Genomic DNA, 72,089 nt, shown 5'->3' with positions numbered 1-72,089 from the left:
CTGTTTTGAATATCCTTACAGTTTATAATTATATACCCAAATATAATAATACTATTCCACAAGGATGGTATCAGTCCTCCATAAATGATCTTGAGTGAACACTAGATATGTCAATATTTCACCAAAACGTGAAATATAAATGATATCAATAGTTCATCATATTTTAGAAATTGAAAGCATTAATGTTCTATTATTACAATGATATTTCCTTCATTGTATTTTTATAAATTTTTCTATACTTTTTGAAATAAATGGTTTGAGCATATGTAAGTTGTATCGAGTGAATGAGACCTTGATCAAATTAATTAAACAAAATATAAACTTAATTACTGAAAGTTCTATAGAATAAATAATTGAGGTGACTAATCAGGAAAGTATGAAAGACTCAATTTTATGATACTTAGACTTCAGTATAGTTTACAACTAGCGCATGAGAATATCAAAGGATCAATTTAAATTTTCTGATAAGTAATTAGTTGACACCTTAAAATGATAGTATTTGAGGAATTCAAGATTATGTCTTCAACATAAATGATAAAGTTGTAAGTTCGAGACTCATAATATTTTGAGTACTCTTGAGAGAGTAGGTAACACTAAAAATAAGGATGAAGTGTAAGTCACCCGAGTTTATAATTACTATATAAACTCATAAAAGAATATCTTCACAATAAAATGTTACTTTTGTAGCAGAAAAAGTTATGTGAAAAAGAAAAAAAAACTATAAGATTTGATTTGAAATGAAAAGGTATAAATATAACTTTTATATGATTCAAATCAAATATTACATAAATTATTTTTTTAATACTTATGGACTAATTTGATGCTTCAACATATGTTACCAATAATAGATATTCATTATAGGGGATAAAACCAAAAGAGAATGAGATATTCATTATTATAGGGAATCATATAAAGTGATAGTGATATTAGTTTGTATTTATCACATATATCTAAAGATGATTCAATTTGATAAATCTTGAGAATCTATGTTGTGTTCTTATAATTCTGAGAATTTGGGTTCTTTACGTAGAATTATTAGAATATCATTTCCCTTTTTGGTGATTGTAAACTTACTGTGATTCAATAAAATTAACCTTTGAATTTTATATAATAGACTATATAGAATTAATATGAATCTTAAGTTTACAATGATCCTATAATTAAATATTAAAATAAAATATAGTTTTATAAACTCCTTGAGATCATGTTTATATCTATGGGTCACTCTATTCCTTCGTCTCATTAAAGAGAAACATTTTATCACCATATAACTAACTTGTTGAGATATGATTATATGTATCCAATTTATATAAAGTGTATGACTATTCACACTCTTGAAGTGTATATAAATGAAGCCGATAGACAATTAGATAGAAAAGTCAAGATCATCATAAGGATAATGAATTTTATGATATTTGTGATGAACCCAATTATAATTTTAATTCTTGCTAGATTCTTGGAAAAATAAGGTATATGATTTATCAGATGTGTTATAGTAGAATATGATTGTTGAAAGATATAATCGTACCTTTATAAATATGGTTAAGAGCTTGATAGGTTATTCTTTTGTACCCAAACTAATGTGAGAAGAAGCTCCAATGATAACTATGTATATTTTGAATGGTATTCCTAGTAAATAAATTATATGACTTTTTTTAAATTATGAAATGATAGAAAACCCAACTTAAGATATTTACATATTTGAGATGTCCTATAGAGATAAAAATCTTCAACTCACATAAAAGAAAATTAGGTTTAATAACTATTTTTAAATATTTTATTATACATTCAGAAAAGTTTAAAGGGGTTCATAACTTATTGCTCTAATCATAATACTAGGATAATTAAATCTAGTAATATAATATTCCTATAAAATATCAAATCAGTGGGAGTGAAAATCTCGAAATTTAATTTTGATATAGAGGAGATATAAGTTGATACTCCTTTATTATTCGAGAGATTATTGTTACTCAAATCATTAAATGATTTGATAAAAGTGAATAATACTAAACTCTCACGTTATATTGATATCATTATTAATAGTCTTGTAGAATAACCATAATTGACAACCTTAGGAATATCTCAAAGGAAAAGAATTATGTCATTTATGGTTACTATATGACATATCTATAAGAATTATATTATAATATAGGAATCAAAATAGATCCCTTATTGTTTTTATAGGTCATGAAAACTAATGATTCTGAAAAGCAATATGATACAATAAAAGAAGAGTCAAAATTAATAACTGGTATTTGATAAATTTTTTGAATTGTTCAATAATTGTAAAAAAGTATATTATATAAATATGATTCAAAGGATAATATCGAATGATATAATGGTCAAACTTGTGGTTAAAATTTTTACTCATAAAGAATGTATCGATCATATTTAGTTTTTAATAAACTCATTAAGAATCATCATGACATTAGTGACTTATTATGAGTTTGAGTTATCTCATAATGATATGAAAATATTTTTTAAAAGATATAGTTTTATATGGGTTACTATAAATGATTTACAAAGAAAAATAAAAAAAATAAAAAGTTTGGTATGCAAATTTAGGAATCTATTTATGACATTAAATAAGCTTCAAGATAATGATATATAAATATTCTTGATATCATTATTTTCATATTTAAGAAAAATACTATTGATCAGTATTTATATCAGTATGAGCAAGTTTATTATATTGGTCTTGTATATAGATAATATTTTTGCATTAAGAGTTTTAAGATCATTGATATGAATAAGAAATCTTATATTATTAACATTGAGTAATTTAAGGATAGACCTTAATGATTATGAAAATTATCTTAGAAAGGATATATCAACCGAGTCTTGAAAATATTTAATATACAGCTTTGTTCAGTAAATCATAAAAGTAAAATTTTAGTCAATAGTAAATGCTTTAAAATGACTTGAAAAGAACCAGATAAAGAAAATATTCTTTATATATACGTAGTTGGAAGTCTATGCTTAAGCCTGTGTCGGAAAATATATCAGTTTTACAGTTAAAATTTTGGGTATATATTGGAGTTACCCAGAATTAAAAATACTAAAGGACTATAGAAAAAGTAGTAAGATATCCGGAAGGGACAAAGGATTATATACTCACATGTATGAAATTATATCAGCTTAAAATAATAATATTTTTGAGATATTGATTGTATAAATTACCTCGATGATAATAGGAAGTCCACTTTATTATTAATATCTATATCAACTAGAGAGGCAATTTATTATTATTAATAATAGAAGTTGATTTTGTGGCATGCTTTGAAGCCACTGATCAAACTTTTGTACTACGAAATTTTATCTCAAGACTTGGTATAGTTAGACTCAATTACCAAGTCGTTGAAGATATTTTGTAACATTGTAGTAGTTTTCTTTTTTAAGAATGACAAGTACTATTGCATTTCTATGCATTATGGTATAAAGTACTTGATGGTTAAATAAGAAAAGTCCAGAAATATCTAATGTCAATTAATTACTTGAGTTCCACTATATTGATTGTTGATCCATTCACTTATGACTTACAGCCTAAAGTATTTTGAAAGAACATGTTCTTTTAATTGGGTTTGTGAGCAACCTATAAAGGATATGGTGATGCATGTTTGAGTGGATACTATAATTGGCATTCTTGCTTACGTATTTAAAGTTATTTGTTTCTGCTATCTTGTTCACAATTATGTATGTATATATTATAGTTGAATGTGATGATAGGATTGTCTTGACAAGACAAATTATATGGGTCATGTTGGACTGCATTAGGAAAGGCTAATAGTATTGTGGTATATAAGAAGTGTTGTTAGGAATAAGTTGGCACTAAGAGGGGGGAGTGAATTAGTGTAGCGGATAAAAACGTCGGTTTCGAAAAATCCTTTCGTACGATAAAATCGAACTCGAAAATGCTTAACTTTGAAAGTGAAGTAAGAGCATATTGAAGGTGTTGAATCTCAGATTTTGATGTAATTGATTGTGTTTAGATGTTTAACTGCATTTTGAGTGATGCAGGTCTACTCGATCAGGATTAGACAGTTGACGCAGGAGGAATTGACGTTGCACTAGAGGAGATCACGTCAGGATATTGGACGGCAGAAGGCTTCGGACGTCAGGCATCGGGCCAAGGAGAGCGGAATTGCACCAAGGATATCGGGGTTGCGGAGGTCAACCGCCGATTGGGCAACAAGCCGCAAGAGAGGACGATGCGCTGAAGAATCGGACGAAGTGCCAACCAATGACGTGCCGGGCAATAGAATGTCAATTCGCGCTGTAATACTTGTCTAGATCGGAGTAGAGTTTTGGCTTGTGTGTGCAGGATTAACTACGATAACGATGAAGACATAAAGTGAAACAAAGTGTCGAAGTTAAGTGCGAAGGATTTGTTGCAAGTTCGAGAGTTCGACGGAAGTCCGAAGGTTCGTCGGGAATGCTGCCGGAACTAGCCAAGAATGAGTAGGGAGCTTGCCGAAGGGTTTTTCGGAAGCTCGCCGGAAGGTTCGTTGGAAGTTCGCGGAGCTCGCCGAGAAAGGTCGGAGCTTGCCGAAGAAGCTCGTTGGAACTCGTCAAGATCAAATCGTGAAGTCTAGGAGCTTATCGGGAGTCCACAAAATGTTTTCCGAGAGTTTATCAGAAGACCACCGGAAGTTCGCTAGAAGCTCGCCGAAAGAAGTCTTGACTTATGAACTTTGTAATAGCTTAGGAAATGTCTTTAAATTCGTAGTTAGCATATTAATTAGGGTTAGGATTAGATGTTAATCCTATAACCCAAGTAGGGGCCAATTGGGCCCGAGTTTGGACTGGTTTGGGCCAAGTTTGGAGCCCAACCAGTGACCTGAAATAGTGTAGGCGATGGCACCGCCCAGAACCCGAGAACTGAGCGGTGGCACCGCCCAGCACCTGAGAGGTCCGGCGGTGGCACCGCCAACCTCGGAAACTCAAGAGAATTCAAAATTTGAAGCCCAAATTTGAATCCTCTTGGGGCCTATAAATATCCCTCAATTCTTAGTTGAGATAACAACCTTTGAGAAGCAAGAGATTGAGATAAAAGTCTTAGCAAAGTCTTTAGCAAGTTTTTGTTTTCAATAGCTTGAGTGTTTACCTCCCTCTTTCTCTTTGAAAATTTGTAAAAGTGTAAACCACTTGTAAAAGGTTGTAAGAGGGGTATTTGTCCTTCCCCTTCAAAGTGATTTGCTAGTGAAAGTTGGGAGCCTTATTGAAGAAGGCTTCGTAAGTGGATGTAGGTCATTTTGACTGAACCACTTTCATAAGTCATCTTACCTTATGAAAGTGGTAAGATGACTTATGAAAGTGGTAAGATGCGTTCCTTGAATGTGTGAGTATTTACCTTCCTGAAATTGTCATTTACACTACTACTAGCTTTCGGATCTCATTTTCTCATTTTACTCAAGTTACTATCAAAACGAAATCTCTACGTATTTACGAAATTGTTTTCAAACTTATGAGTTTTAATCCGCTGCACTAATTCACCCCCCCCTCTTAGTGCCGCTCCGATTCTAACAATTAGTATCAGAGTCCGGTATTTCTCATTTCGAATTTACACCCAAGAGAAATGGCTCTTCATGGCTTTCAAGAGGACTTATCGGTTGTTCGCCCACCGTTGTTTAACGGATTGGACTACACTTATTGGAAAACTCGAATGAGAGTTTTCTTGATTTCTATGAATTTGGATTTATGGAATATCGTTGAAAACAGTTTTCAACTTCCCTCTAAACCGATGAACAAGTCGGATTTGGAGAAGAAGTATTTTTCTTTAAACGCAAAGGCTATGAATGCCTTATTTTGCGCTTTAGACAAAAATGAGTTCCATCGGATTTCTACGTGCGAAACGACTTTTGATATTTGGCGAACACTTGAAATCACGCACGAGGGAACTAGTAGAGTCAAAGACTCGAAAGTTAACATTTTATTGCATGATTTTGAGCTTTTTCGAATGCAACCAATGTTAGGATCGAGAGCACTAAGAGGGGGGGGGTGAATTAGTGCAGCGGAAATCTTACAGCGATTAAAAACCAAAAGCTGCGTTCGTTCAATAAAAACTATTATGATGCAAAAGCTAATTCTCAGTTTGTATCTAAGTGCAGTTTGCGTCTAAGCGCAGATTGCGTCTAAGCGCAGTTTGCGTCTGAACACAGTTTGCGTCTAAGCGCAGTTTTGCGTCTAAGCGCAGTTTACGTCTAAACTCAGATTTACGTCTAAACGCAGTTTTACATCTAAACGTAGATTTACGTCTAAACGTAGTTTTACGTCTAAACGCAGATTTACGTCTAAACTCAGATTTACATCTAAATGTAGTTTTGCGTTTAAAAGCAGTTTTGAACCTTGAAAAGCGTTTTACGTAGAAAGCAATTTGCAGTTATAAATGGAGTCCGAATGTAAGCGTAAACTGCAGTGTGAAGATCGTACGAAAACACGATTTACGTTTGAATGCAGATTCTGAAAGAACAGCACTTAGAACTTGTTCGTGAAAGCGCAGAGAGCAGTAGTAATGGAGGAGGTTTGCAGTAATGATAAAGTGCTCAAAAATAAATGCAAACCAGAGATTTAGAGTGGTTCGGTCAGCCTTGACCTACTCCACTTTTGGCTTCCTCCACCGACGAGGTTGCCGACGTCAACTAGCTGCCTTCCTTCAATGGGCGAAGGCTAACTGCCCTTTTACAGTTTCTCTCCTTTTGACAGGCTCAGGAGACAACCTTTACAGATCCTTTCTCTCCTCTCTTTACAACTCAAGACTTGAAGAACAGAAGAAGGAGAACTTTAGGACTTTACACAAATTTGAGCTCTTAGAATCACTGAAAAGATCAAGAATTCGGTGTGGATCTGTATCTTTTCAGTGCTGAATGGGTGGGGTATTTATAGGCCCCAACCCAGTTCAAATTTGGAGCTCAAAACGATCAAATCGATCAAATCCCAGAATTCTTGGATCAGGCGGTTGCACCTCTTGACTGGAGAGGTGGCACCGCCTGGCAGAGCTCGAAGACTGAGCTCAGGCGATTGCTTCTCTCTGCCAGAGCTCGAAGACTGAGCTCGATGGTTGCATCACCTGGCAGAGCTCGAAGACTGAGCTTGGTGATTGCATCACCTGGCAGAGCTCGAAACTGAGCTCGGTGGTTGCATCACCTGGCAGAGCTCCAAACTGAGCTCAGGCTGATGCACCTCTCTGCCAGAGCTCGAAGACTGAGCTCGGTGATTGTATCACCTGGCAGAGCTCGAGACTGAGCTCAGGCTGATGCACCTCTCTGCCAGAGCTCGAAGACTGAGCTTGGTGGTTGCATCGCCTGGCAGAGCTCGAAACTTGAGCTCTGGCGGTGCTACCTCTTGGCAGAGGAGGTTGCACCGCCCAGTCTAGCTCGTAGACTGAGCTCTGGGCGGTTGCACCTCTCGGCTGGGGCGGTTGCACCTCCCAGCCTCGCAGCCCTAGCGGTTGCACCTCCTGGCTGGGGCGGTTGCACCTCCCAACCCCACAGCCCAGGCGGTTGCACCTCCTGGCTGGGGCGGTTGCACCTCCTGGTGCAATCAGGGTCCGAATGGTTCACTCCATTCGGCCCACTTTGAATCTTTTCAGGGGCCCAATTGCCCCAAGATTAAGCTAATGGGATCACCTCCCATTTTCATGCTTAATCATCATGCTAACTACGATTAACTCTAAGACAACTTCTGCAGCTTTGCTCCGATGCGTCAATCGCTTCTTCCGGCGAGTTTCCGGCCAACTTCCGTCGATCAACCGATAACCCTCGGTGATCCTTCTGCGGACATCCGGCATACTCCTGGACTTTGCGACGATCCACTTGGCGAGTTCTGACGAGCTTCGCTTGGCAAGCTTCTGGACTTCTCGGATCTGTCCTCGCTGAACCTCCGACGACCGTCCGAACTTCCGTCGAACTCTCGAACTCCCAACGTGATCATGATCTTGACTCCGGCGCAACACCTGCTGCTTGTCTTACTCTTATCGTAGTTAATCCTGCACACTTATCTCAACACATAGATTAGACAACAAATGACAATTGACTTCATCATCAAAATCCGAGATTCAACAATCTCCCCCTTTTTGATGATGACAATCAATTGATAATGGAGTTATCCTTAACTCCCCCTGTCTATATGCCATAGTTGAGATAAGTCAACCTTGAATTCAAGACTAAGAATTCAAGTGACGTATTGATAAGTTAGATCAGTTAAACTTATCAATACTCCCATCATGATACCTATCATGATGTATCTCTTCAAGGATGATGTCAAAGCTTGACATTCATCATCACGTTTGTATTATGGTGTTTGTAACTGTTCATCATGTAAACATATAAAGCTACGAAGGACTTTTTACATGATGCACACATTTGAGATTTTCTAGCAAGTTTGCATTTACTTCACAAAATAGGATATCAAATCAAGATATGATGCAAACTATAGCACATGTTCACATATCTCTTGGTGATGCAAGGATGGCATAACATTGTTTATAGCATCACTCAAGTATTTGCAACTATGACATAGATATGATGATGGCAGTTCAGCTATGACATAGTGTTTATCAATTCACATGTTTCTCCCCCTTTGTCATCAACAAAAAGCATGATAGCATTATCAAGCATATAAAGGAAGTCATGACACATATATCTTTTTATTATTTTTGCTTGACGGAGGAAAGTCATTTTTCAAAGAGTTTTCATAAGAGTGTACAAGAACATCCCATTTTTAGTATACAAACCGAAAAATGAACTTCTTACATGCATCTGGTTAAAAATATTTGTCACATAATTTGCAACATGTTATTTGATCAAGCGTTTGTCAAGGCATGTAATAGTAATAACATCCGAAAAATAATTTTAACTAGTTAAAGTATTCGGACAATTCAACATTCCTAATTCTCTTCTTATGTAATCAAATTGTTCTTCACATAGGGGTTTTGTAAAAATGTCAGCTAGTTGATGTTTAGTATCAATGAACTCTATGGTTACATCTTGATTAGAGACATGATCTCGTATAAAGTGATGTCTAATATCAATGTGTTTGAATCTTTTGATGTAGTAACACAATTATTTCAAGTGCAGCATTCTATCATATTGCATAGCAAGATATTTATCTCAGCAAGTGTAGCATTGTATCATATTGCATAGCAAGATTTTTATTTCAGCAAGTGTAGCATTGCATCACATGGTAAGATAGCAATCATATTAGCAACCATATCAATGTCATACTGCTGACTTATCAACTTACATTGGTATGTTGCTTCATATTTTTCAAGGCATAGGCTTTTAAACCTTTTTAGTTTCAGTGCAAAAACCGAGATAAACAACAAGAGATGTTTGCAAATATGCTTACACAAACAAAGATAACTATATGTACAGCATATCAGGTAACCATAAAGACAAAGTCCTTCATGAATAACATAAAGAGTTTACAACATCAGATGTTTATACAAGCTTATTCATGAAGTGGAAGATTAAAGTGCCTAAGTAAAGAGTCAAATTGTCGATGGATTTGCTGCAGCTCGGTTAGGATTTGATCTTGTTGAAGTTCAAGCCGTTCTTGTCTTTGTTCAAATCGGTCCATCCGAATCCCGATATCTTCGATGGATGATGTGTGAGTTTGCTCAACCGGATATGTTTCCTCAAAGGGACAGATCGGAGGAGAGTGGGTACTCCTAAAGACTGGGGTTTCCGACTCTGGTTCAGGTTCAGGTTCAGGCTGAGGGGGATCAGTTCTTCTAGGCATTCTAACCCAGTTACCGTTTTTATAGTGACATCTTAGTCGGTGAAGTAGATTTTTGTTTATTATGCTGAATCTATCTGATTTCATTACTTCTTCTTCTAGTGGTATTTGAATGTCGTAAGCTTTCATTATTCTAGTAATTATTCCACCATATGGGAGCATCATATCTTTCGTAGATAATTCCAACATGTTTTGTTGGATCAGATAGCCAAGACAAATGTCACGTCCTTTCATGATTAGGTACATAATTCCTAATTCCAATTGACTCACTTCATCATGATGGTATTGTTTAGGAAGAATTATACTAGTCATGATATGATGAAGTATCTTAGTGTTAAAGGGCAATAGATGTTCACAACTTTTAGGAATAGATTCTATGTTAGGATTGGCAAGGATTGTTCCTAAGGCTTCAACGTAGGATGTTTCAATAGTTTGTTCATCCCATGATCCTTTAAAGTAAAGTCCTATGCTTTTCATGGGAATACCTATCATATCACAAATGAATCTATCAGTGATTGAGATGTGTTGTCCTAAGAGATAGGTTGATATCCTTTCTTCATCATCTATTTGCATGTTGTTGTAAAACAATCTAACTAGTCTAGGATAAATGGGTTCGTTGATCTGCAAAATGGGAAGTAGATTTAGGTTTGCAAACCAATGGATAGTCTCTACATCTCTTAGTTCATTCAGATCTACGTATTTTCCCTTATTGATGCTTCTTAGTTCGAAGGAGAGAAATTTTTCAGCATGGTTTTTGGAATCAAAAAGAGTGAGATCAAACTCTTCTACTACTCTCCTCTTTCCCTTGTCCCTTGAGGATCTTCTAGATCCCATTACTACTGCTGTTTAGAGGGATGATTATGAGCTAAAGTAAATGAAGAACAAAACAGAATTTTAAGAGCTTCTTAGAGAGTACCTTTGTGAAATCTTCAAGGGAAGGAAGGATTCTTGATGTTTTGCTCCGAAATGGGAGGTGTTTGGAAGGCTTAGAGGAGTGAAATGGGAATGGAGGAGACTTGGAAGAGTAGAGGAGAAAATGGGGGTTAGTTGTGGTCGGTTCCTTAGCCGGCCCTAGCGTGATTTTAAAGGGCAGAGCTGCTGGCGGTTGCACCTCTGGCTGGAGCGGTGCAACCTCTGGCAACCTGTGATAGCTGGAGGTGCCACCGCCAGCTGGAGAGGTGCCACCGCCTGCAGCAGGTGAGCACTTAAGATGATTTGATTAGGGAGCCTTTGCCTTGAGGAGAGTTTCAAAGCAATTAATGATTTCGTATGAGTTTTTATTTAAGGAAGAAGCTCTTTGTAAGATAGATCTTTTAACGTGCATACGTATGTTTGTTTGGTATCCTTTTTAAGATCATGACATATTTAGTTTCTACAAGAATTGATTCGTAGATGAACGAGTTTTGAAAATCAGGGGGGTATCATATGTTTCTGATTGTATCGTATTTGTGATAACTTCCACTTGTTACTTAAGCGTTGCGAGTTCCTTTTTGATTCTTGGTTTATGACCATTGAGAGTCAAGGAGCAGAATATTATTTCTTGCTCCGGCCTAGACTTTTAATGTTTTTATAGGAAGGGATGATCTTTAGGAACCCATTTGCTTTTGGGTGCCTCATAAATAGATCTACATTTTCTATCATGTTGCATAGAGTTTATCATGGTTCCCTTAGGAACCCAAATTAATTTGTTTGGACTTATTTTCTTGAATGGACAACAATGTGTCTTGTGTCCAGATTTGCAACAAAAGTTGCACTTGGTTTGGTGTTGAACATGTAAGATGGGGCCTTTTACAAAGGTAGTTGGATTTCGGTGAGGACTCCTCACAAATCCAATCCTACTTCTTTTGGGAATGTGACCCTTGTTGGCAAGGATCATGTTTAATGACTTGCTATCAACCTCGAATTTCTTCAAGGTGTCCTTGAGTAGCAGGTTTTCTTTTTGCATAGTTTCTAAATCATGACATTTGATACATGAATTTAAACTATCATGATGTTCGACTTTTAACTTATCAAACTCACAGGTAAGACTATCATGCATCTTTTTCAGCAATTTATATTTTCTACTTATACTCTTGCATTCGTCAAATAAATCATTGAAAGCATTTAATAATTCATCGAAAGATAAATCAGCATCTATTGAATTTGTTACCTCGTCTTCGATGGCCATTAAGGCGTAATGAGCAACTTGCTCGGTGTTGGACTCCTCTTCCTCAGATGCGCTCGAATCATCCCATGTTGCTTGGAGCGCCTTCTTCTTTGTTGTTCTTTTCTTGACTTGGGGACAATCACTTTTGTAGTGTCCCGGCTTTTTGCATTCATAGCAGATCACTTGGTCCTTTTTGGGTTCAAGTTTATTTTTTGCATCATTCTTAAATTTGTTTCTTTTAAAGAACTTTTTAAACTTTCTTGTTAGTAGTGCCAAGTCATCATCACAGTCCTCATCACTTGAGTTTTCTCTCAAGTGGCATTCTGACGTTTTGAGTGCCATATCCTTCCTGTTCTTTGGAAGGATGTCTTCTTGCTCTTCATGAGCTTTACAAGTCATTTCATAGGTCATTAGTGACCCGATTAGTTCTTCAAGAGGGAAATTTCGCAGATCTTTTGCCTCTTGAATAGCGGTGACTTTAGGATCCCAACTCTTAGGAAGGGATCTTAGTATCTTATTAACAAGCTCAAAATCCGAAAAGCTCTTTCCGAGTCCTTTTAAACCGTTGACGACATCCGTGAAACGGGTAAACATGTCGCCAATGGTTTCACTCGGTTTCATCCGAAAGAGTTCGAAAGAGTGTAACAGCAAATTGATTTTTGACTCTTTTACTCTACTTGTGCCCTCATGGGTCACTTCGAGTGTGTGCCAAATATCAAATGCAGTTTCACAAGTTGAAACACGGTTAAACTCGTTTTTATCGAGTGCACAAAATAAGGCATTCATAGCCTTTGCATTTAGAGCGAAAGCCTTCTTCTCCAAATCATTCCAATCGATCATTGGAAGAGAAGACTTTGAAAAACCATTCTCGACAAGATTCCATAATTCAAAATCCATAGAAATAAGAAAGATCCTCATTCGGGTTTTCCAGTAGGTGTAGTCCGTCCCATTAAACATGGGTGGACGTGTAATAGAATGGCCCTCTTGGTTTCCGGCGTAAGCCATCTCTCTTGGGTTTTAATCCTTTTGAGAGTTAACCGGGCTCTGATACCAATTGTTAGGATCGAGAGCACTAAGAGGGGGGGGGTGAATTAGTGCAGCGGAAATCTTACAGCGATTAAAAACCAAAAGCTGCGTTCGTTCAATAAAAACTATTATGATGCAAAAGCTAATTCTCAGTTTGTATCTAAGTGCAGTTTGCGTCTAAGCGCAGATTGCGTCTAAGCGCAGTTTGCGTCTGAACACAGTTTGCGTCTAAGCGCAGTTTTGCGTCTAAGCGCAGTTTACGTCTAAACTCAGATTTACGTCTAAACGCAGTTTTACGTCTAAACGTAGATTTACGTCTAAACGTAGTTTTACGTCTAAACGCAGATTTACGTCTAAACTCAGATTTACGTCTAAATGTAGTTTTGCGTTTAAAAGCAGTTTTGAACCTTGAAAAGCATTTTACGTAGAAAGCAATTTGCAGTTATAAATGGAGTCCGAATGTAAGCGTAAACTGCAGTGTGAAGATCGTACGAAAACACGATTTACGTTTGAATGCAGATTCTGAAAGAACAGCACTTAGAACTTGTTCGTGAAAGCGCAGAGAGCAGTAGTAATGGAGGAGGTTTGCAGTAATGATAAAGTGCTCAAAAATAAACGCAAACCAGAGATTTAGAGTGGTTCGGTCAGCCTTGACCTACTCCACTTTTGGCTTCCTCCACCGACGAGGTTGCCGACGTCAACTAGCTGCCTTCCTTCAATGGGCGAAGGCTAACTGCCCTTTTACAGTTTCTCTCCTTTTGACAGGCTCAGGAGACAACCTTTACAGATCCTTTCTCTCCTCTCTTTACAACTCAAGACTTGAAGAACAGAAGAAGGAGAACTTTAGGACTTTACACAAATTTGAGCTCTTAGAATCACTGAAAAGATCAAGAATTCGGTGTGGATCTGTATCTTTTCAGTGCTGAATGGGTGGGGTATTTATAGGCCCCAACCCAGTTCAAATTTGGAGCTCAAAACGATCAAATCGATCAAATCCCAGAATTCTGGGATCAGGCGGTTGCACCTCTTGACTGGAGAGGTGGCACCGCCTGGCAGAGCTCGAAGACTGAGCTCAGGCGATTGCTTCTCTCTGCCAGAGCTCGAAGACTGAGCTCGATGGTTGCATCACCTGGCAGAGCTCGAAGACTGAGCTTGGTGATTGCATCACCTGGCAGAGCTCGAAACTGAGCTCGGTGGTTGCATCACCTGGCAGAGCTCCAAACTGAGCTCAGGCTGATGCACCTCTCTGCCAGAGCTCGAAGACTGAGCTCGGTGATTGTATCACCTGGCAGAGCTCGAGACTGAGCTCAGGCTGATGCACCTCTCTGCCAGAGCTCGAAGACTGAGCTTGGTGGTTGCATCGCCTGGCAGAGCTCGAAACTTGAGCTCTGGCGGTGCTACCTCTTGGCAGAGGAGGTTGCATCGCCCAGTCTAGCTCGTAGACTGAGCTCTGGGCGGTTGCACCTCTCGGCTGGGGCGGTTGCACCTCCCAGCCTCGCAGCCCTGGCGGTTGCACCTCCTGGCTGGGGCGGTTGCACCTCCCAACCCCACAGCCCAGGCGGTTGCACCTCCTGGCTGGGGCGGTTGCACCTCCTGGTGCAATCAGGGTCCGAATGGTTCACTCCATTCGGCCCACTTTGAATCTTTTCAGGGGCCCAATTGCCCCAAGATTAAGCTAATGGGATCACCTCCCATTTTCATGCTTAATCATCATGCTAACTACGATTAACTCTAAGACAACTTCTGCAGCTTTGCTCCGATGCGTCAATCGCTTCTTCCGGCGAGTTTCCGGCCAACTTCCGTCGATCAACCGATAACCCTCGGTGATCCTTCTGCGGACATCCGGCATACTCCTGGACTTTGCGACGATCCACTTGGCGAGTTCTGACGAGCTTCGCTTGGCAAGCTTCTGGACTTCTCGGATCTGTCCTCGCTGAACCTCCGACGACCGTCCGAACTTCCGTCGAACTCTCGAACTCCCAACGTGATCATGATCTTGACTCCGGCGCAACACCTGCTGCTTGTCTTACTCTTATCGTAGTTAATCCTGCACACTTATCTCAACACATAGATTAGACAACAAATGACAATTGACTTCATCATCAAAATCCGAGATTCAACAACCAAGCGAGACTATAGGCGACATGTACACCCGTTTCATGGATATCGTCAATAATCTAAGAGTTCTTAGTAAATCTTTTTCGAATTTTGATCTCGTAAGCAAGATCTTAAGATCCCTTCCAAAAAGGTGGGATCCTAAAATAACCGCAATATAAGAAACAAAAGATTTAAATATTTTTCCACTTGAAGAACTAATTGGTTCGTTGATAGCATATGAAATGGTGCACAATGCACATGATAAACATGATGAACAAAATCACCTTCCAAAGAACAGGAAGGATTTGGAACTCAAGACAAATGAATACCACTTGAGCGATGACTCAAGTGATGAGGACAATGATGAACTTGAACTTCGAACACTAAATCTTAATAAGTTTATTAAATAAAAATCTAAAATAAACAATGAACTTGAACGGAGGAAGAGGCCAAAGAAGAGGAAGGCAACCGAGGATGAATCAAAAACTTCCAAAGGCGAAACGACGAATTGGGCTTTGATGTGCTTCGACTACAAGGTAAGTAACTCAACTATCTTGAATTATTTTGAAATTACTTGAAGTTGTTCATGAGTGCTTAATTTAGATAGTAGGAATAGTTGAGTTACTTACCTTGTAGTTTTTCATGAAAAGTTGAGTTACTTACCTTGAAGGCAACCGAGGATGATCAATTTTTAAGTTTTTCAAAAATTATATTATGTTTTTCTTTTTAGCATCTTTGAAAAATTTTAAAAATTGATCATGAAAAGTATATTGCTATGGTTTCTTGCATGTTATGTTTTGAAATGTTGAATGATGTATGCAACATTAGGGATGATAATTATATGATATGTGATAATGCTTAGGATTAATCTATGCATGTGTATCTTGATGATTTCATGCATGAGTTTTTGAAGTAAATGTTGATTTGAAACTCTCATTTTAGATTAACATGTTTTTAGTCTAATTATTTTTATGATAAATTAAGATGACATTCTCATGATATATTAAGATGACATAGTGCATGTACATCTATGTATGAATTTCTTGATAGTCTTTTGATGATAGATGTGATATTATGATGTGTTTGGTCTTGACGGTTTCATGACGAAACTTATATTTCGATTTTAAATAATGATACATGTTTTCACAAAAGACTTGAATACCCTCACATGAAATCAATTGTATAAAATGGAAATTAATTTTCTATCCTATTGAAATTAATGAATTTATTTTACCAATCTTGTGAATTTCATGAAAATAAACATGATGAATATTTTGAAAATAAATGAGTGTATCATGTATTTGGTCTTAATGATTTCTCTTAAACATATTTTTTGAAATCATACTTGATGATGAATATCAAGATATTAAAAGGATGTTATCATGGAATCATGCTTGATGATTTGTTTTACGAAATTTACCTTTCCGTCTTAAATGTTGATACTTGTTTTATTAAAGGTAAAGGCATGCTTATAAGAAGCAAATCACATGAATAGAAATTTATAAAAATGAAATACGATCCTTTTATCTTATCGACTTTTCAATAAATCTATGCTTGTCATGTATGAATTTAGTGAATGTGATTTTGAGGATGATTTCGGATTTCATAAATGCTTGATTCATACTTATGACATGAGATACATTTTAAATATGAATCATGTTCAATGCTTCAATCATATTATATCTCCCTTAATTCATTTTGTTCTCCTAGATTTATTTACCAAAGAGGAGAATCTTCCGAAAATGAAATGATACAAATGAATCACTTATCGATATGTCTTTTTGAAATATCTTTTTAATGTGATGTTGATAATTTGAGATGCCTATTGGAATTCATGACATGAGATAATTGAATCCTTGACTTACTCTGGCTTGAAAATAGATGTTTAAAATCTTGCTTGATGAGTTGTTTTATAAGATTTTGCCTTTACGTCTTGAACTTTCATTCTTATCTTGATTTGGCATATAATGACTAAGGCATGCTTAGATGAAAAAGAATCACTTAAAAAATGCTTTTCCCATCTGATCGAGATTAATGATTTCATGATATTTTGTGAATCTCGAAATTGATTTTGATGACTTGATTATGAATTTCAAGTTAACGATTTGATTTAAATGAGTTTTATCTAAATCATAATCTTGATCTTGCAAAATTGGAATCACAAATAATATCTTTTGGTATTCATCAATTGATACTCACAATATGAAAGTATTGGTATTCATGACTTGAATTTGATTGAAACATTACATGCTTAAATTAATCATTCTCCTATGTTTCAAAAATTCTTTAAATGCCTTATGTGATGATTAAAAATTAATTTGCTTTATGATAAATCTATATATACCATTTTGAATCTCTTGAAAGTAATGTTGAGATTTTGATGAATTTGACGATTTGAATTTGAATGAGTTTGTATTAGAATTATGATCTTGACTTCTTGGATTTACTACTTGAGATTTTTTTTTAATCACAATCTCTTCTTTGTACACCTACAATTTTTGTTATTTATAAAAAGAAGAGATTTGATAAAATGAATCATTGTTGACTTAATGTTCGGTATCATGAATACTTTATTATCATACATGAAAATAGTGATAAATATTTTGAAAATAAATGTTTGTATCATGTTAGATGATTTTACATTTTGTGCATGATGAGTTATAGTGATGATTGAAATGATATGAATGATGATTTGGAATCATGCATATAATGATGAGCTTATATGTCTTGAAAATATATATGATGATTTGGTATTATGCATGCAATAATGATGCACGCAATGATGAAATATTCATGATAAAATTATTATTTTGATATTCATGACTTGAATCTTCCTTTCTTTTTGCCAATGACAAAGGGAGAGAAAGAGTTACTAATGTGCTATCTTGAATTGATGTAAAGGGTCATCTCAAAGAGAAATTAGCTACCATGCACAAGTCAAGAAAATGCAAAAACTTGCTTACTTTCTTGCACATCTAAAGAAAAGATACAAATGTAACACTTGCCAAATTGTTTGCTTGCCTCATGGAAAACATGGTCCCTTGCTAGTTTGGTATTTTGCTAAGGAAGCAAAAATGACACTTCTCAAAAGAGAAGAAAGAGCTTGCTTTCTTGAACATCTTTAATTTGCTAGCTAGCATGATGTACAATTTGCTATCTTGAACATTACAAAGAAATACTATCATGCACATTGTAAAGAAAAGCAAATATGTCAACTTGCACATCTTTAAATTTGCTAGCTTGTATGTAGTAAAACTTGCATATTGTAAAAGTTGCTAGCTTGTAGAGAAGCAAAGAATTGTTATCTCAAAAGAAGCAAAAAATGCAAAACTTAGAAAACTTGCAATATAATTGCTCTTGCCATGCTTTGTATCAAAAATAGGTTGATATCCTTAAAAGCATCACATTAAATTTTTTTTTTAGTATTGCAATGTATCACATGTATCACATGTATCACAAATTGAAAATTTTGAGACTATTATCATATCATGTTTAACAATTGATGTCTTTCATGACATGATTTCTTTACATTTTTGTCTTGTATGCATTATGTGATGATTGAAATATTGATTGATGCAAATTTATAATTTATGTAAAAGTCTAAATCATTGGTTCCTCTCCTTCTTTTCGGCAATGACATAGGGGGAGAAAGATTGCTGCTAGCTTGTACTCTTCCCTTTTTTTCGACAAAAACAAAGGGAAGAAAGCTTTTGCTAGTTAGAACATGCAAAGAAAAGCAAAGTGCAATCTTGCACAAGAAGCAAGTATTGAATTGCCATGATTGAACTTAAGAATCTTGTTTTAAACTTGCATATCTTTTAAAATAGCTAGAGCTACTTCTCCTTTTTGTTTATGACATAGGGGGAGAAGTATATTGATGACTTCATGCATTGAATTGAATATTTTATATCTATTTGCATGATTGTTTAAATGTTTTTCATAATATGTGATGAATGTTACTTGGATTTGGGATAATCCAAGTGTTCTATCAATGGCATATTGATAGGGGGAGTTTCGTTAAACTCCGGGAATTTAAGGTTAACTCTGTTAGTCATCAATTAGTTATCATCATAAAAAAGGGGGAGATTGTTGAATCTCGGATTTTGATGATGAAACTAATTGATTGTGTTTAGATGTTTACTAAGTGTTCTATCAATGGCATATTGATAGGAGGAGTTTGGTTAAATTCCGGGGAGTTAAGGTTAACTCCGTTAGTCATCAATTAGTTGTCATCATAAAAAAGGGAGAGATTGTTGAATCTCGGATTTTGATGATGAAACTAATTGATTGTGTTTAGATGTTTAACTGCATTTTGAGTGATGCAGGTCTACTCGATCAGGATTAGACAATTGACGCAGGAGGAATTGACGTTGCGCCAGAGGAGATCACGTCAGGATATTGGACGGCAGAAGGCTTCGGACGTCGGGCATCGGGCCAAGGAGAGCGGAATTGCACCAAGGATATCGGGGTTACGGAGGTCAACCGCCGATTGGGCAATAAGCTACAAGAGAGGACGATGCACTGAAGAATCGAACGAAGCGCCAACCAATGACGTGCCGGGCAATAGAATGTCAATTGGCGTTGTAATAATTGTCTAGATCGGAATAGAGTTTTGGCTTATGTATGCAGGATTAACTATGATAACGATGAAGACATAAAGTGAAACAAAGTGTCGAAGTCAAGCGCGAAGGATTTGTTGCAAGTTCGAGAGTTCGACGGAAGTCCGAAGGTTCGTCGCGAATGCTGCCGGAACTAGCCAAGAATTGAGTAGGGAGCTTGCCGAAGGGTTTTTCGGAAGCTCGCCAGAAGGTTTGTTGGAAGTTCGCGGAGCTCGCCGAGAAAGGTCAGAGCTTGCCGAAGAAGCTCGTTGGAACTCCTCAAGATCAAATCGTGAAGTCTAGGAGCTTATCGAGAGTCCGCAAAATGTTTTCCGAGAGTTTATCGAAAGACCACCGAAAGTTCGCTGGAAGCTCACCGAAAGAAGTCTTGACTTACGGACTTAGTAATAGCTTAGGAAATGTCTTTAAATTCGTAGTTAGCACATAAATTAGGGTTAGGATTAGGTGTTAATCCTATAACCCAAGTAGGGGCCAATTGGGCCCGAGTTTGGACTGGTTTGGGCCAAGTTTGGAGCCCAACCAGTGAGCTGAAATAGTGTAGGCGGTGGCACCGCCAGATTAGGCGGTGGCACCGCCCAGAACCTGAGAACTGAGTGGTGGCACCGTTGGATTGAGCGGTGGCACCGCCCAGCACCCGAGAGGTCCGGCGGTGGCACCGCCACCGACAGGCGGTGGCACCACCAGCCTCGGAAACCCAAGAGAATTCAAAATTTAGAGCCCAAATTTGAATCCTCTTGGGGCCTATAAATACCCCTCAATTCTCAACTGAGATAACAACCTTTGAGAAGCAAGAGATTGAGATAAAAGTCTTAGCAAAGTCTTTAGCAAGTTTTTGTTTTCAATAGCTTGAGTATTCACCTCCCTCTTTCTCTTTGAAAATTTGTAAGAGTGTGAATCACTTGTAAAAGGTTGTAAGAGGGGTATTTGTCCTTCCCCTTCAAAGTGATTTGCTAGTGGAAGTTGGGAGCCTTATTGAAGAAGGCTTCGCAAGTGGATTTAGGTCATTTTGACCGAACCACTTTAAATTTGTGCGTTCCTTGAATGTGTGAGTATTTACCTTCATGAAATTGTCATTTACACTACTGCTAGCTTTCGGATCTCATTTTCTCATTTTACTCAAGTTACTATCAAAACGAAATCTCTACGTATTTACAAAATTATTTTTAAACTTATGAGTTTTAATCCGTTGCACTAATTCACCCCCCCCTCTTAGTGCCGCTCCGATCCTAACAGAAGGCGGTTTGTAGTTAATATAAATTACAGGAAGTAAATGCAAACTAGAGAACACGCCAATTTTATAGTGGTTCGATCATCGTGACCTACATCCACTCCACCGATTCCTCTTCCGTCGAGGCCACCGGCATCCACTATCGATCTTTCTTTAATAGGCTAAGATCAACTTCCTTCTTACACCCCTCTTCTCCTTTTACCGGGTTTAGGAGATAACCCTTATAAGCACTCACTCCTCCTAAATAGAATTCTAAACTTAGACTCAAAGGAGGTGATTTCTCAAGTGATTACAACAGCGTTTCTTCACTTTTAAACTATGTGTGCTTATGTAAGTTAACCAAGGATGAGAGGGATATTTATAGACTTCAAGTTGATTCAAACTTAGAACCTAAAAAGGTCTCATCCCAAGTTTCCTGGGCACTAGCGGTACCACCGCCATGCTAGTCATAGGTGCCCAGCAAGCCAATCACGTGAGTGATGGCACGTGTGACTTGATACAGAATCTTTTTGCTTATTATATTTTGACGTATATCACTTTATAACTATTGCATAAATGCATATATATATTGTGATGTCCTTGGATTTGTGCAATGGGAATCGGATCGTGATGAGATCACGATAATGAGATCGATTCACCTTTAAACACATATCCTAAATAATCCCGATCATAGGTTACTCGAGAGGGACATCGTGATAACCGGATAGACTGGTGTGCTGTATACCCGTCCATATGATAGATGCAGCTGGTCTCATAGCTGCTCGTGTAGGGACACTAGGGATACAGTACAGGTGCTCATTGGAGAATGAGTTCACTGATTGATCCGCTTACGGAATGCTGGATGGTTGATGATGCCTTATTGTCGGACAGCAATTCCGTAGTCCTAGTGGTGTATCTGGTCCTTAGACTTGAGACACCAAGGATGTCCTGTATGAGTGCTCCACTCTTTGATACCAGACTTATAGGTTTGGCTGTCCCCAGATCTAGTACAGCTGGTCATTGGGAGTGGTAGTCGACCTTACGAGGGCTATTGAGTGTCGATATAGGATCATCCACTCTCGGCGTCATGAGAGGAATATCCCATGTGTTCTTGCTCAGACAAATCCCTAGCCAGGGTCATTCGGGTTGAGAGAGAAAGAGTTCTCCGGGAGAATCCGATTAGAGTGAGACTCGAGTAGAAACCGTATGGGTCTAACAATACTATGCTCGATATACGGTCTCTGGGATATTAGATGGATGAGGGACTATAGGTACATGGTAACTGAGGACAGACAGGTCCAATGGATTGGATTCCCCTGTATCGTCTGGGGACTACGGCGTAGTGGCCTAGTACGTCCGTAGTCGATGAGTCGAGTGAATTATTACAGAGATAATAATTCACTGAGTTAGAAGGAGTTCTGATAGGTATGACTCACGGCCAGCTCGATATTGGGCCTAGAGGGTCACACACATATGGTAGGCATTGCGATGAGTAGAGGTTCGGATATGAGATATCCGACGGAGCCCTTGTCTTATTGGATGCAGATCCAATACCCACTAGGGAAGGACCCATTAGGGTTTGACACGGGATCTCTATAAATAGGAGGGATTCACAGCCTCATATGCTAGAGTCTTTGCTTGCCTTTCCTATTCTCCTCTCCCTCTCCACCTCAGAGTAGGCCTGGAGTTTTGAGGAGCGTCGTCGCAACCCTGCTGTGTGGATCACCGCTAGAGAGGAGGACGCTTGACCTCCTTCACCCTCTTCTAAGGATCTGTAAGGAAACAGAGATATACGATCTCCCTAGGTAACACAATCTCTATACGCAGTTTTGTGTTTTGCGGATTTTTGCGCACCAATCTTCGCACGACGACGAACATCTTTTTGGGAATCGAGGATTTTGTTTTTCTTGTTCTTCCGCTATGCATATGATGTCGCCCCCCCAATGATTTCCCAACAGTGGTATCAGAGCCAGGTTGTTCGTGCGAATGATTGGTTTTGAACTACGTGTATTATGTTTAGGAAGAATTTTGACGTCAAAATCGTTGACGCAAAAGCGAGAAAGGGCAGCAACAGTTGCTGCCCTCGATCTGCATGCGTGCAGCGCCAACCGAAGGCGGGCAGCGCAGGGGCTGCGTCTGCAGCAGCCGGCCGGTGGCCTGCTTGCAGCAGGCTTGCTGCCGGGGGGGCTGGCAACCCATGGGCAGAGGCGCCGCAGGGCAGCGGCGCTTGCCACCGAAAGGAAACGGCGCCTGCCGCCGTAGGGCAACGACGCACGACGCCTGCCGCCGCTGCTCCCGCGGGCGAAACCCCCCCCCCCCACAGGGGCGGCCGCCCGGATTCTGACAGCACCGCCTGCGGAGGCAGCGGCGCCCGAAGGGGGCGCCCACCCGCAGCGGCATCGCCGCCAGCGGGCGTGCCGCCTGCAGGCGAGGGCAGTGCCCTCGCCCCGCCGCACAGGCCGCCGCCGGTAGGGTGGCGGCGGCGGCAGCAGCGAAAGGGGGAAAGGGCACTAGGGTTTTCTGGGAAAAAGACAGTTTTGCCCCTCGGAATTTGAGAAATTCCAGTTTCTGTCTTTTGTCCAAATTACAAAAATACCCTTAGGAATTGAGAAATTCCCTACATGTCCCTGATTTCGGAAAAATATTAATTAATTAAAAGGTTTAGTTGATTATTATTTTTATTATTATCTAGTAGTCCTACATGATGATGATTATTTATACATGTGATGTATGATGTGTGGACGGATGATCATGGACCGTGTGATGTGTGTACTTGTGATTATTATTATTGAGGTCTGCGAACCTCCATTATATTTCTCGTTTATTGTCGGGCCTGCGTGCCTATGATTAAGTTGTAATCACACGAGGAGGCGCAGCGGGAGCGTGGATGCGATAGCGGGACCCACGAGACGGACGATCGTGATGCATGGAGATGCATCAAGATGTCGACGGAACCGACGAGGACGAGATGGACGATCATAAGGCATGGAGATGCACCGTTGCACACATAGATCTTGATGTGAGTGATTAGGCCTACTAGCTCGGGCCTAATCATATTAGGTTGTGGTCCATGATCATCTGGTGTGATTGCTTATACACATACTAGATATGTATATATATTTGCATGCGATGTAGATATATATTAAATATGTATATGTGTGACATGTCATATTAGGAGACCAAATGAAACATCTCTCGATAATATTAAGTCGGTAAACGTGAGGCAATTAGATTGACCCACGTGGCCTTCCATCGTTATGAGTAGGAACCGATTCCCGGTGTAGGTTGAGTTGGTCGAGTCCCTCGAGACTCACCTATATTGCGATTCGCTATCTTGCTTACGACATAGAGATGTCACCGGTGACCTGAGGGCATGGTATGCTTGGTCGAGTCCCTCGGGGGTATATCATCAAATCAGACTCATCTTGTAACGAAGGTGTTGACTTAACCGAGCATCATGGTTGGTCGAGTCCCTCGAGGCCATGGTGATTCGGAGGCCGAACAGGACGGGAATCACAAGGAGTTGTGATTGGCAAGAGTTGCCTACCTTTTAGGCTTAGTGTGATTGGTCGAGTCCCTCGAGGTTACACTAAGACGCTGATTGGATCCTGATCCCCACTAGAAGTCTGCCGGAGACTTCCGTTTTACGTGCTGAGGGTGTCGCGTGACTCGATAGTAAAATAGTGGGAGCATATTAAGATAGAAGTCCATATCTTGATAGTTTATTTCTTGCAAAATATGCATGTTATACATTTCTGCTACATCTTTATTTTCAGAAAATGTCGCTTTCAAATCCCTTACGTGGCATACTTGATGTCAACCGCCTCACTAGTCCAAATTATACGTATTGGCTCCGTAACTTGAGAATTATTCTCACAGCGGAGAAAATCGTGTACGTCCTTGATACAGTGATGCCTATGCCCGAAGAAGGGGCAAGTGAGGATGAGATCGCTCGCTACGTGAAGTACATTGATGACTCCACTCTTGCTCAGTGCTATATGTTGGGCTCTATGACTCCAGAGTTACAGAGACAACATGAAAAGATGGATGCCAGATCCATTCTCCTACATGTCCGCAAATTGTTTGAGGAACAGGGAATGACTCAACGATATGAGATATCCAAGAGCCTTTTCCGCGCTAGGATGACTGAGGGGACACCGGTTCAGAACCATGTCCTAAAGATAATTGAGTGGATAGAGAAACTCACAGGTCTAGGAATGGTCCTAGAGGATAACTTGTGTGTGGACATTGTGCTTTAGTCCCTACCAGATTCCTTTTCACAGTTCATAATGAATTTTAATATGAACAAGCTTGAGGTAACTCTCCCTCAATATGTTGAGGAAGGCAGAGAGTACTATTAAGAAAGAGAAGCCAGTTCTCCACACTAGTGAGACCAGAAAGAAAAGGAAAGCAGAAAGTTCTCTTAAGAAGGGAAAGGGCAAGGGCAAACCAGGTAAAGCAAAGGTTGCTAAGAAAGACCCAGCAAAGGACAAAGGCCAGTGCTTCCACTGTGGTAAAGATGGGCATTGGAAGAGAAACTGCAAAGAGTACCTTGCAGAAAGGGCGAAACAAAAGAAGCTTCAGGTACATTCATGATCAGTCTCCATTTGTCAGACTCTTATGATAACACATGGGTATTGGATACCGGTAGTGCTTATCATATATGCAATTCGTTGCAGGTTCTGGCAAGGCCTAGGAGACTAGAGAGAGGCGAGATGGACCTCAAGATGGGTAATGGAGCAAAAGTTGCTGTATTAGCTGTTGGCGAGGTCGCCCTACATCTGCCTAGTGGAGCTTTTATTGCATTAGATGCATGTTATTTTGTTCCTTCTATTATCAAAAACATTATCTCCATTTCATGTTTAACAGTTAGTGGATATAAATTTGTTTTTGAGAACAATGGTTGTTCGATATTATTAGATGATAAGATCATCACGAAAGGAACATTGCATAATGGTTCATTTATGTTAGACACTACTCCATATATCATGAATGTAAATGTGTCTAAGAGGAAACGAGATGAGGTGAACAGTGCATACTTGTGGCATTGTAGGCTAGGTCACATCCATGAAAGAAGGATTCAAAAGTTGCTAAATAATGGATATCTAGATCCATTCGACTATGTGTCTTATGCAACTTGTGAGCCTTGCATTCGTGGAAAATTGACCAACTCTCCATTTAGTGGAACTGGAGAGAGAGCCACTGAGTTGTTGGAACTCATACATAGTGATGTATGTGGATCCATGTCAACTCATGCCATTGGAGGTTACTCCTACTTCATTACATTTACTGATGATTTCTCAAGGTATGGATATGTGTACTTAATGAAGTACAAGTCTGAGGCCTTTGAGAAATTCAGAGAGTATAAGAATGAGGTGGAGAACCAGAGTGGAAAGAGTATCAAAACTCTTCGATCAGATCGAGGAGGTGAGTACTTAAGTACAGAGTTTACTCAGTTCCTCAAGAACCATGGGATATTATCCCAATGGACACCTCCTTACACACCTCAGCTCAATGGTGTCTCTGAAAGGAGAAATCGTACTTTATTAGATATGGTACGGTCCATGATGAGTTTCGCTGACCTACCCATCTCATTCTGGAGATATGCCCTAGAAACCGCAGCTTACCTTCTGAACAGAGTTCCAACTAAGTCGGTAGTGTCTACACCATATGAGATATGGAAAGGGAAGAAGCCTGATCTTAAGGTTGTTAAGATTTGGGGCTGCCCTGCCCACGTTAAAAGACACAACCCCGATAAGTTAGAATCAAGGACAGAGCGATGCATATTTGTGGGATACCCCAAGGAAATTTGTGGGTATTACTTCTATCATCTCGAGGACAAAAAGGTCTTTGTAGTTAAGAGAGCAGTGTTCCTTGAGAAGGAACACATTCTTGGCGGAGATAGTGGGAGAATGATAGAGTTGAGCGAAGTTAGAGTACCAAGCTCAAGCACCACTCTACAGCCCGAGTCTGTTCAGGTACCTAATACACAAGTTTCAACTTTACGCAGGTCTGATAGAGTATCTCATCCTCCTGAGAGATATGTGGGACATATTAGAGGAGAGGATGCTGAGGATATTGATCCTCAGACCTACGAGGAGGCTATTATGAGTATAGACTCCGGGAAGTGGCAAAAAGCCATGAATTCTGAGATGGATTCTATGTACTCCAATAAGGTTTGGAACCTAGTTGATGCGCCCGAAGGTATTGTACCCATCGGTTGCAAATGAATCTTTAAGAAAAAGATCGGAGTAGATGGAAAGGTAGAGACCTATAAAGCAAGGCTAGTGGCTAAGGGGTATCGTCAAAGGCAAGGTGTTGACTACGACGAAACTTTCTCACCCGTAGCAATGCTAAAATCCATCAAAATTCTATTGGCTATTGCAGCACACTATGATTATGAGATCTGGCAGATGGATGTGAAAACCGCATTCCTCAATGGGAACCTCGAGGAGGAGGTGTATATGATGCAACCTGAGGGATTCGTGTCCAAGAACTGCCCAGATAAGGTGTGTAGGTTGCTTAAATCCATTTATGGACTAAAGCAAGCTTCCCGAAATTGTAACATAAGATTTGATGAGTCAATCAGATCTTATGACTTCGTTAAGAACGAAGATGAGCCTTGTGTGTACAGAAAGGTAAGTAGGAGCGCTATCATCTTTTTGGTGTTATATGTGGATGATATCATCATCATTGGGAATGACGTAGGAATGCTATCCACAGTAAAGACTTGGTTATCTAGACACTTCTCCATAAAGGACTTAGGGGAAGCATCCTATATCTTGGGGATTAGAATCTATAGAGATAGATCCAAGAGGATGCTTGGCTTGTCCCAGTCTAGGTACATAGAAACTATTGTCAAAAGGTTTGGCATGGAAAATTCCAAGAGAGGTCTCATACCGATGAGACATGGGATATCACTTTCTACGAGTATGTCCCCAAAGACTCCAGAAGAAAGGGCGAACATGGATATGATACCTTATGCCTCAGCAATAGGGTCTATCATGTATGCCATGCTATGTACTAGGCCTGATATAGCGCATGCTCTGAGTGTCACGAGCAGGTATCAGGCGGATCTAGGCTTGGAGCACTGGAAAGTAGTAAAGTGTATCCTTAAGTACTTGAGAAGGACTAAGGATCTTTTACTAGTATATGGAGGTAATAGCCTTAAGGTTGAAGGCTTCACTGACTCAAGTTTTCAGTCTGATGTCGATGATAGCAAGTCGAATTCAGGGTATGTGTACACCTTAAATGGAGGAGCAGTGTGCTGGAAGAGTTCCAAGCAAGATACCACTACTGACTCGACCACAGAGGCGGAGTACATTGCTGCATCAGATGTAGCAAAGGAGGGAGTCTGGGTGAAGAAGTTCATCATAGATTTGGGAGTCGATACAGATAGCGACAAGTCAACTTCCTTATATTGCGACAACTATGGGGTGATTACTCAAATAAGGGAACCCGGGTCTCATCAGAAGTGTTCTGAGAAGGTTCCAGCTTATAAGAGAGATCGTAACCCGAGGAGATGTAGTAGTGGAAAGAGTTCCATCCGAAGATAACATTGCAGATCCACTGACAAAGCTGTTGTCTCAGATTGTCTTTGAGTGTCACAGGGGTCTGATGGGGATCAGACACATAGGTGATTGGCTTTAGGTCAAGTGGGAGATTGCTAGTCATAGGTGCCCAGCAAGCCAATCACGTGAGTGATGGCACGTGTGACTTGATACAGAATCTTTTTGCTTATTATATTTTGGCGTATATCACTTTATAACTATTGCATAAATGCATATATATATTGTGATGTCCTTGGATTTGTGCAATGGGAATTGGATCGTGATGAGATCACGATAATGAGATCGATTCACCTTTAAACACATATCCTAAATAATCCCGATCATAGGTTACTCGAGAGGGACATCGTGATAACCGGATAGACTGGTATGCTGTATACCCGTCCATATGATGGATGCAGTTGGTCTCATAGCTGCTCATGTAGGGACACTAGGGATACAGTACAGGTGCTCATTGAAGAATAAGTTCACTGATTGATCCGCTTACGGAATGCTGGATGGTTGATGATGCCTTATTGTCAGACAGCGATTCCGTAGTCCTAGTGGTGTATCTGGTCCTTAGACTTGAGACACCAAGGATGTCCTGTATGAGTGCTCCACTCTTTGATACCAGACTTATAGGTTTGGCTATCCCCAGATCTAGTACAGATGGTCATTGGGAGTGGTAGTCGACCTTACGAGGGCTATTGAGTGTCGATAGAGGATCATCCACTCTCGGCGTCATGAGAGGAATATCCCATGTGTTCTTGCTCAGACAAATCCCTAACCAGGGTCATTCGGGTTGAGAGAGAAAGAGTTCTCCGGGAGAATCCGATTAGAGTGAGACTCGAGTAGAAACCGTATGGGTCTAACAACACCATGCTCGATATACGGTCTCTGGGATATTAGATGGATGAGGGACTATAGGTACATGGTAACTGAGGACAGACAGGTCCAATGGATTGGATTCCCCTGTATCGTCTAGGGACTACGGCGTAGTGGCCTAGTACGTCCGTAGTCGATGAGTCGAGTGAATTATTACAGAGATAATAATTCACTGAGTTAGAAGGAGTTCTGATAGGTATGACTCACGGCCAACTCGATATTGGGCCTAGAGGGTCACACACATATGGTAGGCATTGCGATGAGTAGAGGTTCGGATATGAGATATCCGACGGAGCCCTTGTCTTATTGGATGCAGATCCAATACCCACTAGGGAAGGACCCATTAGGGTTTGACACGGGATCTCTATAAATAGGAGGGATTCACAGCCTCATAGGCTAGAGTTTTTGCTTGCCTTTCCTATTCTCCTCTCCCTCTCCACCTCAGAGTAGGCCTGGAGTTTTGAGGAGTGTCGTCGCAACCCTGCTGTGTGGATCACCGCTAGAGAGGAGGACGCTTGACCTCCTTCACCCTCTCCTAAGGATCTGTAAGGAAACAGGGATATACGATCTCCCTAGGTAACACAATCTCTATACGCAGTTTTGTGTTTTGCGGATTTTTGCGCACCAATCTTCGCACGACGACGAACATCTTTTTGGGAATCGGGGATTTTGTGTTTCTTGTTCTTCCGCTACGCATATGATGTCGCCCCCCCAATGATTTCCCAACACGCTATACCTAGGTGGTACTACCACCGTAGGATCTGGTATTGGGCGGTGCCACCATTAAATAGGGGTGGTACCACTGCTGGCAGCATTGCTGTCGGCGGTACCATCGTCCAGGAATCCTGGGGTGCTATTCCCCAGGCGGTGCCACCATCGACCAAGGTTTCAGCACCCTGGTTAGGCCTTGAATCTAGCCCAAACCAGTCCAGCTTCGGGCCTAGATGGCCCCTAACAGAGTTGATGGGATTACCTCCCAATCCCAACTCTAATTATATGCTAAATATGATTCCTAAGACATATTCTAAGCAAGATAACTCTGATTTCTTCCGGCGAGCTTCTAACGATCTTTCCGGTGAACTTTCGACGATCTCTCGGCAATGTTCCGGCGGACTTTCGGCAAGCTCCTAGACTTCACGATGATCTTCTTGGCGAGTTTCGACGAGCTTCTTTGGTAAGCTCCTGGACTTCTTGATTGGTTCTAGTAGAACTTCCAATTAATGTCCAGACTTCCGACGAACTCTCAAACTCCCAACGAAATCGCGTTCTTGACTCCGGGACTTCATTTTGCTTTATGCCTTGCTATCGTAGTTAATCCTGCACACACAAAAAAACACTTCGATCTAAAAAATTATTACTAAGCATGAATCACGTTGTCTGGCATGTCATTGGTCCTTCAATGCTTCGTCCGATTTTTCAGCGTATCGTCCTCTCTTGCGGTCTATTACCCAATTGGTCAATTGACCTCTGCAACTCTAATATCCTTAGCGTAATATCCACTCTTCTTAGCCTGATGCCCGAATTTATGGTCCAAAGCCTTCTGTCGATATGTCGATCGATCCTCCGGCCTGACGTCCAATCTTCTAACACATTTTTCTCCGGCCCAACATGATTCTTCCTGCTTTAATTGTCTCTCCCTGATCGAAATATCCTACGTCACTCAAAACGTAGATTAAATCATAAACACTTATCAATTAGTTTCATCATCAAAATTCGAGATTCAACAATCTTTCCCTTTTTTTATGATGACAACCAATTGATGACGGAGTTAACCTTAACCCCCGGAGTTTAAATAAACTCCCCCTATTAACTATCAATATGCCATATTGATAGAACCTTGAATTCAAGCTGAATTCAAGTTATTACAAATTTCATCATGAATATTTACAATATGTCATCATCATAACATGATTACTTCTCCCCCTTTGTCATCAACAAAAAGGAGAAGTTCTAACTATCAAGTGTTTGGGATATAAATTCAAATCATTGCATGAAAAACATAATATCAAGTTTTATCATCATGCAATTTGTAATCTAGTAAATTTAGCAAGTATTATATCATGCAAGCTATCATGTTTTAGATATGCAAGGTAATAAGATAGCAAGTTTATAACATACAAGCTAGCAAAAATTTTGAAAGCAAATGCAAGATAGCGATGTTCAAGATAGCAAGCTCTTTCTTCTCTTTTGAGAAGTGTCATTTTTTCTTCCTTTGCAAAGTGCAAGCTAGTAAATTTTTACAACATTTTAAAATATGCAAGCTAGTAATTTTGAGATGTTCAAGAAAGCAACTCTTGCTTCTTGAACTATAAGTTTTGCCAGATGTGCAAGTTAACATTTTTTGCTTTTTGAGATAGGCAAGATAGCACTTCTTAGTGATGTTCAAGATAGCAAGTTCTACATCATGCAAACTAGTGAATCTTACAACATTTTAAAATATGCATAATCACCAAATCATCATAAATTTTAATGATATGCAAAATTACAAATTTTGTAAGTTTGCATTTGTGCGTCTTGAGATTTGCAAGATAGCACTTCTTGCTTCTCTTTTGAGATGAGCAAGCTAGCAAGTTTGCTTCTTTTGCAATGTGCAAGTTTTCAAATTTTATATCTTGAGCTAGTAATTTTTCTTCCTCTTTGTCATTGTCAAAAAGAAGGGAAGAATACAGTTTTGTATCTCTTTTTCCCTTTACAATAATTTTTAAATCATGATAAAAGATGAATAATCAAGTTATGAATGTCAAAATAATTTTTTATCATGAATATTTTATCATTGCATACATCATTATCATAAGTTGAAGTATTGCATGTATAATATAAAATTATCACTCATAATTACATTAATATTTCAATCATTATTTCAATATGTTTGTACATCATTATGATTTCAATTTACAACATGCACAATTTCAAAACTTTATATATGGTATCCTTACTTCATGCATGACATAAATAAATCAATCAATATGGACATATCATATATGATATTCAAGCAATCATGATACATCATTTTGGCAACAAATCATAGCATTTTAAATCATGATTGTATCTAAATGTCAAATTACATTACATCTCATATTTCATGCATATTTTTATTTCATCACATTCATTTCATCTCATCAAGAAAAATTAATTGGGTGATGAATACAAGGAGTTATACAAAAATAAATCATATCATGAGAGATAAGATCATGTAAATACCAAAAGACATGATTCATCTTGACAAATCTCCCTTTTAAATAAAATACCCAAAAAAATTGTAGGAGTATAAAGAAGAGATCTTGAACAAAAAAATCTCAAGTAATAAATCAAAGAACTCATAAGAAAAATCAAGATTCATTTAAAAAATCTCCTCTTAAGAAGATAAGAAGTAGAATCATAGGAGAACAATTAATAAAAAATCTTGATTCATAATAAATCTTTTAAGTTATAATCAATTCATGAATACCGAAAGAACATTCATGATTCATTTGGATAATTTTTCTCTTTTATAAATGACAAAAAGAAGCATAGGAGATATAAGATTTTGATTCATAAATCTCAAGAATATGTGAAAGATTTGGATAAAAGTCATTCAAATTTAACTCATCAAAATCATTTTCATGGTCCAAGAGATTCATAAAAATAGGTTCATTAGTCTCTTCTTTTTGAAAAATGGATAAAGTAAAGAAATTTTTTAAGGAGAAAGCTTTCTTTTTTAAGTTTGTTTCTTACAATCATGCCTTTGTATTTTTTATACCAATTCAAAATATATATCATCTTTTAAAATGAAAGTGCAAGATTTATCATAAAAATCATTAAGATCAATAAATCACAAAAATCATTAAGCATAATTTTGAAATATAAACTTATTAAGCATGATCATTATGCATCATTAGTTTGGGCATGATATCATTAATCATTGAGCATCTTTAATCAAAATCGAGAAACAATACGAAAATCAACATAATACACATTAATACTTCTTAAAAATATACATAGGATTATCATTAGATTTAAATCTAACATTTTATTATTTTATCATAAAACATATAATTTTCATGATCATTACTAGAAGGATAAGCATGATTCCTAATTTTTTACATTTTTATTATACTATTAAACATATAATTTTTAAAAATAATTAAACTAAATTAAAAATAACTCATTAAAAGCATCATGTAATTTTGAAATAAATTAAGGGAGTTTCCTTTACCTCATCATCAAAAACCGTTAAGGCGTAGTTTGCTACATCTCTTTTGTTGATTTTCTCCTTATCTTCGGAAGAGCTCGTTTCATCCCAAAGTGCTTTTTTCTTTTTTAATTTATTTTTATTTTTTGATTCTTACTTTAAGTACTTTTCAAGTTTTATTGTGAGAAGTTCAAGTTCATCATCACTTGAGCTTTCGCTCGAGTGGCCTTCTTTTGTTCGATGTGTCAAATCCTTCCTATTCTTTGGAAGGTGGTTCTCAAGTTCTTCATGTTCAACATGTGTCATAAAACTCATTTCATAGGTCTTTAAAGACCCTATTAGTTCTTCGAGTGGAAAATGCTTCAAATCCTTGGCCTTTTGTATGACCATTACTTTTGATTCTCAAGTTTTAGAAAGTGATCGTAAAACTTTGTTGATAAGTTCAAAATTTGAAAAACATTTGCCAAGAGCTTTTAAACCATTGACGACATCCGTAAAACGGGTGTATATGTCAACAATGGTTTCTCTAAGCTTCATTCGAAAAAGTTCAAAATCATGCAATAAAAGATTGACTTTAGACTCTTTAACTCTATTCGTGCTTTCGTGTGTGGTTTTGAGAATGTGCCAAATATCGAAAGTTGTTTCACACAAAGAAACCAATTGAATTCGTTTTTGTCTAAGGCATAAAATAGAGCATTCATAGTTCTAGCATTTAGAGAAAACGTCTTCTTCTCCAAATCATTCCAATCGTTCATTGGAAGAGAAGACCTTTGAAAACCAAATTTGACTATGTGTCATAAATCGAGATTCAATGAAAGTAAGAAAACTCTCATTCAAGTTTTCCAATAAGTGTAGTCGATCCCATTCAAAAAGAGAGGACTGTTGAATCTCGGATTTTGATGATGAAGTCAATTGTCATTTATTGTCTAATATATGTGTTGAGATAAGTGTGCAGGATTAACTACGATGAAAGTAAGACATGCAGCAAGAGTTGCGCCGGAGTCATGACAATGATCACGTTGGGAGTTTGAGAGCTCGACGGAAGTTCGGACAATCGTCGGAGGTTCTGCGGGAACAAATCCGAGAAGTCCAAAAGCTTGCCAAAGGAGCTCGTCGGAACTTGCCAAGTGGATCATCGCAGTCCAGGAGTTTGCCGGAAGTCCGCAGGAGCATCACCGAGGGTTCATCGGATGATCGACGGAAGTTCGCCGGAAACTCGCCGGAAGAAGCGAGTGACGCACCGAAGCAAGCTGCAGAATATGTCTTAGGAAATAATCGTAGTTAGCACTTTGATTAAGTTAGAAATGGGAGGTGATCCCATTAGCTTAATCCTGGGGCAATTGGGCCCCTGAAGAACTCAAATTGGGTCGAATGGTTCAACCCATTTAGACCCAGGTTGCAGTGGGAGGTGCAACCGCCCAGGCAGGGAGGTAGCACCGCCCAGGCTATGTCTCCCAGCGAGACTGGGCGGTGCAACCGCCCCAGCCAAGAGGTGCAACCGCCCAGGGCTCAGTCTCCGAGCGAGACTGGGTGGTGCAACCTCCTCTGTCAGGAGGTAGCACCGCCAGAGCTCAAGTTTCGAGCTCTGCCAAGCGGTGCAACCTCTCCAATCAGGCGGTGCAACCGCCTGAGCTCGGTCTTCGAGCTCTGGCAGAGAGGTGCAACCGCCCCTGACAGAGGTAGCACCGCCCAGAGGCTCAGTCTTCGAGCTCTGCCAGGCGATGCAACCGCCCCAGTCAGGAGGTGCAACCGCCTGATCCCGAAATTCCGGGATTTGATCGTTTTGAGCTCCAAATTTGAACTGGGTTGGGGCCTATAAATACCCCACCCATTCAACACTGAAAAGATACAGACCCACACCGAATTCTTGATCTTTTCTGTGATTCTAAGAGCTCAAATTTGTGTAAAGTCCAAAAGTTCTCCTCTTTCTGTTCTTCAAGTCTTGAGTTGTAAAGAGAGGAGAGAAAGGTTCTCTAAGGGTTGTCTCCTGAGCTCGTCAAAAGGAGTGAAACTGTAAAAGGGCAGTTGGCCTTCGCCTATTGAAGGAAGGCCTCTAGTTGACGTCGGTGACCTCGTCGGTGGAGGAAGCCAAAAGTGGAGTAGGTCAAGACTGATCGAACCACTCTAAATCTCTGGTTTGCTTTTATTTTGAGCACTTTATCATTACTATAAACCTCCTACATAGCTACTGCTCTCTGCGCTTTTATGAACAAGTTTCTAAGTTCTGATCTTTCCGAATCTACATTCAGACGTAAATCGGTGTTTTCGTACGATCTTTACATTGCAGTTTACATTTACGTTTTGATTCTATTTATAACTGCAAACTGTCTTCTGCGCTTTTACAAACGAGTCTCTTTGCAGTTTACGTTTATGTTTTGATTCCATTTATAACTGCAAACTATGCTTAGACGCAATCTGCGCTTAGACGCTAACTGCGCTTAGACACAAACTGCGCTTAGACGCAATCTGAGCTTAGATGCAAACTGCACTTAGATGCAAACTGCGCTTAGACGCAATCTGCATTTAGACGCAAACTGCATTTAGACGCAAACTACATTTAGACGCAAACTGCGTAAACTGCGCTTAGAAGCAAACTGTGTTTAGACGTAAACTGCACTTAATCATAAGTAATCTTAGAATCGGCTTTTGCATCAAAATAGTTTTTATCGAACGAACGCAGCTTTCATTTTTAATCGCTGGAAGATTTCCGCTGCACTAATTCACCCCCCCCCTCTTAGTGCTCTCGATCCTAACAATTGGTATCAGAGCCCGGTTAACTCTCAAACGGATTAAAACCCAAGAGAGATGGCTTACGCCGGAAACCAAGAGGGCCATTTCATTACACGTCCACCCATGTTTAATGGGACGGACTACACCTATTGGAAGACCCGAATGAGGATCTTTCTTATTTCTATGGACGTTGAACTCTGGAATCTTGTCGAGAATGGTTTTTCAAAGTCTTCTCTTCCAATGATCGATTGGAACGATTCGGAGAAGAAGGCTTTCGCTCTTAATGCAAAGGCTATGAATGCCTTATTTTGCGCACTTGATAAAAACGAGTTTAATCGTGTTTCGATTTGTGAAACTGCATTTGATATTTGGCACACACTTGAAGTGACTCATGAAGGCACAAGTAGAGTGAAAGAGTCAAAAATCAATCTTTTGTTACACTCTTTCGAACTTTTTCGGATGAAACCGAGTGAGACTATTGGCGACATGTTTACCCGTTTCACGGATGTTGTCAACGGTCTAAAAGGACTCGGAAAAAGTTTTTCGGATTTTGAGCTCGTAAATAAGATTCTAAGATCCCTTCCTAAGAGTTGGGATCCTAAAGTCACTGCTATTCAAGAGGCAAAAGATCTAAACAACTTCCCTCTTGAAAAACTAATTGGGTTATTAATGACCTACGAAATGACTTGCAAAGCTCATGAAGAGCAAGAAGACATCCTTCCAAAGAACAGGAAGGATATGACACTTAGAACTTTAGAAGATCACTTGAAAGAAAACTCAAGTGATGAGGACTGTGATGATGACTTGGCACTTCTAACAAGAAAATTTAAAAAATTCATTAAAAGAAACAAGTTTAAGAATGACACTAAAAGTAAACTTGAACCCAAGAAAGACCAAGTAATTTGCTATGAGTGCAAAAAGCCGGGACACTACAAGAGTGATTGTCCCCAAGCCAAAAAGAGAACAACAAAAAAGAAGGCGCTCAAAGCAACATGGGATGATTCGAGCGCGTCTGAAGAAGAGGAGTCCAACACCGAGCAAGTTGCTCATTACACCTTAATGGCCATCGGAGAGGAGGTAACGAATTTATTAGATACTGATTTATCTTTCGATGAATTATTAAATGCCTTCCATGACTTATTTGATGAATGCAAGATTATCAATAGAAAATACAAATTGCTGAAAAAGGAGCATGATAGTCTTACCTGTGATTTTGATAAGTTAAAAATTGAATATCATGATAGTTTAAATTCATGTATCAAATGTCATGATCTAGAAACTCTCCAAAAAGAAAACCTGCTACTTAAGGACACCTTGAAGAAATTCGAGGTTGGTAGCAAGTCATTGAACATGATCCTTGCAAACAAGGGTCACGTTCCAAAAAGAAGTTGAATTGGATTTGTGAGAAGTCCTCACCTAAATCCAACCACCTTTATAAAAGGCCCCATCTTACATGTTCAACACCAAACAAAATGTAACTTTTGTTGCAAAATTGGACACAAGACGCATTATTGTCCATTCAAGAAAATTAGTCCAAACAAATTGATTTGGGTTCCTAAAGGAACTATGATAAACTCTATGCAACATGATAAACAATGTAGATCTATCTTTGAGGCACCCAAAAGCAAATGGGTACCTAAAAATCATCCTTTCTTGTAGAAACCCACACCATCGCAAGCTAGGAGCAAGAGATGGTACCTTGATAGTGGATGCTCAAGGCATATGACCGGAGATCCATCTCAATTCTCTAAGCTCACTAGCATAGACGAAGGCTATGTCACCTTCGGAGACAACAACAAGGGTAAAATCACAAATGCGACCTAGATACAATCCTGTTTAACTTTTCAAGAATTAGAAACATATGATTCCCAAATTCACATATCCCTGGATTTTCGAACTCATCAATTTCATCCTTTCATAACCTTCTAATTTAACTCGTATCATGAAATAACTAACTCTGTCATGAACTTGCAAGACTTATCAACTTGAAGAAACTATCACAAACATGTGTACGACATTGAGAATGTGCACATTAAAAATCTACCTTGATCGTGCCAAAGTCCCTGTCTTAAAATGAAAATTCTTACGTAATTACGTAAGTAAAGTTGATTACTAGGAATGAAAACTCTCCTCAAGACAGAAAAATTCTTAGATCAGAACAAGTGTTCACCAGGCGGTGGCACCGCCCCAACTGGAGGTAGCACCTCCAGCTGTCACGTGTTGCAAGCGGTTGCACCGCTCCAGCCAGAGGTGCAACCGCCCGCAACTCTGGTCCTTTATAACTCAAGCTAGGGCCGGCAGTGAAACCGACCCCAACTCATTTCCTTCCCTCCTCTACTCTCCTAAGCCTCCTCCATCCCCATTTCCCCCATCTTAGCATCCCAAATACTCTTCATTTCGAAGCAAAGCATCAACATTCCTTCCCTCTCTTGAAGATCTCATTAAGGTACTCTCTAAGAAGCCCTTAAACTCTGTTTCTTAATTCATTTACTTTTGCTCATCACTATTATTCTAAACAGCAGTAGTTATGGGATCTAGAAGATCCTCAAGGGATAAAGGAAAGAGGAGATTAGTAGAAGACTTTGATTCCACCCTTTTCGATTCAAAATACCATGCTGAAAAATTTTCCTCTTTTGAACTTAGAAATGTCAACAAGGGAAAATACGTAGATTTAAGTGAGCTAAGAGACTTAGAGACAATCCAGTGGTTTGCAAACTTAGATCTACTCCCTATCTTACAAATTAATGAACCCATCTATCCAAGACTAGTAAGATTGTTTTACAACAACATACTAGTAGATGAAGAAGAAAGGATATCCACCTATCTCTTAGGATAACATATTTCAATTACGGATAGATTCATTTGCGACATGATAGGCATTCCCATGAAAAGTAGAGGACTTTACTTTAGAGGATCATGGGATGATGAAAATGTTGGAACAACATACGTTGAAGCCCTACAAACAATTTTTGCCAATCCGAACTTAGAATTTGTTCCTAAAAGTTGTGAACATTTACTGCCTCTAAACACTAAGGTACTTCATCACATCCTAACTAGCATCATTCTTCCTAAACAATATCATCATGATGAAGTAAGCCAATTAAAATTAGGAACTATGTATATGATCATGAAAGGAAATGACATCTGTCTTGGTTATCTTATCCAACAAAACATGTTGGAACTATCTAAGAAAGACATGATGCTCCCATATGGTGGTATAATAACTAGAATAATGAAAGCCTATGATATTCTAATACCACCGGAAGAAGAAGTAATAAAAGTAGATAGATTCAGCATAATTAATAAAAATCTACTTCACCGATTAAGATGTTTTTATAGAAACGACAACTGGGTTAGAATGCCAAGAAGAACTGATCCCCCTCAACCTGAACCAGAACCGGAAACACCAGTCTTTAGGGGTACCCAATCTCCTCCGATCTGTCCCTTTGAGGAAACACATCCGTTTGAGCAAACTCACACATCATTTGTCGAAGATATTGGGATTCGAATGGACCGATTCGAACAAAGACAAGAACGGCTTGAACTTCGACAAGATCAAATCCTAACTGAGCTGCAACAAATTCATCGATAATTTGAATCTTTATTTAGGCACTTTAACCTTCCACCTCATGAATGAACTTGTATGAACACAATCATCCGTTGTTGTTATAAACTCCTCATGGACTTTGTCTTTGATATGGCATGTTGAAAACTCCTTATGTTACTCATCATGAAGGACTTTGTCTTTGATATGGTTACCTGATATGTTGTAAACTCCATATGTTGCTCTTTACCTTGATCTGTAAGCATATGCAAAGTTACAAACATCTCTTGTTGTTTATCTCGGATTTTACATTGAAACTAAATGTTTTGAAAACCTTATGCCTTGATAAATATAAAGTGACATACCAATGTATTTGATAAGTCAGCAATATGACATTGATATGAAACATCAACTAGCTGATATCTTTATAAAACCTCTAAGTGAAGAACAATTTGATTTCATAAGAAGAGAATTAGGAATGTTGATGTGTCCGAATACTTAAACTAGTTAAAATTATTTTTCGGACGTTATTGATTACTATTACATGCCTTGGTATCACTTGATCAAATAACATGTTGGAAATTATGTGACAAATGTTTTTGAAAATCAGTAGCTTACTCATATCCGAATGCATGTAAGAAGTTCATCTTATTTTCGGTTTGGATGCTAAAAATAGGATTTTCCTGTACACTCTTATGAAAACTTTTTGAAAAATGAGTTTCCTCCTTCAAGCAACGAACTATAACATAACAAGGAGAAGAGATATTCAAAGTATTATATGTGTCATGCCTTCCTTTATGTGCTTGATAACCTGCTGGAATCACATCTACCATGCTTTTTGATAATGCTACCATGCTTTTTGTTGATGACAAAGGGGGAGAAAAATATGAATTGATATGGTTGCTATTACTGATGTTATGATTAGGCCATACCTGCTATCACTGATAATGATATGGTTGCTATTACTGATGTTGATATGGTTGCTATCACTGATGCTATGATTAGGCCATACTTGCATCACCAAGAAATATATGATTGCCATATGCCCTGTATCAAGATATCAAACAAAAATTTGCATCGTACGAACTGATATCTTACCATGTGATGCAATGCTACACTTGTTAAAATATTCAGAATGTGTACATCATGTAATGATATCAAAATCTTGCTTCACAGCTTTACATGTCGATATCTTACAATATGATGAATTGCTACAATAACCATCATTCAAACTTGTTATATTTGAAAATGTATGTCAAGCCTTGACATCATATTCAAAGAGATACATTATGATAGGAATCATGATGGGAATATGTCTCTTGAATTTATAAAATTTTTAAATTCAAGAAGTATGGCATATAGACAGGGGGAGTTAAGGTTAACTCCATTATCAATTGATTGTCATCATCAAAAAAGGGGAGATTGTTGAATCTCGGATTTTGATGATGAAGTCAATTGTCATTTGTTGTCTAATGTATGTGTTGAGATAAGTGTGCAGGATTAACTACGATGAAAGTAAGACATGCAGTAGGAGTTGCGCCGGAGTCATGACAATGATCACGTTGGGAGTTCGAGAGCTCGACGGAAGTTCGGACAATCGTCGGAGGTTCTGCGGGAACAAATCCGAGAAGTCCAGAAGCTTGCCAAAAGAGCTCGTCGGAACTTGCCAAGTGGATCGTCGCAGTCCAGGAGTTTGTCGGAAGTCCGCAGGAGCATCACCGAGGGTTCATCGGATGATCGACGGAAGTTCGCCGGAAACTCGCCGGAAGAAGCGAGTGACGCACCGAAGCAAGCTGCAGAATATGTCTTAGGAAATAATCATAGTTAGCACTTTGATTAAGTTAGAAATGGGAGATGATCCCATTAGCTTAATCCTGGGGCAATTGGGCCCCTAAAGAACTCAAATTGGGTCAAATGGTTCAACCCATTCGGACCCAGGTTGCTGTGGGAGGTGCAACCGCCCAGGCAGGGAGGTAGCACCGCCCAGGCTATGTCTCCCAGCGAGACTGGGCGGTGCAACCACCCCAGCCAAGAGGTGCAACCGCCCAGGGCTCAGTCTCCGAGCGAGACTGGGCGGTGCAACCTCCTCTGTCAGGAGGTAGCACCTCCAGAGCTCAAGTTTCGAGCTCTGCCAGGCGGTGCAACCTCTCCAGTCAGGCGGTGCAACCGCCTGAGCTCGGTCTTCGAGCTCTGGCAGAGAGGTGCAACCGCCCCTGACAGAGGTAACACTGCCCAGAGGCTCAGTCTTCGAGCTCTGCCAAGCGGTGCAACCGCCCCAGTCAGGAGGTGCAACCGCCTGATCCCGGAATTCCGGGATTTGATCGTTTTGAGCTCCAAATTTGAACTGGGTTGGGGCCTATAAATACCCCACCCATTCAGCACTGAAAAGATACAGACCCACACTGAATTCTTGATCTTTTCTGTGATTCTAAGAGCTCAAATTTGTGTAAAGTCCAAAAGTTCTCCTCTTTCTGTTCTTCAAGTCTTGAGTTGTAAAGAGAGGAGAGAAAGGTTCTGTAAGGGTTGTCTCCTGAGCCCGTCAAAAGGAGTGAAACTGTAAAAGGGCAGTTGGCCTTTGCCTATTGAGGAAGGCCTCTAGTTGACGTCGGTGACCTCGTCGGTGGAGGAAGCCAAAAGTGGAGTAGGTCAAGACTGACCGAACCACTCTAAATCTCTGGTTTGCTTTTATTTTGAGCACTTTATCATTACTGCAAACCTCCTACATAGCTACTGCTCTCTGCGCTTTTACGAACAAGTTTCTAAGTTCTGATCTTTCCGAATCTGCATTCAGACGTAAATCGGTGTTTTCGTACGATCTTTACATTGCAGTTTACATTTACGTTTTGATTCTATTTATAACTGCAAACTGTCTTCTGCGCTTTTACGAACGAGTCTCTTTGCAGTTTACGTTTACGTTTTGATTCCATTTATAACTGCAAACTGCGCTTAGACGCAATCTGCGCTTAGACGCTAACTGCGCTTAGACGCAAACTGCGCTTAGACGCAATCTGAGCTTAGACGCAAACTGCGCTTAGATGCAAACTGCGCTTAGACGCAATCTGCATTTAGATGCAAACTGCATTTAGACGCAAACTGCGTAAACTGCGCTTAGACGCAAACTGTGTTTAGACGTAAACTGCACTTAATCATAAGTAATCTTAGAATCGGCTTTTGCATCAAAATAGTTTTTATCGAACGAACGCAGCTTTCATTTTTAATCGCTGAAAGATTTCCGCTGCACTAATTCACCCCCCCCTCTCTTAGTGCTCTCGATCCTAACAAGGACGAATGAAAGAGTGACCCTTTTGAAAGGCGAAAAGAATCATTTATCTTTGGGTATTAAACCAAATGAGAAAACAAGGCTCTGATACCAATTGTTAGGAACAAGTCGACACTAAGAGAGGGGGGTGAATTAGTGCAGTGGATAAAAATGTCAGTTTCAAAAAATCCTTCCATACGATAAAACCGAACTCGAAAATGCTTAACTTTGAAAATGAAATAAGAGCATATTAAAGGCAGTTTGCAGTTAATATAAATTACAGGAAGTAAATGCAAATCAGAGAACATGCCAATTATATAATGGTTCGGTCGTCGTGACCTACATCCACTCCACCGATTCCTCTTTCGTCGAGGCCACATACATCCACTATCGATCTTACTTTAATAGGCGAAGATCAACCTCCTTCTTACAACCCTCTTCTCCTTTTATCGGGTTTAGGAGACAACCCTTACAAGCACTCACTCCTCTTAAACAAAATTCTAAACTTAGACTTAGAGGAGGGGATTTCTCAAGTGATTACAACAGCGTTTCTTCACTTTTAAACTCTCTGTGCTTGTGTAACTTAACTAGGGATGAGAGGGGTATTTATAGGCTTCAAATTGATTCAAACTTAGAGCCTAAAAAGGTCTTATCCTAAGTTTCCTAGGTAGTACCACCGTCGTTCCTAGGCAGTATTATTGTCGTAGGATCTGGTACTAGGTGGTACCACCGCCAAACAGGGGTGGTACCATCGCTAGCAGCATTGCTGCCGATGGTACCACTGCCCAAGAATCCTGGGGTGCTGTTCCCCAAGCTGTGCCACCGCCAGCCTTAGTGCCACCGTCGGCCAAGGTTTCAGTACCTTGGTTGGGCCTTGAATCCGGCCCAAACCAGTCCAGCTTTTGGCCTAATTGGCCCCTAACAGAGTTGATGGGATTACCTCCCAATCCCAACTCTAATTATGTGCTAACTACGATTCCTAAGACATATTCTAAGCAAGATAAGTATGATTTCTTCCTGCGAGCTTTCGACGAACTTCCGACGATCTCTCGACAATGTTCCGGCGGACTTCTAGCAAGCTCCTGGACTTCACAATGATCTTCTTGGCGAATTCCGATGAGCTTCTTTAGCAAGCTCCTGGACTTCTCGGTTGGTTCCGGCAGAACTTCCGACGAATGTCCGGACTTCCGACGAACTCTCGAACTCCCAACGAAATCGCGTTCTTGACTCCGGGACTTTATTTTGCTTTATGCCTTACTATCATAGTTAATCCTTCACACACAAAAATACACTTCGATCTAGGCAATTATTACTAAGTTTGAATCACGTTGTCGGGCATGTCATTGGTCCTTCGACGCTTCGTCCGATTCTTCGGTGCATCGTCCTCTCTTGCGGCCTATTGTCCAATCGGCTAGTTGACCTCCGCAACTCCGATATCCTTGGCACAATATTCACTCTTCTTGGCCCGGTGCCCGAATCTATGGCCCGAAGCCTTCTGTCGATACGTCAACCGATCCTCTAGCCCGACGTCTAATCTTCTGACACATTTTCCTCCGGCCTAATATGATTCTTCTTGCTTTAATTGTCTCTTCCTGATCGAAGCATCCTGCATTACTCAAAACGCAGATTAAATCATAAACACTTATCAATTGGTTTCATCATCAAAATTCGAGATTCAACAAGTGTGGCACTGATGGCATATAACCGCTATGACTCATATTGTTGATCAGACTTAATATAATATTATTATATTTATTGGACTTATTGACCTATTTTTAAAATTCACGCACATGTATATAGTTTTTCTAAAATTTTAGAATCCAATTGGGTCAAATTATTTTTAAATAAATTTTATTTATTTATTTTTTTATTTTAAGTCTTTTTGTATCTTATCAATTATTGGGTCAAAGTGGGAGAATGTTAAATTATGTGATCCTATTTAATTAGATAAGATATATTATAGATATGATTGTATTCTGATTATGGTTATTGGTCAATAGAAAAGAAGGTAATGTTAAAGTAGAATTCCATATGAGATAACCTTGATAGGAGGAACTCTCCTAATGACTTATCCTAGACCCTCTACTCTCTCGCCTATAAATAGACATGACATTTATCCTAGACTTTGCTTATAAGACCTCTAGGGGTTAAAAAAAAGGTGCATCTCAATGCAGTTGAAAGATTAAAGTTTTTCTCTCAATTTCTCTAATCCATCCTTGTAGATCAGTTAAGATTTATTTTTCTAAACAACAATAAAAAGGGCATCGTAATATTGTTAGATCCAATTTTATTTGATTTTTCTCACTACATATAACATAATTTCCATGATATTTATAAAAAATACATACAGTCCCAAGTAAAATTTGAGAAAAATAATCCTAGATAAAAGGGGGGGGCGGGGGAGGGGCGGCGCGGTATTAATTATATTTTAAAAAATGAGTAGTTTTTTCATGAACATGAGCTATCGTAAAAATCCGAGCATATATTTTCATTGCTCGAAAAACTTTTACCGGTTCGGCTGCGGGATTGTTGCTTTCAATTACGATCGGGGGAGCAAAGGTTCTAGTCCGTTGGATCCTTTACCTTCCACAGTTTCGGACGGCCGAGATGCGATCTCACCAAGTCCAAACCCTAAAACCGTTCGGTACCGTCTATAAATACTCGAGAAGGCGCTTCGTCGAGATCTCGTACTTGTTTTTCCTACGTTGCTTTTCATAATTGAAGTTCTAGGGTTTTCTTGTCTTCTTCCTTTCTTTCTCGCCTTGGTTTATGGAATCCATCGCATGGGGCGGAGGAGGGCGATGACGAATGTGATTCATCAACGTCTCGGTCGTCGTAACGGCGGCATCGCCGCCTTGCCGACCATCCTGATATATCACCACCCATATTCCGAGTCCGACTCCCCCGCCCTCTTCTTTTCCCTGCTTCGGATCTTTAGCTACGGAAGTCTCAATTGCCGTCTTCTGTTTTTCTGATCTCTCGTTTGGCTGATGATTATACTAATGTTTAATGACAAGCATATGTCTGAATTTCTTCCATGTGGAATCGATTTCGTTATGAGGCCAATTTCCCATCTTGCTCATGAGATCTGATGTAACTTTTGCTGCAATCAACAATAAGTGTCTTGATGTGATTGCTCTCGGACCATTGCTTTGTTTCTGAATCTTTCATCTATTGACAATAAACTTAATGATATTTTTTATGTTGGGTTTATATCGGTCGGATTGAGGGGTCGCGTGATGATCGGATGCATAGTTCAAATGATAACCCCTTTTTTGTGGGTTATGATTATTTGAAACGTCTTTCGCTCCTATCTGATGACCTCCACATCTTATTGTTTGCCTTTTCCGCTCTTTCATTACTTAGATCTCTATAGCTATGGATTAATGTGTATTAATGCGATTAATGAATACATAATACTGAGAATTGCGGGTTAAGTGATTCTTCTGCTGTCATCTATGAATTCATATTCGTTGGTGCAGAGCATAATTTATTATGATGATTTTGTTGGTTTATTTATTTGTTTTGTAGATATCTTCTTTATTATCTCATTTGAATTGTGAATACTGTACTTAATTTGACCTTCAATTATCGAAACAGTGAAATCTTTTTGTAGGGATTAATATGAATCTAACAACCGTCTTGTTTGTAAGCTGTGTTCGGTCATCTAAAATACCCCATTGCTGCTGCCCATCATCGATGAAATTCTATGGAACGGACGCACCAGATTGAACCACAACGTGATGCGGGTGGGCGAAAAGGCTGAGTCAAGGATTTTGAAGTCTCTTATTGTAACACTGATTTATCATGTAAAAACTTGGATCACTATGATTTATAGCTCTTAGAACTCCGTTCGACCAAACGCTGCTGCCTCCCACCTTATGTTTGGTTAAACGCCCGTGAGAGTCCTTATATAGTTTTGTTGTACTTTGAAAGAGCATTCTTCTCTTTACTACTTACTAATAGTCGGTCTGAAGTTCTTATTTGAACTAAGTAATATCGCAACGTTGAATCTCGTGCAAAAGCTTACTGACATCTGTTAGCCTACTGCCATCTTCATCGTCTTCCTCACCCAGTAAGATCCATATTAAGCTTTTTAATCAAATTTTTTGTGAAATAATGTCGTGGTAACGTAAAATTTGTGGGTAAATCATGTTTTATCTTTCTTGGGTTAAACGATATTGATGATTAATCGGGTTTTGATCTTTTATTTGGCTATGAGATTAGGCATGTGTCAGGTTAGATTTAAGTTCAAATAGGATGAAACAGGTACTGTTTTCTGCGCATCGTAATTCCTAATATTTCCCTATTAATCGAATGTGTTCGTTTTGTGTTGTTGTCCACGAGACTCGTGAAATAAATGGCGTGGAAAAGGGTGTTATGAAGGCTGTATAAATATATTACTCGCCTAGTATAAAACTACAAGCGACCAGCATGTAGATCTGTACATGTATCAACTCGCTAACCCCTTCCATGCGTGCAGACGAGGCGTTCGACAAAAATAATACCCCTTTTTCTTGTCGCAAGTTGTCTCTCGCTTAGTCACATGCGTGAGATGGCCTGTGTGCCTGTGACACAAGGAGCCAAGTCACAAGCCAACAAAGCCTCCGCCTCCATCCCAGATTCCTTCCTACAGTTGCCTTATTTTACGACATGGTGTATCCATGTTGTTGCGACTTGTAGCCCCCTTTCCTTCTCATATGTGGCAATCAAATTGGTGGGCGTGTTTTGGTGCTCGTTTATAGAGGAAGAGAGCATCTCCATGCACTTCGTTTTCCGTAAGAACAAGTGGTACGAATATACTGTGCACCGTTCAAAGTGCTCGTTAAATGCAAACCGACCGTTGGTAATTAAGATGTTACAGCACCCTAATTTGCTGTTAATCGAAGTGTTTAGGCTGTATACGGTGTTGATATGAATAATCCACTCACTAATCCTTCCGAAGAGTAGGCACTAAATATATGGATCACGAGCCACACCGCCATCGTTGGCTGAAGCATCCATTGAGGAGGGAGGGAGACAAGCACATGCAAACAGGCGTTGACGATGGAGAAGTCCTACAGTAAAAGAAGCAGTAGCAGCAGCGGCAAGCTGAAGCATCGGTTTGCTCAGCTGCTGCTCGGCTCCTCGTGCTCCACCACCATTGCGGCCGCCATCCTTGGCCAGACCAGCGCCGGCCCGCAGCACCCGGAGGCCGAGGAGCCCGGTCCGGGTCGCCGCAAGCACGATGTGGGTGTCGTGCATGTCCCTGTCCACTGCAGCGCCCGCCAGGTTTCCGAGCAGTTCCTTCCTCTGATGACCAAGGAGGAGGAGGTAGAAGAGGAAGGGAATGAGAAGAAGAAGGAGAGGAGGAGGGCTGTGATCGGGTCTGTGAACTACTATGATGCTAAGCAGAGGAGCAAGAAGGCTTGTGGGAGTAGGACGAAGGGTCGGAGAGTGGAAGCAAAGAAGCTGTTGTCCAACTCTTATGGATTCACCAGCTCTTCTTCCTTGGATGCCGAGAACGAGCTCCGTCTCTTCAGCAGCGCCGGAGGAAGAGTCAGGGACTCTGTTCTCCTCAAAGAGCTTCTCCTCCGACTCCTCCGAGTTCTACCACCACAGCAGGAAGAAGAACAAGAGGAGGAGCAAGTGCATGAAGTCCACCCGGTGGCCGCCGAGAAGGCACGCGAAGCACGTCCGAGGGCGTTCCTGCGGTGGGATCGACCAACTGCGGCCGCTGGTCTCCATCTCCTCGAAGGAGAAGAAGGGGACGCCCAGCGCAGGGTTCGCGGTGGTCACGCGGTCCTGCGACCCCTACAACGACTTCCGGAGCTCCATGGTGGAGATGATCGTGGAGCGCGGCATGAGCAGAGCTCGCGACCTGGAGCGCCTCCTCAACTCCTACCTCTCCCTGAACTCCCCTCGCCACCACCAAGTCATCCTCGAGGCATTTGCCGACATATGGGAAGCAATCTTCGGCAAATAGCAGATTTAGTAGCGTAGATCATAGCCTTCCTCCTCCTCCTGTTGTTATTCCAACCACCAATCTCATGGTGTAATCGACGGTTAATCCGTACTGTTCTTCGCCATTGTTGCTGTGTCTTATCAAAACGCGTTCTGTTTGGCTTTCGATTGTTGGACCCATGCAATGAACCGAGCGTGCGTGACGTGCACTTTCCTACTCGAGTTATTGTTGAAAAATATAACCAATAATAGAATGAAAATACAAATAACAAACACAATATTAAGAATACTATAAGGAAATATAGTTAAGCTTGAAATATGTATAGTTAAGATTGCTATGAGTTCGATATAAATAATTTTAGATTGCTATGGGTTCATATAAATAATTTTAGTCGATATGATAAACCTTTAGAAGATCTGTATTAAGCAAACAATAAAAAATCTTCAAAGAGGAATTAGAGAATGTCTAATTCAATTATTTGGAGAGTTATCAAGAAAGAAAGAAGAAGAATATGAAAGAGATGTGTTGATAATTTACACTCATACCTATTTATAAATATTTTTATAAAAGACAATCTTTGAAAAATAACTATAAAGGAAACCATATTTTCAAATAAATCTTTTGAAAAGAATTTTTTTTTCAATTTGAATAATTTATAATAATCTCCCACTTATTTAAATTTAAAATTTTCTCCAAGTGATTAAATAATATTTATGAATAAAATAATATATATTTCGATTTGAATATTACCTTAGTATAAGCATCACAAAATGAAGTCGAAATCTCAAATAGCATAAAAGTTTTCAATTTGTTATTCCTAATGGCAACACTAGTGATACTACATATATAAATATAACATCCTTGTATTTCTCATAAATTCTTACTCAAGCCCTAATATGGCCTTAGGCACATCTAAGTTCATGAACTTTTATGAGAGAAACTCTAACTCTCAATGGAAACGGCATCACTTCTAAGTTCATATAGGTGAAGTTCTTACAGTATTATAGTCACTCTTTGAGATACTTATCCTAACTTGACTAAACTTTATTAAGAGTATAATTAACTCAATCCTCATTCGGTGGCAACCAGTACTTTAACATCTTTAGATGGGATTCATAAAATATTTCTAAGTGCTGAACCACTCCATATATCAATGATTTGTTCTTACCTTTTGAACTCTTCATTACTCATTTCATAATGTTGAGTAGAGTTGCTATCATTGGCGGATCTTTTATTAAGGAGTTTTAGCCCCATCTATTTTGATGTTGATCTTACAACTTCTCTAATAAAAGGTTTGGTGAACGGATCAACCAAATTCTTACTTGTTTTCACAAATGTGAGTGAAATAATCTCACATTTAAAAATATGAGATTATTTCCTGTTTGAATATGTTTGCTGATGAAAATAATAGAAGATAAGAACAATTATTGAAGAAGATTTGTTGAAGAAGTGAAAAAGCTTAAATACATTAACATGTCCCTTTCTAACATGTATTTAAGCTTTTTCACTTCTTCAATAATTATTCTTATCTTCTATTATTTCTATCATGGTATCAAAGCAGTGAGAAAAGTAAAGCTTCACTCTTGCCTTTGGCCAGCGACCAACGCCGCTGAGAAAAGCAAAGCTTCGCCCTTGCCTTCAGCCAGCGACCAACACCGCTGTAGTCAAATTCCTAAGAGGCTCCGTAGCCAATCCTCATCTTCCTCACCGCGATAGTCTTCGTTGATCTGTCAACAATCGGTGGACTTAAGGGGAACGAAAGGAACGCTTGTGCCCTCACAACAACAGCAATCGCAGCAGCAATAACGATCTGCTCTTGCTCTACTCACGACTCTCGCTCGTAAACCATTCTTTGTATCGATCATCTAAGATTGGTATCCTTGACAAATCCTTCCTCCTAATTTGTTTAAATAGGAGAGGGACATGTTAATATATTTAAGTTTTTTTACTTCTTCAATAAAACTTCTTCAATAATTGTTCTTATCTTCTATTATTTTTATCATGGTATCAGAGTCATTCGCAGTTTCACAGTCTGAAATAGTTCATACTTACACATGCATGGCTTAATATTTGAGACAACCAATCTCTCAGTGATGAAGAAGTTACTGTCCATTGAAGAATTGAGAGAATGAAGAAAAGTACACTTCAATTAGTATCATATAAAGTTTATTTATACATGGTGAAAGATAAGATTTCTTTAACTGAGCAGAGAGATTGCCTCATACAATTGAGGAAATCTCATCTGCTATGCAGTTGAGGAAATCTCTCTGTTATCAGAGGAAATCTCTTTGTTATCATGCTCTCGCAAGATTGAGCTTCTGTCAAGGATACCGATCTTAGACCGATGCAACAAAAATAGTTTGCGGGCTAGAGGCTTCATGAGTGAGTCTGCTAATTGATCAGCCGTATGAACATGAGAGATACATAGTTAATGTCTGACAACTTGATCTCGCACAAAGTGAAAAGCGATGGCAATGTGTTTCATATGTGAGTGGAATACTGGATTGACACATAAGTAGCCAGCTCCAACATTATCACAATATATTGTAGGAGTATGGATAGAGCTAATTTTGAGTTCCTTGAGGAGATTTGTGACCCAGTTGAGTTCAGCAGCAGCGGTAGCAATAGCACGATATTCAGCTTTAGTTGTAGACCGGGCCTCTGTCTTTTGTTTCTTAGAACTCCAACTGATTGGATTAGACCCAAGAAAGACTACATATCCTGATGTGGAGATTCTATCATCAAAGTTTCCCGCCCAATCAGCATCAGCAAAGGCATGAAGATGAAGTTGAGTGGTTTTGCGGAGAAAGAGACCATGATTAAGGGTCCCTTTAAGATACCACAAAATTTGTTTAACCGCAGACCAATGCATAGCAGAAGGTTGGTGCATGTATTGAGATAATTTATTGACTGCAAATGAGATATCTGGATGAGTGAGAGCCAAGTACTGTAAGGAGCCAAATACTTGTCGATATTGAGTTGAGTCCGTGGTAAGGCTACCATCACATAATTTGAGTAATTCACTAGTAGAGAAAGGAGTAGCAACTTCTTTCGCATCCTACATATTTGTCTTTGATAATAAATCTTGAATATACTTTCTTTGTGAGAGGAGGAGACTTGAGGACATAAATGTTGCTTCTATTCCCAGAAAGTAGCTCAAGAGTCCTAAATCTTTGAGGAAGAATCAATTAGCCAATTGCTTTAAAAATGTCTGAATTTCCAAGGGATCATTGCCTATAATAATAATATCATCTACATATACTAGAAGATATATTGTATTTACATGTTGTTGCCGTAGGAATTAAGAGGTATCAAACTTGGAGTTGATGAAGCCAATTGATATTAGAAACGATCCAAATTCAGTATACCGAGCTCGTGGAGCTTGACGGAGTCCATAAATGGCTTTTTGTAATTTGCAGACATGTCTCGGATACTGGTGATGAACAAAGCCAGGGGGTTGCTGCATAAAGACATCTTCAGTTAAAGTCCCCTGTAAAAAGGCATTGTTGACGTCCAATTATCGTAAATGCCAGCTTTTGGAGATGGCCAAACTTGGAATAAGCCGAATTATTGTGGGTTTAACTATAGGACTAAAAGTCTCTGTGAAGTCAACTCCAGGTCGTTGATGAAACCCTTTGGCAACTAATCGTGCTTTATATCGAGCAACGGACCCGTCGGGGTTCCGCTTAATTTGGAAGACCCATTTACACCCGATGATATTTTGTGTATGATGAAAAGGTATTAGATTCCATGTGGAGTTATAGATAAGAGCATTATATTCTTCACACATGGCTTTACACTAGTGAGGAGATTTTTGGGCTTGAGTAATTGAGGTGGGTTCACTGGTCTCGGGAGAGGATTTGGTGATAGCATGCAGTTCGAGAACCTGACGTGGTTTAAAGATACCACTTTTTGAGCATGTTGTCATTGGATGTCTAGGAACTAGAAATTGTGGTATTGGTATGGGTGGTGGAGAGGCATCGACAGGGGTTGGGATAGGTTGAGATACATTAGTGGTACTAGGTAAAAAAGGTTGTTGTGATTCTGAGGATATTATGTCAGTAGTATGGGAGGCTTGTGAAGAAGGAAGATGAGAAGGAATGGAGGGAGTGGGAATCTGTTGAACTGGGAGACTGGATCGTATACTCTAGTGATGTATATTTGTTGGAGTGGCCGGCATGATAGGAGACTCATGGTTTTAAAATGGAAAGGCAGACTCTACAAAAACAACATGACGTGAAATAAAGACTTTTTGAGTTTTTGGTTCGTAGCATCGAAAGGCATTATGTTCAAGAGAATATCCTATGAAGATGCAAGGTGTAGATCTTGGCGCTATCTTATGTGGGGCATAGGAACATAGCCACGGATAACATAAACAACCAAATATTCAGAGTTTTTGAAGGTTTGGGGATTTATAAAATAGTTTTTCAAATGGAGACGGGTATTGGAGAACTAGAGTGGGCAGACGATTAATAAGGTAGACGACAATTTGAAAGGCTACAGACCAAAAGGTTGCTGGCATGGAGGCTTGAAGTAGAAGCGTGAGACCAGTTTCTATAATATGTCGATGTTTGCGTTTAGCAGAACCAACTAGTTGAGGAGTGTGTAGGGGTGACTTAAGGTGTTGGATACCACAGGTTGAGAGGTAGGATGTGAGAGCTTGATATTCACCCCCACCATCAGAGTAGACTGTTTTAATTGTAGACTGAAAGAAGTTTTCGACCAACTTTTTAAAGTTGGTAAAAATTATTGAAACTTCTGACTTATGACGGAGAGGATAAATCCATGTGTACTTAGTAAAATAGTCTACAAAAATGACATAAAATCTAAACTTGTCAAAGGAAATGATAGGAACAGGACCCCAAACATCAGTATAAATAATTTCAAATGGTGTAGAACATGATATGGAAGACGAACCAAAAGGGAGTCTATGACTTTTATTACTGAGGCAAGCATCACAATAAAAGCTATTATTTGTAGGAGTAGAAAGAGAACAACGAGAAAGTAATTTATTTTTGATAGAGAGAGAGGGATGACCAAGACGACGATGTCACACATCGATTGGAGCTGCCATTGAGGAGTAAACAGTGGGTTGTTTGAGTTGTGGAATGAATGACCATTCATAAACATTGTCCTTACTCTGACCTTAGACCAAGGATACCCCTGTGTCCAAATCCTTGACAAGAAAAGAGTTAGGAAAGAATTCAATAGATGTATTATTTTGTTTGCAAAATTGAGAAACAGAAATAAGATTGCGTTTAATGTGAGATGCACACAAAACATCATCGAGTGTAAAAGTTGTGGTAGGTTAATTAAGCATTGTGGAACTAGTATGAGTAACAGGAAGTCCTTTACCATCACCGATGATGATGTCGTCATGTCCACTATAGTTGTTGTGGATCGACAAGTTCTGTAGATCAGAAGTAATGTGGTGGGATGCGCCAGAGTCCACGATCCAATTATAATCACTAGTGTTTGGAGTAGTTGCGAGATTTGCTTGAGGCCAATGTGATTGTGTAGGAAGTCGGGGTCGAGATCGACAGACCTTTGCAAAGTGACTGACTTTATCACATAATTGGCAGACAACTCTTCGTTGATTTGTGTGTTGAGGGCGTCAAGACTACTGATGATTGAAGTAGCCACCTTGGTTGTCGTAATTGAAATGTTGATGATGTGGAGGAGGGGTTTGGTTGAAGCTCAAAGGTTCAGAAGGCATCTTGGTCGAACCTTTGTTGATAGTCTTATTATACTGATAGCCCCTCCTCATGGATTTTTGATTGACTTGAGCCGTGATGGATGGTCCTAACAATTTGTCCTTACGCTTGAGATATATCTCAAAATCAATCAGCTTGTCGTAGAGTTCTTCGAACGACACTAGTGAATCACGTGCACGTATTGCTACTGCCAGTTCCTTGTACTCGTCTCCTAGGCCATTAAGGATATGAATAGTAACTTCTTCATCACTGAGGGAATGACTTATCAAGGCTAAGTTATTGATAATAATCTTTATGTTGTGCCGATAATCAATAACAGTACTTCCCTCTTGTTTTGTTTTCATTAAGTCCGGATAGGAGACTAAGCATGCGAGTTCGTGAATGATTTGCCAGGGTGGTTTGCAACTTGCACCAAGCTTCGGCAGCAGTGTCACATGAAGATATGAGTGGGGTGAGGGATCCAGCGACTGAAGCTTGAATTACTTGAAGAATGAGACGATCCTGGCGTAACCATAGTTTGTGATCCGGATTTGATACTGGACTAGATGCTCCTGGGATGTTGATCATTGCTGGTGGACAAGGAAGAAAGCCATCGACATAGCCTAGAAGGTCATAGCCAAATAAAAGATTAGAAAATTGAGCACGCTAGGATTCGTAGTTGCCAGGATTCGTAGTTGCCACCTTTGGATAATTCGAAGGGAATGAGGGTTATTGTATTTATGGAGATAAGATTTGTATGTGGGAAAGTATTATGATTCCCTGTTGGAACAGTAAGTAGAGCAACAGAGGTAGATGATGAAGACATATGAAAGATATGGACTACTATGTGGAAGCAAGTAAAAGTATGTAGCAATGACAAGGATCAAAAGAAAAATAAAAAGAAAGAAGTGTTGGTACTTCTATAGTAAGAAGGCAGAAAGAATCAACAAGTTCTGCAGCACAGAGGAAGAAAAATAAAAAGTAAGAAGTATTGGTACTTTTCTATGGTAAGGAGGGAGGAAGAATAAAAAAAAAAATTCTGAGTGTGTGCTCCCTGCGATGCAAAGTCACCAAATACGTTGACTGGGCCCAACAAATGCTTGGCGCTGCACCGTAGGCTTGGAACTTGGTGCGGTAACCATGGTCGAGACTAGAAGCATGGAAGCTACCGTCGAAAGACCGACTGTGGGCAGAGTGGGGGGGCAGATCCGCCTAGGATCTAGAAAGGGGGGACTACTGTATACGAGGAGAAATTTGGCAACGGTGTGATGTTAGACAGCAAGAATTTTTCTCAACGTCGACTCGATAGGGGTGCTACAATAGCAGCGATGGCTCCTCACAATTTCTGCTTTGATACCATGAAGAATTAAAAGAATGAAGAAAAGCACACTTCAATTAGTATCATATGAAGTCTATTTATAGATGGTGAAAGATAAGATTTCTTTAACTGAGCGGATAAATTGCCTCATACAGTCGAGGAAATCTCATCTACTATGCAGTTGAGGAAATCTCTCTATTATCAGATCTTATAAAAGGTTTGATGAACGGATCAACCAAATTCACAAATGTGAGTAAAATAATCTCACTCTTTCTTGATTAATTTCCTCATATAATTATGCCTAAGACTTATGTGTCTTGACTTTCCATTATATATTTTATTATATGCATGAGCTAAAGTGGCTTGACTATCACAAAGTATAGAAAATAAATTCACATTCTTAGAAGTGAATAGAATTTCTAATAGAAAGTCCCTCAACCATTCAGCCTCCTTTCCTGCTTCTATTAGAGCAACAAATTTTAATTTTATAGTTGAGTGAGTTATACACGTTTTTTTCTTGCTCTTTCAAAAAACAACATCACCTCCCAAGGTGAACACCTGACCAGTAGTGAATTTGTTATCTCCAAAACTCGATATCTAACTTGCGTCAGTATATCCTTCTAAAATAGTAAGAAATTTTGAGTATTGTAGGCCATAATCTTTGGTCTGTTTAAGGTACCCAAGAACTTTTTCAATAGCCTTCCAATGCTCTACATTTGGATTGCTAGTAAATCTACTCAATTTACTAACTACAAATGCTATATCAGGTCTTGTGCACTGCGTTGCATACATAAGACTTCCTATAGCACTTGAATATTTTAATTGAGCCATTGTTCTTCCAATATTCTTGACTAATTTGATACTTAGGTCAAACGGGATATTTGCTTCTTTGATTTTTAAGTGATTGAATTTCTCTAGTACTTTCTCTATATAATGAGTTTGACTCAAAACATATCCCCCACTATTTCTTTTTACCTTGATACCTAGTATGATATAAACTTGCCCATGATCTTTCATCTTAAATGTTGAAGATAGAAACATCTTTGTTTCTATAACACATTTCATCAAATTTCTCATGCCACTATTTTGGAGTCTGCTTTAAACCATACAAATGACTTAATAAGTTTACACACTTTATGTTCATTTCCTAGTAGAACAAAACTTTCAGGTTGTTCCATATAATACCTCCTCATCGAGGTCTCCATTTAGAAATGTCATTTTGACATCCATTTGATGAACATAAAAATACAAAATTATTGCTAAAGCAAAAATAATTCTAATAGATGTGATCCTAGCCACATGAGCATATATGTCAAAATAATCTATTCCTTCCTTTTATCAAAATCTTTTAGCAACTAACCTTACTTTGAACTTTTGGAGAGTACCATTTGCATAATACTTCCTACAAAATACTCATTTATAACTAATAGGTTCAGAGGTAAAAGGTAAATCAACAAGTTCCCAAATGTGATTTAACATAATAGAATCCATCTCTGTTGAATCTCGGATTTTGATGATGAAACTAATTGATTGTGTTTAGATGTTTAATTACATTTTGAGTGATGCAGATCTACTCGATCAGGTTTAGACAGTTAACGCAGGAGGAATTGACGTTGCGCTAGAGGAGATTATTAGGAAATCTTGGGGGCGACATCATATGTGCAACGGAAGAATAAGAAAATAAAATCCCCGATTCCCAAAGAGATGTTCGTCGTCGTGCGAAGATTGATGCGCAAAATCGGCGAAACTTAAAACTGCGTATAGAGTAGATTGTGTTACCTAGGGAGATCGTATATCACTGTTGCCTTGCAGATCCTTAGGAAAGGGTGAAGGAGGTCAAGCGTCCTCCTCTCTAGCGGTGATCCACACAGCAGGGTTGCGACGACGCTCCTCAAAACTCCAGGCCTGCTCTGAGGTGGAGAGGGAGAGGAGAATAGGAAAGGCAAGCAAAGGCTTTAGCCTATGAGGCTCTGAATCCCTCCTATTTATAGAGGTCCCTTGTCAAACCCTAATGGGTCCTCCCCTAGTGGGTATTGGATCTGCATCCAATAAGACAAGGGCTCCGTCGGATATCTCATATCCGAACCTCTACTCATCGCAATACCTACCATATGTGTATGACCCTCTAGGCCCAATATCGAGCTGGCCGTGAGTCATACCTGTCAGAACTCCTTCTAACTCAGTGAATTATTATCTCTATAATAATTCACTCGACTCATCGACTACGGACGTACTAGGCCACTACGTCGTAGTCCCCAGACGATACAAGGGAATTCAATCCATTGGACCTGTCTGTCCTCAGTTATCATGTACCTATAGTCCCTCATCCATCTAATATCCCAGAGACCGTATATCGAGCATGGTGCTATCAGACCCATACGGTTTCTACTTGAGTCTCGCTCTAATCGGATTCTCCCGGAGAACTCTTTCTTTCTCAGCTCGAATGACCCTAGCTAGGGATTTGTCTGAGCGAGAACACATGGGATATTCCTCTCATGACGCTGAGAGTGGATGATCCTTTATCGACACTCAATAGCCCTCGTAAGGTCGACTACCACTCCCAATGACCAGTTGTACTAGATCTGGGACAGCCAAACCTATAAGTCTGGTATCAAAGAGTGGAGCACTCATACATGACATCCTTGGTATCTCAAGTCTAACCAGATACACCACTAGGACTACGGAATCGCTATCTGATAATAAGGCATCATTAACCATCCAACATTCCGTAAGCGGATCAATCAGTGAACTCATTCTCCAATGAGCACCTGTACTATATCCCTAGTGTCCCTATACGAGCAGCTATGAGACCAGCTACATCCATCATATGGACGGGTATACAGCACACCAGTCTGTCTGGTTATCACGATGTCCCTCTCGAGTAACCTATGACCAGGATTATTTAGGATATGTATTTAAAGGTGAATCGATCTCATTACGATCCGATTCCCATTTCACAAATCCTGTATCAAGTCACACGCCAAAATATATATATGTATGCACATATGCAATAGTTATAAAGTGATATACGCCAAAATATAATAAGTAAAAAGATTCTGTATCAAGTCACACATGCCATCACTCACGTGATTGACTTGTTGGGCACCTATGACTAGCAATCTCCCACTTGACCTAAAGCCAATCACCTATGTGTCTGATCCCCATCAGACCCCTGTGACGCTCAAAGACAATATGAGACAACGGCTTTGTCAGTAGATCTGCAATGTTATCTTTGGATGGAACTCTTTCCACTGCTACATCTCCTCGGGTTACGATCTCTCTGATAAGCTGGAACCTCCTCAGAACACTTCTGATGAGACCCGAGTTCCCTTATTGGAGTAATCGCCCCATAGTTGTCGCAATATAAGGAAGTCAACTTCTCGCTATCCGGAACGACTCCCAAATCTATGATGAACATCTTCAACCAGACTCCCTCCTTTGCTACATCTAATGCAACAATATACTCCGCCTCTGTGGTCGAGTCAGTAGTGGTATCTTGCTTGGAACTCTTTCAGCACACTACTCCTCCATTCAAGGTGTACACATACCCTGAATTCGACTTACTATCATTGACATCAGACTGAAAAACTTGAGTCAATGTAGCCTTTAACCTTAAGGCTACTACCTCCATATACTAGTAAAAGATCCTTAGTCCTTCTCAAGTACTTAATGATACACTTTACTGCTTTCCAATGCTCCAAGCCTGGATCCGCCTTATGCCTGCTCGTGACACTCAGAGCATGCGCTATATCAGGCCTAGTACATAGCATGTCATACATGATAGACCCTATTGCTGAGGCATAAGGTATCATATTCATGTTCGCCCTTTCTTCTGGAGTCTTTGGGGACATACTAGTATAAAGCGATATCCCATGTCTCATCGGTATGAGACCTCTCTTGGAATTTTCCATGCCAAACCATTTGACAATAGTTTCTATGTACCTAGACTGGGACAAGCCAAGCATCCTCTTGGATCTATCTCTATAGATTCTAATCCCCAAGGTATAGGATGCTTCCCCTAAGTCCTTCATGGAGAAATGTCTAGATAACCAAGCCTTTACTGTGAATAGCATTCCTACGCCATTCCCAATGATCAGGATGTCATCCACATATAACACCAAAAAGGTGATAGCGCTCCCACTTACCTTCCTGTACACACAAGGCTCATCTTCGTTCTTAACGAAGTCATAAGATCTGATTGCCTCATCAAATCTTATGTTCCAACTTCGGGAAGCTTGCTTTAGTCCATAAATGGATCTAAGCAACCTACACACCTTATTTGGGCAATTCTTAGACACGAATCCCTCAGGTTGCATCATATACTCCTCCTCGAGGTTTCCATTGAGGAATGCAGTTTTCACATCCATCTGCCAGATCTCATAATCATAGTGTGCTGCAATAGCCAATAGAATTCTGATGGATTTTAGCATTGCTACGGGTGAGAATGTTTCATCGTAGTCAACACCTTGCCTTTGACGATACCCCTTAGCCACTAGCCTTGCTTTATAGGTCTCTACCTTTCCATCTACTCCGATCTTTTTCTTAAAGATCCACTTGCAACCGATGGGTACAATATCTTCGGGCGCATCAACTAGGTTCCAAACCTTATTGGAGTACATAGAATCCATCTCAGAATTCATGACTTCTTGCCACTTCCCGGAGTCTATACTCATAATAGCCTCCTCGTAGGTTTGAGGATAAATATCCTCAACATCCTCTTATCTAATATGTCCCACATATGTCTTAGGAGGATGAGATACTCTATCAGACCTACGTAAAGTTGAAACTTGTGTATTAGGTATCTGAACAGACTCGGGCTGTAGAGTGGTGCTTGAGCTTGGTTCTCCAACCTCGCTCAACTCTATCATTCTCCCACTGTCTCCGCTAAGAATGTGTTCCTTCTCAAGGAACACTGCTCTCTTAGCTACAAAGACCTTTTGGTCCTCGAGATGATAGAAATAATACCCACAAGTTTCCTTTGGGTGTCCCACAAATTTGCATCGCTCTGTCCTTGATTCTAACTTATCGGGGTTGTATCTTTTAACGTGGGCAGGGCAACCCCAAATCTTAACAACCTTAAGATCAGGCTTCTTCCCTTTCCATATCTCATATGGTGTAGACACTACCGACTTAGTTGGAACTCTGTTCAGAAGGTAAGCTGCGGTCTCTAGGGCATATCCCTAGAATAAGATAGGTAGGTCAGCGAAACTCATCATGGACCGTACCATATCTAATAGCGTACGATTTCTCCTTTCAGAGACACCATTGAGCTAAGGTGTATAAGGAGGTGTCCATTGGGATAATATCCCATGGTCCTTGAGGAACTGAGTAAACTCTGTACTTAAGTACTCACCTCCTCGATCTAATCGAAGAGTTTTGATACTCTTTCCAGTATGGTTCTCCACCTCATTCTTATACTCTTTGAATTTCTCAAAGGCCTCGGACTTGTACTTCATTAAGTACACATATTCATACCTTGAGAAATCATCAGTAAATGTAATGAAGTAGGAGTAACCACCAATGGCATGAGTTGACATGGGTCCACATACATCACTATGAATGAGTTCCAACAGCTCAGTGGCTCTCTCTCCAGTTCCACTAAATGGAGAGTTGGTTAGTTTTTCACGAAGGCAAGGCTCGCAAGTTGCATATGACACATATCCGAATGGATCTAGATATCCATCATTTAGCAACTTTTGAATCATTCCCTCATGGATATGACCTAGCCTACAATGTCATAGGTATGCAATGTTCACCTCATCTCGTTTCCTCTTAGACACTTATATTTATGATATGTGGAGTAGTGTCTTGCATAAACAAACCTTTATGCAATATTCCTCTCGTCAATCTCCCCTCGGCTTTACTAGATTTACAATAAATTGTAGATGTGATAAGCAATACTGGTATCCAATACCAATGCACTATCACAAAAATCTGACAATTGGAGATTGATCATGAATGTACCTGAAGCTTCTCCAAGCTTCTATTTCCCCTTTCTGCAAGGTACTCTTTGTAGTTCCTCTTCCAGTGCCCATCTTTACCATAGTGGAAGCACTGACCTTTGTCCTTTGCTGGGTCTTTCTTAGCAACCTTTGCTTTGTTGAATCTCGTATTTTGATGATGAAACTACTTGATATATGTTTATGATTTAATCTGCGTTTTGAGTGACGCAGGATACCTCGATCAGGATGAGACAATTAAAGCAGGAACATTATGTTGTGCCGGAGGAACATGTCAGAAGATTGGACGTCGGGCCGGTGGATCGGTCGACATATCGACAGAAGGCTTCAGGCCGTGGACTCGGGCATCGGGCCAAGAAGAGCGGGAATTGTGCCAAGGATATCGGAGTTGCGGAGTCAACTGGCCGATTGGGCAATAGGCTGCAGGAAAGGACGATGCGCCGAAGAATCGGACGAAGCATCGAGGGACCAATGACATGCCGGACAACTTGGTTAATTGCTTAGGATTAATTGTCTCGATCGAAGTTTTTGTTTTAAGTGTGCAGGATTAACTACGATGAAAGTTAGACAAGCAGCAGGAGTTGCGCCGGAGTCAAGTTCATGATCACGTTGGGAGTTCGAGAGTTCGACGGAAGTTCGGACGGTCGTCGGAGGTTCTGCGAGAACAGATCCGAGAAGTCCAGAAGCTTGCCAAGCGAAGCTCGTCGGAACTCACCAAGTGGATTGTCACAAAGTCCAAGAGTTTGCCGGAAGTCCGCAGGAGCATCATCGAGGGTTCATCGGATGATCGACGGAAGTTCGCCGGAAACTCGCCGGAAGAAGCGATTGACGCACCGAAGCAAAGCTGTAGAAATTGTCTTAGATCTAATCATAGTTAGCACGTTGATTAAGTTGGAAAATGGGAGGTGATCTCATTAGCTTAATCTTGGGGCAATTGGGCCCATGAAAGACTGAAATTGGGCCGAATGGAGCTAACCATTCGGACCCTGATTGCACCAGGAGGTGCAACCGCCTAGGCCAGGAGGTGGCACCGCCTGGGCTAAGCCTCCCAGCGAGACTGGGCAATGTAACCGCCCCAGCCAGGAGGTGGCACCGCCTGAGCTCAGTCTTCGAGCTAGACTTGGCGGTGCAACCTCCCTGACAGAGAGGTGGCACCGCCTGAGCTCAGTCTTCGAGCTCTGGCAGAGAGGTGCAACCGCCCCTGACACAGAGGTGCAACCGTCTGGGCTCAGTCTTCGAGCTCTGCCAGGCGGTGCAACCTCTCCAGTCAGGAGGTGCAACCGCCTGATCCTGGAATTCCGGGATTTGATCGTTTTGAGCTCCAAATTTGAATTGGGTTGGGGCCTATAAATACCCCACCCATTCAGCACTGAAAAGATACAGATCTACACCGAATTCTTGATCTTTTCTGTGATTCTAAGAGCTCAAATTTGTGTAAAGTCCTAAAGTTCTCCTCTTTCTGTTCTTCAAGTCTTGAGTTGTAAAGAGAGGAGAGAAAGGTCCTGTAAGGGTTGTCTCCTGAGCCCATCAAAAGGAGTGAATCTGTAAAAGGGCAGTTGGCCTTCGCCTATTGAAGGAAAGCCTCTAGTTGACATCGGTGACCTCGTCGGTGGAGGAAGCCAAAAGTGGAGTAGGTCAAGATTGACCGAACCACTCTAAATCTCTGGTTTGCGTTTATTTTGAGCACTTTATCATTACTGCAAACCTCCTACATAGCTACTGCTCTCTGCACCTTTACGAACAAGTTTCTAAGTGCTGATCTTTCTGAATCTGCATTCAGATGTAAATCGGTGTTTTCATACATTACAGTTTACGTTTACGTTTTGATTCTGCAAAACTGTCTTCTGCACTTTTACGAACGAAGTTTCTAAGTTCAGATCCCTTTAAAACTGTGTTTAGACATAAACTGCGCAAACTGTGTTTAGACGTAAAACTGTGTTTTTGACGTAAAACTGTGTTTTTGACGTAAACTGCGCAAACTGTGTTTAGACGTAAAACTGTGTTTTAGACAAAAACTACTTTTAAACGTAAAACTACGTTTAGACGTAAAACTACGTTTAGACGCAAACTGCGTTTAGACGTAAAACTGCGTTTAGACGTAAAACTACGTTTAGACGTAAAACTGCGTTTAGACGCAAACTGCGTTTAGACGTAAAACTACGTTTAGACGTAAAACTGCGTTTAGACGCAAACTGCACTACGCTTAGACGCAATCTGATCTTAGACGCAAACTGAGCTTAGACGCAAACTGCGCTTAGACGCAATCTACATTTAGACGCAAACTACATTTAGACGCAAACTGCGTAAACTGCGCTTAGACGCAAACTGTGTTTAGACATAAACTACACTTAATCATAAGTATTCTTAGAATCGGCTTTTGCATCAAAATAGTTTTTATCAATCGAACGCAGCTTTCGTTTTTAATCGCTAAAAGATTTCCGCTGCACTAATTCACCCCCTCCCCCCCCTCTTAGTGCTCTCGATCCTAACAATTAGTATCAGAGCGGGGTATTTCTCATTTCGGATTTACACCCGAGAGAAATGTCTCTTCAAGAGGGCTTTTCGGTCTTTCGTCCACCGTTCTTTAATGGATTGGACTACACTTATTGGAAAACTCGAATGAGAGTTTTCTCTAAATCTGGATTTATGGAATATCGTTGAAAACGGTTTTCAACTTCCCTCTAAACCGATGAACGAATGGTCGGATTTAGAGAAGAAGTATTTTTCTTTAAACGCAAAGGCTATGAATGCCTTATTTTGCATTTTGGACAAAAATGAGTTCAATCGGGTTTCTTTGTGCGAAACAACTTTCGATATTTGGCGTACTCTTGAAATCACGCACGAGGGAACTAGTAGAGTCAAAGACTCGAAAGTTAATATTTTACTACATGATTTCGAGCTTTTTCATATGAAACCAAGCGAAATCGTTGTTGACATGTACACCCGTTTTATGGATGTCGTCAATGGTTTAAAATCACTTGGTAAAAGCTTTTCGGATTTTGAACTCGTTAACAAAGTTTTGCGCTCACTTTCTAAAACTTGGGATTCAAAAGTAACTGCTATTCAAGAATCGAAAAACTTGAACCAATTTCCACTTGAAGAACTAATTGGTTCATTGATCACATATGAAATGACGTGCAATGCACGTGAAGAACTTAAGAACCACCTTCCAAAGAACAGGAAGGATTTGGGACATAGAACATTTGAAGACCACTCGAGCATAAGCTCAAGTGATGGTGAACTTAAACTACAAATGAAACAAAAATTAAAAAGTAAAAAGAACGGAACTACTTACTTTGAACGCAAGAAGAAGAACAAAAATTGGGATGAATCGAGCTCCTCTAAAGACGAGGAGAAAATCAACAAAGGCGAGGTGGCAAACTACGCCTTTACGCCTTTCGACGCTGAGGTAATCAAAATGCCTTTAATTTACTTTGAAATTACATGATGTTTTTCATGATGCATTTTTCTTTTTCTTTAAATTTTCTTGAAAATTATATTTTTAATAATTTAATAATGAAAATGCAAAAATATGATCATGCTTGTAATTTTGAAAATGATAATGAAAATTGCATGTCTTATGTTAATGCAAGATAGAAATCTAATGATTGTACACCTAGTGAGATTAAATCTTATTTATGTGCTTGAGAAGTAAGAATGTATATTTTGATGATTTTCATATTGCTTTTCAATGACGATACATGGCTTTTGTCTGGAAGGCTTGATATTTTTCATTGTCTTTGTTTGTTAAATATAATGTATGATTTTGACATAAGAATAAAGATTTGAGATTTTAAAGTTATACATGATGATTTTTGTGATTGATGGTTTTATGATGAAATTCATTTCACGATCCTAAACGTTGATGCATGATTTCATTTGACATAAATGAAAAGGCATGCTAATATGAAATCGATCACTTAAGATGAAACACTTAAAAAAAAAAAGGGGAGAAATATATGAATTGATGCTATAAACACTATGCTATGATTATCCCATGCTTGCATCACCAAGAAATATATGATTGCTATCATTACTATATGTCCTGTATCAAGATATCAAACAAAAATTTGCATCATACGAGCTGATATCTTACCATGTGATGCAATGCTACACTTGCTAAAATATTCGAAATGTGTACATCATGCCCTGTATCAAGATATCAAACAAAATCTTGCTTCACAGTTTTACGCATTGATATCTTACCATATGATGAAATGCTACAATTGATGAACACTTGAAATGTAATCCTCTATCTTATTGATTTTTCAATAAATCTATGCTTGTCATACATGAATTTATTGAATGTAATTTTGAGGATGATTTCAGATTTGACAAATGCTTGATTCGTATTTACGATATAAGATACACTTTAAATATGAATCATGCATCAATCATGTTAAATGCTTCAATCATTTTCTATCTCTTGAGTTCTCGATTTTGATGAAATACAAGTGATAAATTCATTTATGATATCTTGTAAATCACTTGAATTATGAATGAGTTTTTTATGATGTGTTAAAAGAATCACTTAAAAAGAAAATGCTTTTCCCATCTTATCGAGATTAATGATTTCATGATATTGTGTGAATCTCGAAATTGATTTTGATGAAATAGTAATAACGTTATTCATGTTATGAATCTTAAAAATGATAATATGCTTCATGTGATAATATGAATACATGAAACACTTATGATATTCTGTGTATTCATAAAATATTTATCTCATCATCCAATAACTCTTCTTGATATTGCTTATGAGATGAAATGAAATAATGCATGAAATACAAATGATGAGTCAATGATCATGCATAATATGATGTAATGAATTCTGACATTTAGATACCATCGTTTGAATATCTATGATTATGTTGCCAAAATGATATATCATGAATGCTTGAATATCATGTTTGATATGCTCATGATGATGATTGATTTTTCGGTATCGTGCATAAAAAAATGAAATGTAATGTTAATGAATTTGTGCATTGAAACTATAATGATGCACAAATAAGAATGATTACTTACCTTTGTCATGATTTAGAAATTGATGTAAAGGGTTTTTCCCTTCTTTTTGACCATGACAAAGGGGGAGATAGATTGCTAGCACAATTCAAGAAAAAGGCAAAAATTACAAAAGAGAAGAAATTGCTATCTTGAACATCACCGATAATTGCTAGCTTGAAATGTCAAGAAAATGCAAAAACTTGTTTATTTTCTTGCACATCTAAAGAGAAGATGCAAATGTAACACTTGCCAAATTGTTTGCTTGCCTCATGTAAAACATTATCTCTTGCTAGTTTGGCATTTTGCTAGCTTGCACTTTGCAACGAAAGCAAAAATGACACTTCTCAAAAGAGAAGAAAGAGATTGTTATCTTGAACATCACAAGCTTGCCAAACAAAAATTGCAAAAGTGCTATCTTGCCTATCTCAAGAAGCAAAACTTGCATATCGTAAAAATTTGCTAGATTGCAACTTGCATATTTCAAGAAGCAAGAGTTGCCTTCTTGAACATCTCTAAACTGCTAGCTTGCAAGTTCTAAAATGATGTAACATTTGCTAAATTTTCTGGCTGCAAACTTGCATAATGGTAACAATAGATATTATGTTTTTCATGCAATGAGTTAAAACTTACATCACAAACACTTGATTGTGGTACCTCTCCTTTTTGTTGATGACAAAGGGGGAGAAGTATGTTGATGACATCACATGTTATGCATAAGTTTATGATGACATGTTGCTTGGATTTTTGAATCCAAGAGTTTCTATCAATATGGCATATTGATAGGGGGAGTTTGTTTAAACTCTGGGAGTTAAGGTTAACTCCGTTTATGATGACTTGTTGCTTAGATTTTTGAATCTAAGAGTTTCTATCAATAAGGCATATTGATACGGGGAGTTTGTTTAAACTCCGGGAGTTACGTTTAACTCCGTCATCAAGTAGTTGTCATCATCAAAAAGGGGGAGATTGTTGAATCTCGTATTTTGATGATGAAACTACTTGATATATGTTTATGATTTAATCTATGTTTTGAGTGACGCAGGATGCCTCGATCAGGATGAGACAATTAAAGCAGGAACATCATGTTGTGCCGGAGGAACATGTCAGAAGATTGGACGTCGGGCCGGTGGATCGGTCGACGTATCGACAGAAGGCTTCGGGCCATGGACTCGGGCATCGGGCCAAGAAGAGCGGGTATTGTGCCAAGGATATCGGAGTTGCGGAGTCAACTGGCCGATTGGGCAATAGGCTGCAGGAAAGGACGATGCGCCGAAGAATCGGACGAAGCGTCGAGGGACCAATGACATGCTGGACAACTTGGTTAATTGCTTAGGATTAATTGTCTTGATCGAAGTTTTTGTTTTAAGTGTGCAGGATTAACTATGATGAAAGTTAGACAAGCAGCAGGAGTTGCGCCGGAGTCAAGTTCATGATCACGTTGGGAGTTCGACGGAAGTTCGGACGGTCGTCGGAGGTTCTGCGAGAACAGATCTGAGAAGTCCAGAAGCTTGCCAAGCGAAGCTCGTCAGAACTCGCCAAGTGGATCGTCGCAAAGTCCAGGAGTTTGCCGGAAGTCCGCAGGAGCATCATCGAGGGTTCATCGGATGATCGACGGAAGTTCGCCGGAAACTCGCCGGAAGAAGCGATTGACGCACCGAAGCAAAGCTGCAGAAATTGTCTTAGATCTAATCATAGTTAGCACGTTGATTAAGTTGGAAAATGGGAGGTGATCCCATTAGCTTAATCTTGGGGCAATTGGGCCCCTGAAAGACTGAAATTGGGCTGAATGGAGCTAACCATTCGGACCCTGATTGCACCAGGAGGTGCAACTGCCTAGGCCAGGAGGTGGCACCGCCTGGGCTAAGCCTCCCAGTGAGATTGGGCGGTGCAACCGCCCCAGCCAGGAGGTGGCACCGCCTGAGCTCAGTCTTCGAGCTAGACTGGGCGGTGCAACCTCCCTGACAGAGAGGTGGCACCGCCTGAGCTCAGTCTTCGAGCTCTGGCAGAGAGGTGCAACCGCCTCAGTCAAGAGGTGCAACCGCCCCTGACACAGAGGTGCAACTGCCTGGGCTTAGTCTTCGAGCTCTGCCAGGCGGTGCAACCTCTCCAGTCAGGAGGTGCAACCGCCTGATCCCGGAATTCCGGGATTTGATCGTTTTGAGCTCCAAATTTGAATTGGGTTGGGGCCTATAAATACCCCACCCATTCAGCACTGAAAAGATACAGACCTACACCGAATTCTTGATCTTTTCTGTGATTCTAAGAGCTCAAATTTGTGTAAAGTCCTAAAGTTCTCCTCTTTCTGTTCTTCAAGTCTTGAGTTGTAAAGAGAGGAGAGAAAGGTCCTGTAAGGGTTGTCTCCTGAGCCCATCAAAAGGAGTGAATCTGTAAAAGGGCAGTTGGCCTTCGCCTATTGAAGGAAGGCCTCTAGTTGACGTCGGTGCCCTCGTCAGTGGAGGAAGCCAAAAGTGGAGTAGGTCAAGACTGACCGAACCACTCTAAATCTCTGGTTTGCGTTTATTTTGAGCACTTTATCATTACTGCAAACATCCTACATAGCTACTGCTCTCTGCGCCTTTACAAACAAGTTTCTAAGTGCTGATCTTTCCGAATTTGCATTCAGACATAAATCGGTGTTTTCATACATTACAGTTTATGTTTACGTTTACGTTTTGATTCTGCAAAACTGTCTTCTACGCTTTTACGAACGAAGTTTCTAAGTTCAGATCCCTTTAAACCTGCATTTAGACGTAAACTGCGCAAACTGTGTTTAGACGTAAAACTATGTTTTTGACGTAAACTGCGCAAACTGTGTTTAGACGTAAAACTGTGTTTTAGACGTAAACTACTTTTAAACGTAAAACTATGTTTAGACGTAAAACTGCGTTTAGACGCAAACTGCGTTTAGACGTAAAACTGCGTTTAGACGTAAAACTACATTTAGACGTAAAACTGCGTTTAGACGCAAACTGCGTTTAGACGTAAAACTAGGTTTAGATGTAAAACTGCGTTTAGACGTAAACTGCACTACGCTTAGACGCAATCTGATCTTAGACGCAAACTGCGCTTAGACGCAAACTGTGCTTAGACGCAATCTGCATTTAGACGCAAACTGCATTTAGACGCAAACTGCGTAAACTGTGCTTAGACGCAAACTGTGTTTAGACATAAACTGCACTTAATCATAAGTATTCTTAGAATCGGCTTTTGCATCAAAATAGTTTTTATCAATCGAACGCAGCTTTCATTTTTAATCGCTGAAAGATTTTCGCTGCACTAATTCACCCCCCCCCCCCCCCCCTCTTAGTGCTCTCGATCATAACATGCTTTACCTGGTTTGCCCTTGCCCTTTCCCTTCTTAAGGGACCTTTCTGCTTTCCTTTTCTTTCTGGTCTCACCAATGTAGAGAACTGGCTTCTCTTTCTTAATAGTACTCTCTGCCTCCCTCAACATATTGAGGAGCTCTGGGAGAGTCACCTCAAGCTTGTTCATATTAAAATTCATTATGAACTGTGAAAAGGAATCTGGTAGGGACTGAAGCACAATGTCCACACACAAGTTATCCTCTAAGACCATTCCTAGACCTGTGAGTTTCTCTATCCACTTAATCATCTTTAGGACATGGTTCTGAACTGGTGTCCCCTCTGTCATCCTAGCGTGGAAGAGCCTCTTGGATATCTCATATCGCTGAGTCCTTCCCTGTTCCTCAAACAATTTACGGACATGTAGGAGAATGGATCTGGCATCCATCTTTTCATGTTGTCTCTATAACTCAGGAGTCATAGAGCCCAACATATAACACTGAGCAAGAGTGGAGTCATCAATGTACTTCACGTAGCAAGCGATCTCATCCTCGCTTGCCCCTTCTTCAGGCGTAGGCATCACTGTATCAAGGACGTACATGATTTTCTTCGTTGTGATAACAATTCTCAAGTTACGGAGCCAATCCGTATAATTTGGACTAGTGAGGCGGTTGGCATCAAGTATGCCACGTAAGGGATTTGAAAGCGACATTTTCTGAAAATAAAGATGCAGCAGAAATGAATAACATACAGATTTTGCAAAAAATAAACTATTAAGATATGGACTTCTATCTTAATATGCTCCCACTATTTTACTAACGAGTCACGCGACACCCTCAGCACGTGAAACGGAAGTCTCCGGTAGACTTCTAGTAGGGATCAGGATCCAATCAACGTCTTAGTGTAACCTCGAGGGACTCGACCAATCACACTAAGCCTAAAAGGTAGGCAACTCTTGCCGATCACAAATCCTTGTGATTCCCGTCCTGTTCGGCCTTCGAATCACCATAGCCTCGAGGGACTCGACCAACCATGATGCTCGGTTAAGTTAACACCTTCGTTACAAGATGAGTTTGATTTGATAATATACCCTCGAGGGACTCGACCAAGCATACCATGCCCTCAGGTCACCGGTGACATCTCTATGTCATAAGCAAGATAGCGAATCGCGATATAGGTGAGTCTCGAGGGACTCGACCAACTCAACCTACACCGGGAATCGGTTCCTACTTATAACGATGGAAGGCCACGTGGGTCAATCTAATTGCCTCAGGTTTACCGACTTAATATTATTGAGAGAGATGTTTCTATGATTTGGTCTCCTAATATGACATGTCACACATATACGTATTTAATATATATCTACATCGCATGCAAATATATATACATATCTAGTATGTGTAAAAGTAATCACACCAGATGATCATGGACCACAACCTAATGTGATTAAGCCCTAGCCAGTAGGCCTAATCACTCACATCAAGATCTATGTGTGCAACGGTGCATCTCCATGCCCTGTGATCGTCCATCTCGTCCTCGTCGGTTCCGTCGACATCTTGATGCATCTTCATGCATCGCGATCATCCGTCTCGTGGGTCCTGCTATTGCATCCATGCTCCTGCTGCGCCTCCTCATGTGATTACAACTTAATCATAGGCACGCAGGCCCGACAATAACCGAGAAATATAATGGAGGCTCGTAAACCTCAATAATAATAATCACAAGTACACACATCATACGGTCCATGATCATCCGTCCACACATCATACATCACATGTATAAATAATCATCATCATGTAGGACTATTAGATAATAATAAAAATAATAATCAACTAAACCTTTTAATTAATTAATATTTTCTGAAATCAGGGACATGTAGGAAATTTCTCGGTTCCTAAAGAT

General features: G+C 39.7%; 2 non-coding genes and 1 pseudogene across 2 annotated transcripts; all 3 read left to right on the top strand.

Moving 5' to 3' along the window:
* The first annotated feature begins 45,762 nt into the window (after positions 1-45,762).
* LOC135616027 (small nucleolar RNA Z43) lies at positions 45,763-45,863 on the top strand. The gene has a single exon (XR_010488256.1). It is a non-coding gene; the product is annotated as a small nucleolar RNA Z43 (small nucleolar RNA).
* Positions 45,864-46,193: 330 nt separating this feature from the next.
* On the top strand, positions 46,194-46,292 carry LOC135616025 (small nucleolar RNA snR60/Z15/Z230/Z193/J17). Its single transcript, XR_010488254.1, has one exon. It is a non-coding gene; the product is annotated as a small nucleolar RNA snR60/Z15/Z230/Z193/J17 (small nucleolar RNA).
* Positions 46,293-47,820: 1,528 nt separating this feature from the next.
* LOC135613659 (transcription repressor OFP8-like) lies at positions 47,821-48,972 on the top strand (annotated as a pseudogene).
* The last annotated feature ends 23,117 nt before the right edge of the window (positions 48,973-72,089 follow it).

Source organism: Musa acuminata, chromosome BXJ2-6, assembly GCF_036884655.1.
Source record: "Musa acuminata AAA Group cultivar baxijiao chromosome BXJ2-6, Cavendish_Baxijiao_AAA, whole genome shotgun sequence".
NCBI classification, from domain to species: Eukaryota; Viridiplantae; Streptophyta; class Magnoliopsida; order Zingiberales; family Musaceae; genus Musa; species Musa acuminata.
The sequence above is the reverse complement of the archived record's forward strand: the minus strand, read 5'-3'. Positions and strand labels throughout refer to the sequence as shown.